At 48.0% G+C, this 72,089-nt stretch overlaps 2 protein-coding genes across 2 annotated transcripts in view; one reads left to right on the forward strand and one right to left on the reverse strand.

Moving 5' to 3' along the window:
• Positions 1–9,162: 9,162 nt before the first annotated feature.
• On the forward strand, positions 9,163–47,419 carry slc49a3 (solute carrier family 49 member 3). The gene is made up of 10 exons (XM_038792996.1): positions 9,163–9,298; positions 16,903–17,111; positions 19,593–19,812; positions 22,314–22,390; positions 22,501–22,638; positions 27,983–28,099; positions 40,637–40,789; positions 42,244–42,401; positions 45,249–45,358; positions 47,023–47,419. Exons 1-10 carry the CDS (start codon positions 9,163–9,165, stop codon positions 47,160–47,162), a joined length of 1,458 nt encoding a protein of 485 aa, XP_038648924.1. The 3' UTR covers positions 47,163–47,419.
• A 15,635-nt stretch (positions 47,420–63,054) lies between these two features.
• Positions 63,055–72,089, reverse strand: part of LOC119963580 (diacylglycerol kinase theta) — a 199,813-nt gene continuing 190,778 nt past the window's right edge. The window contains exon 22 of the mRNA XM_038792910.1: positions 63,055–63,613. Within this exon, the coding sequence (XP_038648838.1) occupies positions 63,512–63,613 (102 nt within the window). The 3' untranslated portion in view covers positions 63,055–63,511. The remainder of the gene's footprint in view (positions 63,614–72,089) is intronic.

The following is a 72,089-nucleotide window of genomic DNA, read 5'->3' on the forward strand; positions in this document are numbered from 1 at the left end:
GAAGAATTTATGTGGCACTGGGAGACGGGAATGAAGAAGAGGTTATGTGGCACTGGGAGACGGGAATGAAGAAGAGGTTATGTGGCACTGGGAGACGGGAATGAAGGGGTTTGTGTGGCACTGGGAGATGGGAATGAAGAAGGGGTTTGTGTGGCACTGGGAGACGGGAATAAAGGGGTTTGTGTGGCATTGGGAGACGGGAATGAAGGGGTTTGTGTGGCACTGGGAGACGGGAATGAAGAAGGACTTTGTGTGGCACTGGGAGACGGGAATGAAGGAGTTTGTGTGGCACTGGGGGACGGGAATGAAGAAGAGGTTATGTGGCACTGGGAGACGGGAATGAAGGGGTTTGTGTGGCACTGGGGGACGGGAATGAAGAAGAGGTTATGTGGCACTGGGGGACGGGAATGAAGAAGAGGTTATGTGGCACTGGGGGATGGGAATGAAGAAGAGGGTATGTGGCACTGGGGGACGGGAATGAAGAAGAGGTTATGTGGCACTGGGGGACGGGAATGAAGAAGAGGGTATGTGGCACTGGGACAGTTGGCAACGAGCTCAGGATGAGTCATGGGTTTTGGTTTTTTAAATCAGTTTCACATCCTTGTGATATTCAGGATATTCTACAACTTAATTCTTTTGTGGCGTGTTCGAATGACAGTGCAGACTTTTTGTGCAGAACTATATCCTCTTTTTGGTGAAATTTTGCTTGAATATTTGCCAGCCATTCTTGACACACAAGCCCCCTCTTGACACACTGGCCCTGTTGTTGAGTCTAGATTGTTATTGCTGAATTGCCGTGCCTCAGGCTGTTTTGCTACTTTGGAGACTTAAATAACTGTCAGCTTTCATAGCGAGCAAAGTTCTTGGCTGACTTGGTGCTATTTTGCTGACAGAACTGAGCTAATGTCTGTGGCAATGTCATCAAAGTTTCATGTCCATATTTCCCTGTGGAAGGTATATCAATTTGTCTCTATTCTCTGCTCATTTTGATATCAGCAGCCCTGTCCTCACATTTTTCTCGGACACCAATTTTTGGGGTTGAAAGAGGGGCCATGACAGACTGTCACAGGTGCCCATCCCTCTGCTGATACCAAGCACTGTCCCTGTCACGATCCTCCCCATACTGTTACACTCCAGACTCTCTCTAGTATAGGCTTTTTGTCTATGTGGCATTGATTCCTCTTGCCATTTTCCCTCGTCGAGGGACTGAGTGGACCACGCCTAGTTCCTCTGTTCCTTCTGATTCCAACACATATCCCCTGTCTAATGGGAGGTCTGATGTGCTTCTTACCTTGAGGTTCAGTGTACAATGGGCAAATTTTACATCCCAGCTACAGTCAATGACTAAAGTTTGACACCAAATAACGCAAGTAAATATTCAGACTGTTAGGATCCCAGATAAGAATCCCAACCATTTGCAATTTGTAAAACTGAGGAAAGGCTTCTTAGCCCTACGAGTGGCAGCACTGACCAATAGCTAAAACAAACTTCAATTTAAACACAGAATCAACATCATTACAGTTAACAGTTAAAATGGTCTTAAATAAAAAATATATATAGGCGGCACAGTAGTTAGCACTGCTGCCTCACAGCTCCAGGGACCCGGGTTCAATTCCAGCATCGGGTGACTGCCTGTCTGAGTGCGTGGGTTTCCTCCGGGTGCTCCGGTTTCCTATCACAGTCCAAAGATGTGCAGGTTAGGTGGATGGCCATGGCTAAATTGCCCCTTAGTGGCTGAACGTTACGTGGGGTTATGGGGCTAGGGTGGAGATATGGGCTAAAGTAGGGCGCTCTGTCTGGGGGGAGGTGCAGACTCGATGGGGCGAGTGGCCTCCTTCTGCACCATAGGGATTCTATATAATATTCCAATTAAGCAAACCAATATAGTTCAAACGCCACTTATAAATAAAGTTGACTGAAGTTTTATTTGCTTTTCTCTGTGCAAAAAGCTTGGAGAGAACCTTTTGGGGCCTGTCTTATCAGACTAAAATCCTACGGCAAACTACAGACAGACACGGCCCCACCCCTTAATTACATCATAAGGCATTTAAAGAAGATCTCACAATCCCTACAGTGCAGAAAGAGGCCATTCGCCCTTCGATTCGGCACTAACATAAGAACTAGGAGCAGGAGTAGGCCATCTGGCCCCTCGAGCCTGCTCCGCCATTCAATTAGATCATGGCTGATCTTTTGTGGACTCAGCTCCACTTTCCGGCCCGAACACCATAACCCTTAATCCCTTTATTCTTCAAAAAACTATCTATCTTTACCTTAAAAACATGTAATGAAGGAGCCTCAACTGCTTCACTGGGCAAGGAATTCCATAGATTCACAACCCTTTGGGTGAAGAAGTTCCTCCTAAACTCAGTCCTAAATCTACTTCCCCTTATTTTGAGGCTATGCCCCCTAGTTCTGCTTTCACCCGCCAGTGGAAACAACCTGCCCGCATCTATCCTATCTATTCCCTTCATAATTTTAAATGTTTCTATAAGATCCCCCCTCATCCTTCTAAATTCCAATGAGTACAGTCGCAGTCTACTCAACCTCTCCTCGTAATCCAACCCCTTCAGATCTGGGATTAACCTAGTGAATCTCCTCTGCACACCCTCCAGTGCCAATATGTCCTTTCTCAAGTAAGGAAACCAAAACTGAACACAATACCCCAGGTGTGGCCTCACTAACACCTTATACAATTGCAACATAACCTCCCTAGTCTTAAACTCCATCCCTCTAGCAATGAAGGACAAAATTCCATTTGCCGCCTTAATCACCTGTTGCACCTGTAAACCAACTTTCTGTGACTCATGCACTAGCACACCCAGGTCTCTCTGCACACTGGCATGCTTTAATATTTTATCGTTTAAATAATAATCCTGTTTGCTGTTATTCCTACCAAAATGGATAACCTCACATTTGTCAACATTGTATTCCATCTGCCAGACCCTAGCCCATTCACTTAACCTATCCAAATCCCTCTGCAGACTTCCAGTATCCTCTGCACTTTTCGCTTTACCACTCATCTTAGTGTCATCTGCAAACTTGGACACATTGCCCTTGGTCCCCCAACTCCAAATCATCTATGTAAATTGTGAACAATTGTGGGCCCAACACGGATCCCTGAGGGACACCACTAGCTACTGATTGCCAACCAGAGAAACACCCATTAATCCCCACTCTTTGCTTTCTATTAATTAACCAATCCTCTATCCATGCTACTACTTTACCCTTAATGCCATGCATCTTTATCTTATGCAGCAACCTTTTGTGTGGCACCTTGTCAAAGGCTTTCTGGAAATCCAGATATACCACATCCATTGGCTCCCCATTATCTGCTGCACTGGTAATGTCCTCAAAAAATTCCACTAAATTAGTTAGGCATGACCAGCCCTTTATGAACCCATGCTGCGTCTGCCCAATGGGACAATTTCTATCCAGATGCCTCGCTATTTCTTCCTTGATGATAGATTCCAGCATCTTCCCTACTACCGAAGTTAAGCTCACTGGCCTATAATTTCCTGCTCTCTGCCTACCTCCTTTTTTAAACAGTGGTGTCACGTTTGCTAATTTCCAATCCACCGGGACCACCCCAGAGTCTAGTGAATTTTGGTAAATCATCATTAGTGCATCTGCAATTTCCCTAGCCATTTCTTTTAGCACTCTGGGATGCATTCCATCAGGGCCAGGAGACTTGTCTATCTTTAGCCCCATTAGCTTGCCCATTACTACCTCCTTAGTGATAACAATCCTCTCAAGGTCCTCACCTGCCATAGCCTCATTTCTATCAGTCGCTGGCATTTTATTTGTGTCTTCCACTGTGAAGACCGACCCAAAAAAACCTGTTCAGTTCCTCAGCCATTTCCTCATCTCCCATTATTAAAACTCCCTTCTCATCCTCTAAAGGACCAATATTTACCTTAGCCACTCTTTTTTGTTTTATATATTTGTAAAAACTTTTACTGTCTGTTTTTATATTCTGAGCAAGTTTACTCTCATACTCTACCTTGCTCTTCTTTATAGCTTTTTTAGTAGCTTTCTGTTGCCCCCTAAAGATTTCCCAGTCCTCTAATCTCCCAGCAACCTTTGCCACTTTATATGCTTTTTCCTTCAATTTGATACTCTCCCTTATTTCCTTAGATATCCACGGTCGATTTTCCCTCTTTCTACCATCCTCCCTTTTTGTTGGTATAAACCTTTGCTGAGCACTGTGAAAAACCACTTGGAAGGTTCTCCAGTGTTCCTCAACTGTTCCACCATAAAGTCTTTGCTCCCAGTCTACCTTAGCTAGTTCTTCTCTCATCCCATTGTAATCTCCTTTGTTTAAACACAAAACACTAGTATTTGATTTTACTTTCTCACCCTCCATCTGTATTTTAAATTCTACCATATTGTGATCGCTCCTTCCGAGAGGATCCCTAACTATGAGATCATGAATCAATCCTGTTTCATTACACAGGACAAGATCTAGGACCGCTTGTTCCCTCGTAGGTTCCATTACATACACTTCTAGGAAACTGTCGCGGATACATTCTATAAACTCCTCCTCAAGGTTGCCTTGACCGACTTGGTTAAACCAATCGACATGTAGATTAAAATCCCCCATGATAACTGCTGTACCATTTCTACATGCATCAGTTATTTCTTTGTTTATTGCCAGCCCCACCATAACGTTACTATTTGGTGGCCGATAGACTACTCCTATCAGTGACTTTTTCGCCTTACTATTCCTGATTTCCACCCAAATGGATTCAACCTTATCCTCCCTGGCACCGATGTCATCCCTTACTATTGCCCGGATGTCATCCTTAAATAACAGAGCAACACCACCTCCCTTACCATCCACTCTGTCCTTCCGAATAGTTTGATACCCTCGGATATTTAACTCCCAGTCGTGACCATCCTTTGACCATGTTTCAGTAATGGCCACTAAATCATAGTCATTCACGATGATTTGTGCCATCAACTCATTTACTTTATTCCGAATACTACAAGCATTCAGGTAAAGTACACTTATGTTGGTTTTTTTACCTCTGTTTTGAATCTTAACATCTCCAGTTTTATTCCTTTTAGTATTACTGGGCCAATTCACTGAGCTCCCCTCAGTCACTGCACCTTGTACTGTCGCCCTTTTAGATTTTTGACTATGTCTTCTCTGCCTTGCACTTTTCCCCTTACTTCCTTTTGCTTCTGTCCCTGTTTTACTACCTTCCAACTTCCTGCATCGGTTCCCATCCCCCTGTCACATTAGTTTAAACCCTCCCCAACAGCTCTAGAAAACACCCCCCCAGGATATCTGTTCCAGTCCTGCCCAGGTGCAGACCGTCCGGTTTGTACTGGTCCCACCTCCCCCAGAACCGGTCCCAATGCCCCAGGAATTTGAATCCCTCCCTCTTGCACCATCTCTCAAGCCATGCATTCATCCTTTCTATCCTGACATTCCTACTCTGACTAGCTCGTGGCACTGGTAGCAATCCTGAGAATACTACCTTTGAGGTCCTACTTTTTAGTTTAACTCCTAACTCCCTGAATTCCGCTTGGAGGACCTCATCCCGTTTTTTACCTATATCGTTGGTGCCTCTGTGCACCATGACAGCTGGCTGTTCACCCCCCCCCCAGAATGTCCTGCAGCCGCTCCGAGACATCCTTGACGCTTGCACCAGGGAGGCAACATACCATCCTGGAGTCTCGATTGCGTCCACAGAACCGCCTGTCTATTCCCCTTACGATTGAGTCCCCTATCACTATAGCCCTGCCATTTTTCTTCCTGCCCTGCTGTGCAGCAGAGCCAGCCACGGTGCCATGAACCTTGCTGCGGCCTTCCCCTGGTGAGCCATCTCCCCCAACAGTATCCAAAGCGGTATATCTGTTTTGCAGGGAGATGACCGCAGGGGACACCTGCACTGCCTTCCTACTCTTGCTCTGTCTTTTGGTCACCCATTTGCTATCTCCCTCAGTAATTTTCACCTGTGGTGTGACCAACTCGCTAAACGTGCTATCCACGACCTCCTCAGCATCACGGATGCTCCAAAGTGAGTCCATCCGCAGCTCCAGAGCCGTCAAGCGGTCTAACAGGAGCTGCAACTGAACACACTTCCTGCACGTGAAAGAGCCAGGGACAGTGGACGTGTCCTTGAGCTCCCACAACGCACACGAGGAGCATGACACAGGTCTGGGATCTCCTGCCATGTCTTAAACCTTAGGTAAACTTATACAACTACAATTTCAAAATAAAAATAAATAAATTAGACAGTGAAAAGAAAAACTACTTACCAGTCACTTACCAGGGTTAAAAAGCACCTCCGATAAAGCACCTTCTCTCACTCTGCACCGAATTACCTCACTGCACCAAATTACCAAGTTGCAATTCCCACTCTGGATGTGCCTCACTCACTCAGGCTGTGTCTTCTTGACAAGCGCAAGCTTACTGAGTGCACTTTCTGTCTGTCTTTTATGCAGACCTCAGCTAATCGATGACTCAAAAAATACCTAAACTTCAAAGAGAAGAATACAATGTGCCCCTAAACAGGCCTCAGGTGATTGACAGATAACTGCCTCTCAGCAATTAGGGTGGGGGCAGCTTCAACCAATCAGACACTAAGCTACACACTGCACTTTTAACTGGAAAACAGCAGAATTAGATTTTCCACATACCTTTTTTGATTACCTCTGAACCTCTAACCCTCTGAAAGAGCACCATATGAGCACCCTAACCCTGACACTAAGGTGCAAATATCAGTTTTCCGACCCTGCAAAAGAAAGACTGGGAGACACTGAAACAAAACCCTCGGGAGAATATTCATCTTTTCCTGCTAAGGTCAGAGAGAGGACATCCCACCAATTTACGGAGCGAGGCCCAGTCTTGGCCACCCGGATTCCCAGATACTTGGCCGGACAAAACGGCAGCCTCCTCAGATCAGCTCCCCTCCCCGGGGGGTGCTCACCTGATTCTATTGAGTCTTGCTCAGATTCAACTTGTACCCAGACTTCTTGAGCAATTCCATTATCTCCCTCACATTGGAGAGTGGGTCTGTGATGTATAGTAAATTGTCCACATGGAAGGACACACTATGCTGACCTCAACACAATGGCCAATGGCTCAATTTCAAAGGCAAACAAAAGTGGAGACAGTGGATGCCCCTGTTCATTTGGCAATAACCTGAGCTCAGGGCATTTGTACGTACATTCTCAATGGGGACCATGCACAAAAGCCTAAGCATGAAATACATTTTGGCCTGAAATCAAACCACCCAAGGATCGGAGGTATCCCCACTCAACCCTATCAAACGTCTTCTCAGTGTCCGTGGAAATAATCACTTCTGGCTCTGTGCCCAAGGGGGGCGCCAAGGCAAGATTTAACAATCTCCTAATATTGGCCGACAACTGCTGACACTTCAATCCAGTCTCTCCTCCGATATCACCTCAGGTAGGCAGGGCTCCAAACGCACGGCCAACAACTTAACATCAACGTTTAACATCAAAATAAGCCAATACGACCCACATCCCATGGGATCTTTGTCCTTCTTTATGATCAAGGAAATTGATGTCTGGGCCAGCGTGGCCGGCAGCACTCCCCCAGGACACAGAATCATTAAACATATCTGTCAGAAGTGGGACCAACTGACCAGCAAACTGTTTGTAATATTCAGTGGGGAACCCATCCAGTCCCCGTGCTTTGTCCATCTGTGTTAACCAAATACAGCTCATGATCTCCTCTGGCCCTATCAGCGTCTCCAACTCCTGCCTTTTCTGCTGCCCAGCAAGGTCCACCTATCCAAAAATTACTTAATTGATGAACTCCCTCTTGGGGGCTCTGACTCGTACAACCCATGGTCGAAGGCCTCAGACACCTCGTTTACTTTGGGGCCCCGAGTCTTTAACCTGTTCTATCTCCTGGAGGCAGCCTGCCATTGCAGCGGACTCACCACCTTTCCCGTTCACAACTCAAAATCCCTTTGCAATTTGTTTCTGTCCGCCAGTAACTCTGGTGTCGGGGCGATCGACTGCTGACGGTCCACCTCGAGAATGGAGTCCACCAGCCTCTGCCACTCCACCGCCCCTTATCCTACACACCTGATAAGAGATTATCTCTCCTCCCCCCCCCCCCCCCCCCCCCCCAATAACTGCTTTCAGAGCTTCCCAGAGCACTGCAAACTCGACATACTCCCCAATGGCTGAGTATACTGGCAGCTAAAGAAATTTGGCATGCCCGCATCGACTCTCTCAAACTTCTACAGATGTGCGATAGAGAGCATCCAATCTGGCTGCATCACAACCTGGTACGGCAACTGCTCGGCCCAAGATCGCAAGAAACTGCAGAGTGTGGTGAACTCAGCCCAACGCATCACACAAGCCTGCCACCCCCACATTGATTCTATATACACCTCCTGCTGCCTCAGGAAGGCAGACAGAATTATCAGCGACCCCTCCCACACAGGCATTGCCTTCTTCCAGACCCTTCCATCAGGCAGAAGGTACAGAAGTCTGAAGACTCGCACATCCAGACTTAGGAACAGCTTCTTCCCCACAGCTACAAAGCTCCTCAACGGCTCCCCCTTGGACAAATTTGTTCCCTGTAAGAACTCTATTCACGATGCCCTATGCTGCGCTTGCTCATGTATTTGCTTCGTTTGGCCCCATGTTCAGCACTGTAACCAATCACTGTTTGTCAATGTACCATTTGTCAATGTACTCTGTTGATTATTCTTCTTGTTGACTATGTACGTACTGTGTACGTTCCCTCGGCCGCAGAAAAAATACTTTTCACTGTACTTCAATACATGTGACATAAATCAAATCAAAACATGCCCGCACAAACTCTTCTCCATGAGTAACACCGTGTTCAGTCTCCACGGAGGTCGCTGACAGCGTCTTTGCTCCAACATTTTGTGGATTATGATCCAATATAATGATCGCTGAGTATCCACCACCCCAGCACCTTATTAATGAATGCCGTGACTTCCGGTGGCGGCTATGAGGGAGTAAGTCGCACATTTGGTGGGCCTCGCTCCGGTCGGACTTTTGGAACTTTTCCCCTGACTTTTTTGTACTTTTGAGTGCTGGATCTGAAGGCATAGGCACTCAGGCTCTGACTCCAGCAGAAAGAATCGCAAACAGTTGAAGAAGTGGGCAAACCAGAGCAGTGTAGACACTGCTGCTGAGGACAATATGGCCGATGTCCGGACTCCGGTGCAGACAGCCCAGCCAACAATGGAACATCTGCTGAAGGTCATCCAAGAAGGCTTCACCGCGCTGAAACGGGACAGTTTAGACCCGTTGATCTGCTCACGAGGGAAGGACTTGGGTTTGGTAACATGGAGGAGGTCGGGGGTGGGGGCTGCTAAGGAGGCGGGCCTGGGAAAGCACAACACGGGCTGGAGGCAGCCCCAAGAAAGGAGATGGCTGATCGGCGAGGGGAGGGGGCACGAAGCCCCCCAACCAGGCTGATCACTTGGAACGTAGGGGGTTAAATGGGCCGGTAAAGAGGGCACGTGTGTTCATGCATCTGAAGGCGGACGTAATAATAGGAATAACAGCAAACGGGATTATTATTTAAATGATAAAATATTAAAGCATGCTGCTGTGCAGAGAGACCTGGGTGTGCTAGTGCATGAGTCACAAAAAGTTGGTTTACAGGTGCAACAGGTGATTAAGAAAGCGAATGGAATTTTGTCCTTCATTGCTGGAGGGATGGAGTTTAAGATTAGGGAGGTTATGCTGCAATTGTGTAAGGTGTTAGTGAGGCCACACCTGGAGTATTGTGTTCAGTTTTGGTCTCCTTACTTGAGAAAGGACACTGGAGGGTGTGCAGAGGAGATTCACTAGGTTAATCCCAGAGCTGAAGGGGTTGGATTAAGAGGAGAGGTTGAGTAGACTGGGACTGTACTCATTGGAATTTAGAAGGTTGAGGGGGAGTCTTATAGAAACATATAAAATTATGAAGGGAATAGATAGGATAGATGCGGGCAGGTTGTTTCCACTGGCGGGTGAAAGCAGAACTAGGGGGCATAGCCTCAAAATAAGGGGAAGTAGATTTAGGACTGAGGTTAGGAGGAACTTCTTCACCCAAAGGGTTGTGAATCTATGGAATTCCTTGCCCAGTGAAGCAGTAGAGGCTCCTTCATTACATGTTTTTAAGGTAAAGATAGATAGTTTTTTGAAGAATAAAGGGATTAAGGGATTATGGTGTTCGGGCCGGAAAATGGAGCCAGTCCACAAAAGATCAGCCGCGATCTCATTGAATGGTGGAGCAGGCTCGAGGGGCCAGATGGTCTACCTCCTGCTCCTAGTTCTTATGTTCTTATGAAAGTAGCTGACCAGATCAGATTGAGGAAGGGCTGGATTAGCCAGGTCTTCCACTCAGGGCTGGATGCTAAAACCGGGCGGGGGGGGGGGGGGGTCGCGATTTTAGTTACCAAACGGTGTAATTCGAGGTGGGTAGCACAATCTCAGATGGTGGAGGCAGATTTGTCATGGTGAGTGGCAGGCTCGAGGGGATGAGGGTAGTCTTGGTCAATGTGTATGCCCCAAATTGGGACAATGCGGATTTTATTTAGAGACTACTGGGGTAGATACCTGACCTGGACTCGCACAGGCTGATTATGGGAGGTGATTTTAACACAGTCCTTGACTCCGGCCTGGACCTGTCGTGCTGATTAGGGTGCAGGCGACGGCCAAGGAACTGAGGGAGTTCATGGAGCAAATGGGGGGGGGGGGGGGGGGGAGAGCGGGAGCTGACCCATGGAGGGCTAGCCGGCCGACGGGGAGGGAGTTTTCGTTCTATTCTCATGTTCATAGGGTGTATTTCCGAATTGATTTTTTTCAACATGAGCAGGGATTTGCTGGCGGGGGTGACGGACGTAGAGTATTTGGCGATCGCTATTTCGGACCATGCTCCACATTGGGTAGATCTGCAGGTCTGTAAGGAAAGCTTTCAGAGCCCACAATGGAGGCTAGAGGTCGGTCTGTTGGCGGACGAGGCGGTGTGTGAGAGGGTGAGGAAATGTATGCAAAACTACCTGCAGGTCAGTGACACAGGGGAAGTCTCAGCTGCGGAGTTCTGGGAGGCACTGAAGGCAGTGGTGAGAGGGGAGCTGATCTCGATTCGAGCACTTAGGGACGGGACGGACAGGGCATAAACGGACCGACTGGTGAATGAGATTTCACAGATAGACAGGAGATATGCGGAGGCCCCGAGGGCAGAGCTTTTAAGGGAACGACGAAGACTGCAGACGGAGTTTGGGGTGTTGTCCGCAGGTAAGATGGTAGAGCAGTTTAGGAAGGCAAGGAGTGTGATCTACGAGCATGGGGAGAAAGCCAGTAGAATGCTGGCACAGCAATTGAGGAAAAGGGAGGCGGCTAGAGAAATAGGGAAGGTAGTCGACGGGGAGGGAAACTTGGTAGGGGATCCGGCAGGGCTGAGCAAGGTATTCGGGGACTTCTACAGTAAGCTTTACACCTCAGCAAGGCCTGCGGGAATGAGGCACCTTCTAGATGGACTGACCTTCCCAAAAGTGGGTAGGGGGTTGGTAGACGGGCTTGGGGCCCCGATTAGGACCGAAGAAATATCGGTGGTCTTGAGGGCCGTGCAATCGGGTAAAGCCTATGAGATCCTCCCCTCAATCTTCTGAACTCCAGCGACTATAATCCTAACTGACTCAACCTCTCCTTGTATGCCACTTCTGCCATTCCAGGAATCAGCTTGGTAAATCTTCTCTGCACTGCCTCAAGTGCAAGAACATCCTTCCTCAGATAAGGAGACCAAAACTGCGCACTATATTCTGGGTGTGGCCTCACCAAGGCCCTGTATAATTGCAGCAACACATCCCTGTTCCTGTAGTTGAATCATCTCGCAATGAAGGCCTGCCATTTACCTTCCTTACCGCCTGCTGTACCTGCATGCTTGCCTTCGGTGACTGGTGTACGAGGACACCCAGTTTAGTTGCACATTCCCCTCTCCTAATTTAGGTAATCGTCTGTCTTCACGTTTTTGCCACCAAAGTGGATAACCTCGCATTTCTCCAAATTATACTGCATCTGCCATTCATTTGCCCACTCACTCAACTTGCCCAAATCACACTGAAGGATCTCTGCATCCTCCTCACAGCTCACCCTCCCACCCAATCTGGTGCCATCTGCACATTTCGAGATATGACATTTTGTTCCCTCATCTAATCATTAATAGATATTGTGAATAGCTGGGGTCCCTAGCACAAATCCCTCCGGTACCCCATCGGACCCATTAATTCCTACTCTTTGTTTCCTGTCTGCCAACCAGTTTTCTATCCATCTCCATGTGTCGTGGATTTAGGTTATTCCGGACCTGATAATACTCTATTACTAATCTATGCCTTAGGTTAACCTATTAAAAGAGGGAAACCTGTTTTCCTGCCGAGACTTAGAATAGATCTCACAAAGGGAGAATCCTTTTCCGGGTCTCAGACAGTTAAACAGGATTTCAGTTACTTTCTATAGGGAGAGTTCAGATTTGTCACTCATAACTAAATCAATACCTCTTGAGGTCGTGGGTCCTATTGCCTACTTAGGCTTCCTAAATGAGTGTCTAGGAGATCAACCTCGAGATTAATTTTCACACAGTATGATTTTAATTAAAGTATCTTTATTGTGAAAACACTACCAATAGATACATACTGAATTGCAGAGTTAAAGTATAAGTGGATTAAACAGTCCTTCTAGTTATCTACTAACATACTAACTTCTCTCAATCGAATGAGATATCTAAACATGGAAAAATCCTTAAAGCATCTCTATTAGTTTCTTAATACATCTATAAGAAGTTATACAAAACCATACTTACTTGTTCGACGAGACAAGCTTCTAAGGACAGAACTGACTCTCGCCCTAAAAGGGGGGTCAGGATCGGAGAGAGAGATACGTCTGCTAAAATCCCCTCTCCCTATATACATTAAACTTGCTTATCGGTTCAGGAAGGCATTTATTACCTTGGCATTTATTGTTGGTTAATTACCTATAGCCAAATGGCTGATTGGATGTACTATCGCTGATAGATCTTTTAATGGTTGTAGTGTCTGTGTGATTGTCAGGAATCCTCAGATATATTGGCAAGGGAGGCACTGGTTGGTGCCTGCCTCTTGTCAGGGTGACATTCTCTCCAGATATCAAAACAGACACATTGGTGAAGGTGTTATCCTAAGTGTCCAAAGGTATAGTTTGAGAAAGATTTGTGTATCTATTTATCTGGGGAATTCCCTGTCCTTATATTTTGAATACATCTCAGGAGGGGAGTTCGCCTCAAAGGATTTATGGTCTATCAAAGAAGAGTCTTTAATTGTTTGATATTAATGAGTCCTTGGAACCAGCTTGGAGTCTCTCCCATCAGGTGGTAACCTTTATCTGACCTTTAGCTGGAGTGGTTTTATTCCATCTTGAATTAGAATGCTGTTTGTATTACTGCCTTATTTTTAATCCGAATTCTGCAGTGATCGTGATATCCATTACAAATGCACTACCCCAAATACCATGCGCTGTAATTTTACACGCTAATGTCTAATATGGCACTTTGTCAAAAGCCTTCTGAAAGTCCAAATATACCACATCCACTGGCTCCCCCTCGTCAACCCGGTACTAGTTACATCCTCAAAGAATTCCAGTAGATTTGACAAGCAAGATTTCCCCTTCATAAATCCATGCTGCCTTTGTCAGATCCTGCCACTGTTTTCTAGGTGTTGATATTGGATTCTAGAATTTCCTCCACTACTGATGTCTGGCTTACTGGTCTATAATTCCCTATAACCTCCCGTTTTAAATAGTGGGGTTACAATAGCTATCCTCAAATCTACAGAAACAGGGGCAGCACAGTGGGTTAGCCCTGCTGCCTCATGGCGCTGAGTTCCCAGGTTCGATCACGGCTCTGGGTCACTGTCCATGTGGAGTTTGCACATTCTCCCCGCGTTTGCATGGGTTTTGCCCCCACAACCCAAAGATGTAGTATCCTGGAAGATGACCACCAATACATCCACTATTTCTAGAGCCACTTCCTTCTGGGATGTAGATTCTCTGGCCCTGGGGATTTATCAGCCCTCAATCCCATCAATTTCTCCAACACCATTTCTCTACTGATATTGGTCACCTTCAGTTCCTCCCTTGCACTAATCAGTCTGTTCCCCAACATTTCTGGTATCTGATTTGTGTCCTCATCTGTGAAGACAGAACCGAAGTATGTATTTAGTTGCTCAGCCATTTCTTTGTTCCCTATTATATATTCCCGTTTCTAACTGTGAGGGACCTACGTTTCTCTTCACCAATCTTTTTCTCTTCACATACCGATAGAAACTTTTACTATTCCCTGCAAGCTTGCATTCATACTCTCTCTTCCAGATGTTCGGTGTATACACATTGACCAAAACCGCTGGCATGCCCGCCAACGACCCACCAATGATTGTGTGCCACCCATCTGGGTCTGCTAATATTAAAAAAAAATTTAGAGTACCCAATTCATTTTTTCCAATTGAGGGACAATTTAGCGTATTCAATCCACCTACCCTGCACATAGAACATAGAACAGTATAGCACAGAACAGGCCCTTCGGCCCTCGATGTTGTGCCGAGCAATGATCACCCCACTCAAACCCACGTATCCACCCTATACCCGTAACCCAACAACCCCCCCCCCCCAACCCTACTTTTAAGGACACTACGGGCAATTTAGCATGGCCAATCTACCTAACCTGCACATCTTTGGACTGTGGGAGGAAACCCACGCACACACGGGGAGGACATGCAAACTCCACACGAACAGTGACCCAGAGCCGGGATCGAACCTGGGACCTCGGTGCTGTGAGACTGCAGTGCTATCCACTGTGCCAGTGTGCTGCCCGCCTGCTAATATGTTAACTGCAGAAAAGGCCACCCTCTTATTAATCAATAAGATGGCCCGGGCGCCCTACAATCAAATCTGAGTGATATACCTGCCTCACCCATCCCTTCCGCAACCTTGTGTGACCCTTTATTCTCAAATGGGTCGCCTGAGGAAAAACCACATGCGCCTTCAAACCTCTTGTGTGCGCAAATATCCGGGACTTTTTCGCGGCCATTTAACCCCTTCAGATTCCAAGTTATTAACTGGACAGGGGACCTGTCACAAGTAGGCTTACATTAACACTGCAGTGAAGTTACTGTGAAAAGCCCCCAGTCGCCACACTGCGGCGCCTGTTCGGGTACACAGAGGGAGAATTCAGAATGTCCAATCCACCTAACCTGCACATCTTTGGACTGTGGGAGGAAACCGGAGCACCCGGAGGAAACCTACGCGGACACGGGGAGAACGTGCAGACGCCACACAGACATTGACCCAAGCGGGAATCGAGCCTGGATCCCTGGTGCTGTGAAGCAACTGTGATAACCACTCTGCTGCCGTGCAACCCCTTTTTACCTCTATCCACCAATCTATAATGATGGCCGCCCAAATTGGGACCAAACTCCCCTCCATTATTTTCTTCAAATCCCTAGCGGCTGCCTGCCTCTACTTCTTAAATTCGTCGGTCAAGAAAGCTAACCAAATTCTCAGTCAACCACATAGAGGCTAATGAGAAACAGAAACCTCCGCATGTTCCCCCCTGCAGAGGCCCAAGCAACCTCTCAGTCTGACGATGATCCCTTGCGCCTTGTGTTATATTTATTGGACATGACTTGTACGCGGGGATCATATTCCCTCAAACTACACCAATTTCCTCCAAAGAATCTCCCATATACTCCCAAAGGACCAAAAACCCAGAGCACTGGCAGGAGCCACCCACGTATACGACTGCTCACCAGGGAGCCGTTGTTGGAAGTCCTCTAACCTATATAATGGCGTATTGTTTACTCCTGATTCATTGGCTGTTCAGCAAATTGTAGTTTTGAAGCTATGTAACGCTGACCATGTTTTGCTATGCTGTAGTTTGCGCACTCTGCAGTCGAGGTGTATTTCTGTTTATTTCAGTGCTGTAATTCTTCTTTTATAATTATTTTTTATTGGGTTTTTCGAAAATAGTATATTTACAGGTGGACACAAAGAATAGAAAAAAAAGAGAAGATAATACAAACAAAACAAAAACAACAACACTATATAATTAGCAAAATCACGTAAATAAAAAGTAAAAAAACCAAGGTGTGGGAAGTGTGTCTAGGTGCTGGAGAGACAGTTGCAGTATACCTGTGTAAATGTCTTGCTGTGGGGGGGGGAGCCTTTTCTTTTTCTTTTTTTTAAACAAAGTGCGTACATACACCAGTAATACAAGATAGATCTGGGTGGGGGGAGGGGGGGGGGCGCCCCTCATGTTGTTGCTTCTCCTGGTCGGTTTTCGCTATGTTGCGTTTGCCTCTGCTTCGGCTGCCCATTGTTTCTTCCTCCTGTACTTTCTTACTCTCTGTTGCTGTGCTCATCACGGTCATTGTCATTTCCTGTGCTCTCCTTCCAGTTCGTGTTCCCTCGTCTTTCCCCCACCCTGGTTCCCCTCTATTGGTCTTTGCCCACAGTGATTCCTTCTCCCCCCCCCCCCCCCCCCCCCCCCAACCCACCTTTCCCTCTACCTCCCTGTAGCTCTCGTTTTTTTTCTATTGTGTTTAGCTAGCCTTCTTGCACTGCTCCCCACCCCTGGATCTTTCCCTCCCTTCTCTTTTCTCATGTTTTGGCTACTTTTCCCCTGGCTCTTGGCTGCTTGATTATTTATCAGCTTGTTTGTTGGCTACAAACAGGTCCCGGAACAGTTGCCTGATTGGCTCCCATGTTCTGAAGAAGCCATCATCCGACCCTCAGATGGCGAATTTTATTTTCTCCATTTGGAGAGATTCTGATAGGTCGGACAGCCAGTCTACAGCTTAGGGTGGTGCTGCTGACTGCCAGCAGGATTCCGTGCTGTAATTCTGACCATGTTTTGCTATGCTGTAGTTTTTGCGTTCTTCAGCCGAGGTGTCAGTAATTATTTCTGTTTATTTCAGTGCTGGTTGACGTTTGCACCAATTGCGGATCAAACAGCGCAGTACTTCCACATTTCCATGGATCAAGTCAATTGGTTATCAATGATCTACCTCATTGTTGGTGTTCCCTTTGGATTTGGGACAACATGGATACTTGACATGCTTGGACTTAAAACTTCAGTAAGTTTAGTTTTAAATAATCTCCAGGTCTCTTGATGCATGTTTGGTGTAGTACCGAACGCAGAAACTTTGGTAGTTGTTCTCGTCAGTTAAATAGGTGACAAACGCCCTGTTAATCATGACCTACCTCATTGTCCAGGGTTTATCTGCTAAATCTCGGAAGGTTGTTTTGTTTACTCTTTACATGCATTGCAATACGATAAACGTTGCTGCTTTAGTGTCTGCCTCAGAGGATGGTGCATTTTCTGAGACTGTACCTAACTGGAAGACGCAGCTGCACAAATGTTCCCCCCTCACTGATGTGGGGACCCAGCACATCTGTGCAGGAGACCAGGCTGAAGCACTCCTAACCATCTTCAACTCAAAGTAACCTGTGGATGATCCATCTAGGCCTTTTCCCCAGTGTCACAGACGCCAGTCTTCACCTAACTCGATTTACTCCACGTGATATTAAGAAGCGGCTAAATACGGCAAAGGCCGTGGGCCCTGATAAACAAATTCCACTACAGCAATTCACCATGGCTTCTTTCAGAGCACCTTCTGTGTGGGTTTCCTCCGGGTGCTCTGGTTTCCTCCCACAGTCCAAAAATGTGCAGGTTAGGTCGATTAGCCATGATAAATTGTCGTCGGGTGGGCTACGGGGATAGGCTGGTGGATTGGACCTAGGTCGGGTGCTCGATTTTGGAACGTCGGGTTATGTTGATCGGCCATGCTAAATTGTCTCTTAGTGTCCAGGGATGTGCAGGTTAGGTTATGGGGATACGAGGATAGGGTGGAGTGGATTTGACAAATGGATATAGATAGGCTAGGAGATTGGGCCAGAGCTTGGCAGATGGAGTTTGATGTGGATGTTATCCATTTTGGCTGAAAGAATAGGCAAATTATTATCTAAATGTAAAGCAGATTCAAACTGGGCAGAGGAAGCTGGATTGGCCACGCTAAATTGCACTTTAATATCCAAACAGGTTTGGTTAGGTGGGGTTGCTGGGTTAATGGAATAGGTTGGGGGCCTGACCCTAGGTAGGTACCCTTACAAAGGATGGGTGCAGACTCGATGGGCCGAATGGCCTCCTGCAGTGTAGTGATTCTATGATTCATCCCATAGCTTCTACTAAAACAATTTGGCTGGAATTTCACGCCTTGCATCCACCAGCCTGAGGAACAAGATAATAGTCAGACAAAGCTTTAAAACATCCAGAAATTCAGGGCGGTATGCGGTGCAGTGGTTAGCACTGGGACTACGCCGCTGAGCACCTGGGTTAGAATCCCAGCCCTGGGTCACTGTCCGTGTGGATTTTGCACATTCTCCCCGTGTCTGCGTGGGTTTCACCCTTACAACCCAAAGATGTGCAGGTTGGGTGGATTGGCCATGTTAAATTGCCGCTTAATTGGAAAAAAAATTATTGGCTACTGAATAATTTCAGTATTAGCACAGCAGCTACTCTAAATTAAAAATAAACATTCAGAAATTCAAAGTAGTAAAGCAGCCAGGCAATTAGTGCAGTGATGTGACATGTTGTATGTTGAGGTTGGTTCCTGGATCCATACATCTTTTTGAACGACGCCCGAGTATCTTGAATCTACTTGAACAATCTGACACGTGGCTTAAGACCACTCATAGAATTTACCGTGCAGAAGGAGGCCATTCAGCCCATCGAGTCTGCAGTGGCTCTTGGAAAGAGCACCTTACACAAGGTCAACACCTCCACCCTATCCCCATAACCCAGTAACCCCGCCCAACACTAAGGGCAATTTATCATGGCCAATCCACCTAACCTGCACATCTTTGGACTGTGGGAGGAAACCGGAGCACCCGGAGGAAACCCACGCAGACACGGGGAGGATGTGCAGACTCCGCACAGACAGTGACCCAAGCCGGGAATCGAACCTGGGACCCTGGAGTTGTGAAGCAGTTGTGCTATCCACAATGCTACCATGCTACCCATCAATCTGTGACGATGTAGCTCTGTTACACTGAAACACCAGTCTGAATAATGCACTCGATCCCCGGAATGGGGCAGGAACTCCTCCACTGACTGACTTGAATGGTACTACCAATAAAACACATTGCTCGGAATGCATAATACTGGTGCTCGCCTAACTCTGTGTGTTTTTCTCAAAATGATTGTGGCTGTGCATAATTTAAATGTGTGCAGAATTTGATCATGCTTATTAAAGTTAACACATTGAACCTTGTGAATTTATATAATTTCTGCATGTCAGTGACGTGTTCTGCAATTTCTTGTATCAATCATAAACTAATTTATTTTTGAAAGACTAAGATATTTGTGGATTATTATAGGTTGTAATGTTTTTAAAACAAATAGAATATCACTTGAATTAGCCTGGATTTAATTAGTGTCGATGTAAAGCATGGAGGATATCTGCAAAACCGTGAAGTATTTCCACTGCATAATCACGTAAGCACAAATTGGCCAACACCTAATCATTGAATAATCCCTCTGATCTTCCGCACTGTAGCTGATCCTGAGCTCATGGCTGAACCTGGCTGGTTGTGCAGTGCAACTCTTAAGTGTTGCTTTCTTCATACCCCATGAAAGCTGGAAATTTCCTCTCCTGATGGTGGGCCAGACTCTTGGTGCATTGGCACAGCCGTTGGTTCTCTTTTCTCCAACTAAATTGGCTGCTACTTGGTTTCCAGAACAACAGAGAGCAACAGCAAACATGATTTCATCAATGGGTAAGTTGTTTGGCTTGAAATGAATATGATTCATCTTTCAAAAAATACCAGTGACGTCTCATTTGGATTATTGTGGATTGTGTATAAGATCAGCCAACAACCGAGGAAAAGTACAGAACATCCACCTATTTTCTACTAAAGTGAAGAAAACATAAGGAATGCTTGGCTGTAGAAATCAAGACATGGGGCACAAGAGTAAAGAAATTATGCTAAACTTTACGCAACACTAATTAGACGTCAGTTGCAGCATTCCAAACAATTCTTGGCACCACGTTTTGAGGAAGGAGTTGAAAATCTTGCCAAGGAGTTTTATTAGAATGCAGGAGAGATTGACAAAGCTGGGATTGTTTTCCATGGAGCATAGAAGGTTCAGAGAAGATTATTCTTTAAAATCTTTAACTGTTTTGATAGAGTAAATAAGGAGGAAGTATTTCTTTAGGTCTATCAGCAGAGGACAAAGATTCAAGATCATTGGTGAAAGAAGCAAACAGATGTGGAATATTATTGATGCTGCGAGTCACGGTCTGGAACACACTGCCTGAAATGGAGTAGGAGTGGCTTCAATAATAACTTTCACAAGGGAACATGCTTAAATTTGTGGGGCCACAGGGCAAGATTGGGGAGTGGGACCAATTAGCCGACACAGATGATGCCGCACTAATATTCCACAGTCAGTGTTTTATGTTTAGTGTGGTCGTATAGAGACTGCCATCTGCTTTGTTTAGTAAATTATGTTGGAGGGCAATTAAATGCAATATTCACTTTTACCCATTTGCTTAATTTTGTTTTGAGTCCCTTTTCCCTCTTCCAAAAGACATGTGTTTTTGACCTGAGTCGAATCTTTTCTTTCCCAGGGGGCTGGTTTCATCTTGGGTCAGACCCGAGACCAAGGTTGAAATGCAGTCCTCGCTAACTGCTGCAGACTTCTCCCTGCTGACTGAGAGCTGGAAATAAATTGAAGTCTGATAGTTTAAACGTGGTTCCTGTTGATGATGGGACTAAAGCCCAAAGCCAAGAAATCAGCAATAGTTAGCAGTTTTGAGATGTGTGTGGTTAGTTGTTGCTGCAAATGGATATCCTATAGCAGCTGGGGGAAGATTTCTCTGGAGTGGAGTGAGGGAGTTTTAACTAGCAGCTGACTGGAGTACTTGGTGCAGCTCAGAGTACCTGAAATGGGAGGGGTTCTGTTTGTCAGTAGTGACAGCAGCTGCTCTGCAAGAAAGTCTGTACAGTCAGCAACTGCAGGAACTGACCAGGAAATATCCAGCTTCATATAGCGGCTAAAATGGCTGATTTGGTCCCATCCCTCTTTATGCTTATAGACATTACAGGAAATCTCCAGTAACCCCTGTGGTGCTCGTTCTTGTGGCTGTTCCAGTGGCAAGGATGTGAAGTGATTTGACTCTTTGCTTGAACATCGGTCGGACAATTTTCTTTGAACAATGAGCAGCACTATAATTGTGAATAAAATACCTGCCCGGTGACACAGTGGTTAGCACTGCAGCCTCACAGCCCCAGGGACCCGGGTAGGAGCGGTGACATAGTGGTTAGCACTACTGCCTCACAGCCCCAGGGGCCCGGGTCGGCACGGTGACACAGTGGTTAGCACTGCTGCCTCACAGCACCAGGACCCGGGTTGGCACCGTGACACAGTGGTTAGCACTGCTGTATCACTGCCAGGGACCCGGTTTGGCTCCCTCCCCAGTCCTCCCTTGCTTTCCTCTTTCTATCTTATCCTGGCTATTTCCCCTGGCTACTGGCTATTTATTTATTTATGTGTTGGCCACAAACGGGTCCTGGAACATTTGGGTGAATGGCTCCCGTGTTTTGTGGACGCCCTCTTCCGACCCACGGATGGCTAATTTGATATTCTCCATTTGGAGAAATTCTGATGGGTCAGACAGCCAGTTTGCAGCTTTAGGCAGAGCTGCTGACTGCCAGCCGAGCAGGATTCTACGGCGGGCGATCAGGGAGGCAAAGGCAAGGGCGTCCGCCCTCCTCCCCATGAAGAGACCTGACTGGTCTGATACCCTGAAGACCACCACTTTCGGGCATGGCTCCACCCTCATCCCCACCACTTTGGACATAGCCTCGAAGAAGGCTGTCCAGTACCCTGCAAGTCTGGGGCAAGACCAGAACATGTGGGCGTGGTTGGCTGGGCCTCCTTGGCACCGTTCACATCTATCCTCCACCTCCGGAGAGAACCTGCTCATTCGGGCTCTGGTTAAGTGGGCTCTGTGTTCCATTTTTAGCTGCGTTAAGTTGAGCCTCGCGCATGTGGAGGTAGAGTTGACCCTGTGCAGTGCTTCCAAGCAAATATCATAAATGTTCGTCCACTAATTTTTGAAATGATGTAGCAACTGCAGTGGTACAAGTGATTGATTGCATAATAATCAGCCATGATCATAATGATTGGCGGAGCAGGCTTGAAGGGCCAAATGGCCTCCTTCTGCTCTTATTTTCTCTGCTTCTAATTGTTTTTGTCCTCCCTGGCAATCTAGCCAATCCATTAGGTATTCTGTTTGCCAATATACTTTCCCCTCTGTTGGTGAAGAAGCCATCTTCAATGCCATTGTTGGTAAGCACATTCGCAATCTTAATATGTTTCACATACAGATTATTATTTGGAGTGCACCTACATTTTCCAGAGGGAGTAAATTGTGGCTTTGGTCCTTGTTGAATTTTCAGCTGGGAGTGTACGCAGTCCCTGCAGCAATTGCATGTTTTCTTACTATGGTGGCAATTCGTCAGAAGGTGCCTCCGACACCTCCATCTGCTGGTGCAGCCAACTCCACTTCTGAGCCCTTTTTCACAGGAATTAAGATGGTGAGTAATTATTACCCCTCGTTTAAAGTGAATGTTTGTGACTGCTGAAGCTGAGAATTAACAATGCTTAAATCAACGCAGAATTGAGAGAAACCAACGATCCAGTGGGATCTGTCCTTTGAGAAGATGCCAATGTTTATTCTTGGAGACAATAGCAGCAGTCTGTAACACAACAATGGATAGAACCGAGGATTGCAAGTTGTGAATGGTTGTTTTTTAAACTGCCCATTTACACATAGAACATAGAACAGTACAGCACAGTACAGGCCCTTTCGCCCATGGTGTTGTGCCGACCATTTATCCTAATCTAAGATCAACCTAACCTACACCCCTTCAATTTACTGCTGTCCATGTGCCTGTCTAAGAATCGCTTAAATGTCCCTAATGACTCTGACTCCACCACCTCTGCTGGCAGTGCATTCCACACACCCACCACTCTGTGTAAAGAACCTACCCCTGACATCTCCCCTTTACCTTCCTCCAATAACCTTAAAAATTATGTCCCCTCATGACAGCCATTTCCACCCTGGGGAAAAGTCTCTGGCTATCCACTCTGTCCATGCCTCTCATCACCTTGTACACCTCTATCAAGTCACCTTTCTGCCTTCTTCGCTCCAGTGAGAAAAGCCCTCAACTTTTCTTCATAAGACATAATTTACTTCCAAGAGAGTTGGGGTCTCGAGGATGTTTTTTTTTTTCTCTTTTTTTATAAACATTTTATTGAATTATCCATTTTTTTGAATAAATAGAGTACCCAATTATTTTTTCCAATTAAGCGGCAATTTAGCGTGGCCAATCAACCTGCCCTGCACATCTTTGGGTTGTGGGGGTGAGACCCACGCAGACACTGGGAGAATGTGCAAACTCCACACGGACAGTGACCCAGGGCCGGGATCGAACCTGGGACTCGGCGCAGTGAGGCCACAGTGCCAACCACTGCCCAACCCTGCCGCCCTTTGAATTGTCAAATTGAAACAGTCATATACATATAGACAAAAATGTCCACAATATAAATTTCAAACCACAAAATACAACTTAAAAAAACAACCAAATCAAATGTAGAAAGGCAGTTAGTGAGTGCAATGGAACAAGGAACCCCTATTACTAAACTACTCCCGACTAATTCAGCCCCCTCACCCTCTTAACGTGTCCAGCAGGAGATCCCTGCGGACAGCAGCCTGTACCAATCCACAGTGAGGAGATCCCAGCAGGATAGCAGCCTGTACCGGTCCACGGCACAGAGATCCAAGCAGGACAGCAGCCTGTACCGGTCCACAGTGAGGAGATCCCAGCAGGACAGCAGCCTGTACCGGTCCACAGTGAGGAGATCCCAGCAGGACAGCAGCCTGTACCGGTCCACAGTGAGGAGATCCCAGCAGGACAGCAGCCTGTACCGGTCCACAGTGAGGAGATCCCAGCAGGATAGCAGCCTGTACCGGTCCACGGCACAGAGATCCCAGCAGGATAGCAGCCTGTACCGGTCCACAGTGAGGAGATCCCAGCAGGACAGCAGCCTGTACCGGTCCACAGTGAGGAGCTCCCAGCAGGACAGCAGCCTGTACCGGTCCACAGTGAGGAGATCCCAGCAGGACAGCAGCCTGTACCGGTCCACAGTGAGGAGATCCCAGCAGGACAGCAGCCTGTACCGGTCCACAGTGAGGAGATCCCAGCAGGATAGCAGCCTGTACCTGTCCACAGTGAGGAGATCCCAGCAGGACAGCAGCCTGTACCAATCCACAGTGAGGAGATCCCAGCAGGACAGCAGCCTGTACCGGTCCACAGTGAGGAGATCCCAGCAGGGCAGCAGCCTGTACCGGTCCACAGTGAGGAGATCCCAGCAGGGCAGCAGCCTGTACCGGTCCACAGTGAGGAGATCCCAGCAGGGCAGCAGCCTGTGCTAGTCCTAAGGCCGGACAAATACAGATGAATGAACAACGTCAGACTGCCAACTATAACCCAATCCCCCCCCAATCCAGCACTGCCCAAATTTGTATAAAATCTGAACTCCTGAACATGATAATCTAAGCTCCCCCTTGCCGGGTGTTTGCGAGCAGCTGCTGCAGAATACCCACATTTATAACTTCCCTTCTCTAGACCCTGCGGTAGCTGTAGCTGAGAGACCCTCCAACAGGCCCTAGATTAAACATTGAGAAAAATCATTAACATTAGTTAAAAATTTCACTTGTGACAATCCAGTGATAATGGCAGCACTGTAAGAGCGATATATACAGCACGAGCATCACAGAAAACCACTCCAACAGTAATAACTTTTCAGTATAAATCAACCTGATAAACAAAAATTTGTTAACTTCTGAATGTATAACAATTTAATTCAAAATTAGAGAAGGAGTTACACAGAATTCAAACCAAGTTTCCGAACCAGAACATCCACATTGTCTGAGAGTGTCAAGAAGTGATGTTTTCCCGAAACAGGGACTCCAAGACGGGCCGGGTATAATCACCCAAACCAGATACTCTTCTATGAATGGGGCAGATTTAACCCCATTAAATGCCGTCCTTTTTTTTACTAACTCTGCGCTCGGGTTCTGGTATAGTCGGATCGAGTGACCTTCCCGTTTAACATCCCGGTGTTCCCTGGCCCACCGCAGGATCTGCTCCTTTACTTTAAAATGATGGCTCCTTCTGATCATTGCCCGAGGGGGTTCCTCTGCATGAGGTCTCAGTCGCAGCGCCCAATGATCTAATTCCGAGGGTGAGATTTGAGAACCTTCCCGCCCACCATCGTGGATAAATTCTGGCTATCCTGTGGGGCTATTGCCCTCCGGCAAACCCACTAGGTGGATGTTTTGCCTTCGGGACCTGTTTTCTAGGTCACTTACTTTATTTCTCAAATACTTTTTTGATTTGAGGATTTAAGACTAGTATTTTCCGAAGGCTGTGATCCGCACGCTGTGCTCAGAGAGGACCATCTCCATGTCTCTGTCGCCCAACCTCCATATCCTTCTTCATCCCTTCCAATTGACGTGAAATTTGGTTTTGGGATTCATCCACTGACCTTTTCACTTTGCCGGCCGGCTGGCTCCATTGGTGCTTTTTCAGTCCAGCCGCCACAATGTGGCTGATGCCCTCGGCTGACGGAGACTCCCTCGGCTGACGGAGGCTCCCTCAGCTGACGGAGATGCCCTCGGCTGACGGAGGCTCCCTCGGCTGACGGAGGCTCCCTCGGCTGACGGAGGCTCCCTCGGCTGACGGAGGCTCCCTCGGCTGACGGAGGCTCCCTCGGCTGACGGAGGCTCCCTCGGCTGACGGAGGCTCCCTCGGCTGACGGAGGCGCCCTCGGCTGACGGAGGCGCCCTCGGCTGACGGAGGCGCCCTCGGCTGACGGTGGCGCCCTCGGCTGACGGTGGCGCCCACGGCTGACGGTGGCGCCCACGGCTGACGGTGGCGCCCACGGCTGACGGAGGCTCCCTCGGCTGACGGAGGCTCCCTCGGCTGACGGAGGCTCCCTCGGCTGATGGAGGCTCCCTCGGCTGACGGAGGCTCCCTCGGCTGACGGAGGCTCCCTCGGCTGACGGAGGCTCCCTCGGCTGACGGAGGCTCCCTCGGCTGACGGAGGCTCCCTCGGCTGACGGAGGCTCCCTCGGCTGACGGAGGCTCCCTCGGCTGACGGTCACGCGGTCGCCTGGGGGCGGGGGGATCACCATTTTGGCTCCTGCCGATTCCAGGGAAGCCTCTGAGTTTGAGGTGCCCACTTAGCTTCCCCCTCTATTATTTTTGTTTGTTTTATAAGACCATAAGACACAGGAGCAGAATTAGGCCACTCACCCCATCAGGTCTGCTCTGCCATTCAATCATGGCTGATATTCTCTCATCCCCATTCTCCTGCCTTCTCCCCATAACCCCTGATCCCCTCATTAATCGAGAACCTATCTATCTCTGTCCTAAAGACACTCAGTGATTTGGCCTCCACAGCCTTCTGCGACAAAGAGTTCCACAGATTCACCATCCTCTGGCTGAAGAAATTCCTCCTCATCTCTGTTTTAAAGGATTGTCCCTTTAGTTTGAGATTCTGATCTCTGGTTCTAGTTTCTCCTACAAGTGGAAACATTCTCTCCACGTGCACTCTATCCAGGCCTCACAGTATCCTGTAAGTTTCAATAAGATCCCCCCCCCCCTCATCCTTCTAAACTCCAATGAGTACAGACCCAGAATCCTCCAATGTTCCTCGTACGACAAGCTGTTCATTTCAGGGATCATTCTTGTGAACCTCCTCTGGACCCTTTCCAAGGCCCCAGCACATCCTTCCTTAGGTACAGGTCCCAAAACTGCTCACAATACTCCAAATGGGGTCTGACCAGAACCTTATGCAGCCTCAGAAGTACATCCCTGGTCTTGTATTCTAGCCCTCTCGACATGAATGCTAACATTGCATTTGCCTTCCTTACTGCTGACTGAACCTGCACATTAACCTTAAGAGAATCGTAAACGAGGACTCCCAAGTCCCTTGTCCTTCTGATTTCCTGAGCATTTCCCCATTTAGAAAATAGTCTATGCCTAAATTCCTCCTTCCAAAGTACATAACCTGACACATTTCCACATTGTATTTCATTTGCGACTTCATTGCCCACTCTCCTAGCCTGTCCAAATCCTTCTGCAGCCCCCTTGCTCCCTCAATACTACCTGTCCCTCTACCGATCTTTGTATCCTTTGGCATTTTTTGGCATTCCTCTTTGCTATACTGATCCCCCAGTGATTTCTTCACTTTCTGTGACTACCGCTGACGTTTTAGCACTTTACAGGTCAGGATCATTTGGAGTGTCTCCCGATGCATTCTCTCGGATTACACCCGCCACCAGAAATCCGGATCCAGGATGGTTAATCTCAATTTCTACTGGATACAAGGTTCATGTGATTGCCATGAAAACGGGCTTTGAGAGGGGGAGGGTTTCTGATCTCATCCTGGAAGCTCACAGAGACTGTCTGCTAAGATCTGGGGACGGGAAGTAGCTTTTGGCAACAACACTTGTGGATCACTGTTCGGAGCCGCAGCTCGCGCCCGGAGTTAAAATGAAGGTGGAAGATTCCCTAGCTTTAGCTGGAGAGAGATTCCCAGGGAAACTGGCACCACAGTGCTGGAATTAAATATTTCTAGGCTAGGAAAAGATCAGAAGTACAACGCTCATCAGCGAAGAATGGTATTGGAGTGATTGTGGGAGAATTGAATGTTTACTTACAGGGCAGTGTAAAGTTGTGTTTCTTCAGTCGTGCCAGAAGTAAAACAAACAAACTGTTAAGCGTGATGCTGGTTTCTAACATGCTATACTATTCCAATCTGTGAGCTTGTTCACATGTTCTAACTTGTGTTTTGATGTTTAAATTGCAGTTGTTGAAGAACAAGGCGTACCTGATGCTGATGATCTGTTTTGGGGGAGGGATTGGTGTTTTTACCTCGTTCTCTGCACTCTTACAACAGATTGTGTGTGTCCGGGGATATTCAAATGTAAGACCACATTTTACACCTTCCTCCTTTTCTTCCCTTCTTGGTCAGAAGTATTGCAAACTGTGAGGAGGACAGTGTAGATCTTCCAAAAGGACGTAGACAAGTTGTTGGAGTCGGCAGATAGATGGCAGATAAAGTTCAATGTGAAGAAGTGTGAGGTGATGATTTTTGCAGGAGGAACATGGGGAGACAATATGAAATAAGGATAAAGTTCTTAAAGGGGCTTTGGGAGCAGAGGGGTACCTGGGTGTATCTGTGCAGAGATCACTGAAGGTGGCAGCACAGTAGTTAATGAAACTGATTGTATTCTGGGCTTTATTAACAGGGTCATCGAGTACAAGAGCAAGGAGATTATGCTGAACATACAATTCACTAGTTAGACTTCAGCTGGAATAGTGTGCACAGTTCTGGGTATCACATTATGTGAAAGATGTGAATGCATTAGAGAGAGAGCGGGAGAGATTTATAGAATAGTTCCAGGAAGCTTCAGTTATGAGGAGATTGGAAAGGTTGACACTGTTCTCATTGCAGAGAAAAAGGCGGGATGAGATTTGTTAGAGGTGTTCAAAATTCTGAGGGGGCTGGACATAGTAGACTGGGAGAAACTGTTCCTTCTGGTGAAGGGATAAGCTCGAGAGGACGCAGAGAGGCACATGAGGAACGGTTGAGGACTCTGGGTCTGTACTCATTGGAATTTAGAAGGATGAGAGGGGATCTTATTGTAACTGACAGGATACTGTGAGGCCTGGATAGAGTGGCCGTGGAGAGGTTGTTTCCACTTGTAGGAAAAACTAGAAGCAGAGGACACAATCTCAGACTAAGGGACAATCCTTTAAAACAGAGATGAGGAGGAATTTCTTCAGCCAGAGGATGGTGAATCTGTGGAACTCTTTGCCGCAGAAGGCTGTGGAGGCCAAATCACTGAGTGTCTTTAAGACAGAGATAGATAGGTTCTTGATCAATAAGGGGATCAGGGGGGCTTCCGGTGGCGCCCTCGAGGAGACAGGTCACAGGTCGGATCGCTCCCGCCCGAGATGGGCAAACGGACCTTTGTCAACTGACTTTTTTGGGACCTGGCAGCCTGAATCGGTGGAGGAGACGATAGGGAAGAGGCTTCCTTTCCGGGGTATGGGCAGCTGGACCAGAAGTGGTCGAGTGGAGCGGCAAGGATCGAAGTGGGAGCAGCGGGGACCCCAGGCCAGGCGGCCAAGCATGGCGGACGGCGGGGACCGGGGAGCGGAGGCTCACTGGCCAAGGGAGGAGCAGATGGAGTTCTTCAAGAACTGCTTCGCCGAGCTGAGGTGGGACACGCTGGACCCGATGAGAGCGGTGATGGACCGAATGGTCGAGACACAGGCGGTCCAAGGGAAGGCGCTCAGGGAGGTCGAGGTGAAGCTTTCCAGTCAGGCGGGCACGGTAACGGAGCTGGAGCACGAGGTGGAGGAGCTGAACGCCCATCAGAGGAGGATGCAGGAGCAGCTTGAAGAGCTGGGGAACAGAGCCAGGAGGCAGAATTTACGAATTGTTGGCCTCCCCGAGGGCTGCGAGGGGCCAGATGTGGGCGCATACGTGACGGGTATGCTTGAGGCGCTGATGGGACCGGAGGCCTTCCCTCAACCCCTGGAGTTGGATGGGGCACATAGAGCCCCCGCAAGGAAGCCCAGGACGGGCGACCGACCGAGGGCCTTGGTGGTCCGCTTTCACCTGCTTGCTGACAGGGAACGTGTGCTGCGATGGGCCAAGGCGGAGAGGAGCAGCAGATGGGAGAACTGCGAGCTGCGCATTTACCAGGACTTGGGAACGGAGCTGGCCAAGAGGCGGCAGGATTCATCAAGGTAAAGGCAGCCCTCTACAAAAAGGTGAGGTTTGGAATGCTGTATCCTGCAAAGCTCTGGGTTACGTTTGAGGAACTCCACTACTATTTTGAGACACCAGAACAGGTTTGGACCTTTATTAAAGACAAGAAGCTGGACTTGAACTAATGGGCACTTAGTTCTTTCAGTGCTGTACAGTGGCGGCGGCCTGTTAACCCAGAATTGCTCTGATTAGGACTTTTACTAAAAGAAGAAGCTGGACTGGAACTAAAGGACTTGGGGCTCTCAGACCTTTTGTGTGGCAGCGGTTTGTTAAACTATCCTGTACTGTAATGTTTTATCCAAGATTGTTTTCAGCCTGGACAGAGAGTGGGGGCTGGAGGGCGCACTGTTTAGGGTCCTTTGGGGGGGATTGCAATGGGGGGGGGGGGGGCCTGTGCTTGGTACCTTTTGGCGCGAGATCGGGGCCTCTGATAGGGGGATGGGCTAGGGGCTAGTCACGGGACTTGAAAGGGCACGGTGGGATACAATTAGGTTAATGGGTCCCTGGCGTGTGGGGGGAGGGCCTGAGCGCTGGGACGGGAGACAGGTAGGCGCCAAGGGCAGGGGTCAGTGTGGCTAGCGTAGGTCAGGGGGCACCAGGGGGATCGGAGGGGGGGCGGGGCGGGCTAGGGCCAAGCGCAGGGCTGACCTGGCAGGTCAGGCCTTGGGGAGTAGGGGAGACCAGGCGGAGGGGGGGCGGGGAGGTGGAAGAGGGTTAGGGCCACGTTAGTTTAGTTGAACACGGGTGGCATGGGCAAACAGAGCTGGCAGGGAAAGTGCCTTATGGAAGGATCTTTGGCTTCAACACTTATTAACATGTTTATTCTTTCCCACTGTTCGTTTTCACTATGTTAAGGCTCTTTGCACAGGGCCATTTTTCTCTCTGTAACTGTTACAAATTTGTGTTAAATAAAAAACTTCAAAAAAAAAAGGTGATCAGGGGTTATGGAGAGAAGGCAGGAGAATGGGGATGAGAAAAATATCAGCCATGATTGATTGATTTTATTGTCACATGTACCGAAGTACAGTGAAAAGTATTTTTCTGCAGCCAAGGGAACGTACACAGTACCTACATAGTAGATAAAAAGAATAATTGACAAAGTACATTGACAAATATTGGTTGGTTACAGTGCGGAACAAGCACCAAACAAAGCAAATACATGAGCAAGAGCAGCACAGGGCGTCTTGAATAGTGTTCTTACAGGGAACAGATCAGGGAGAGTCATTGAGGAGTCTGGTAGCTGTGGGGAAGAGTCTAGTATCAGAATGGCGGAGCAGACTGGATGGCCTAATTCTGCTTCAACGTCTTATGATCTTATTTGAAGTGATTTGCAAAAGAAGAAAAGGTTATGTTTGAAAACTTTTATAACACAAGTGTTTGGGTCTGGAATGCACGACCTGGAAGTGCTGTGTAGGCAGGTTCAATTGAGGCATTCAAGAGGGCATCTGATTGTTTCTATTCGGGTAATGTGCAGGGCAATGGCTGTCGGTCATGACCTTTGCTGAGAGTCGGTGCAGACACAATGGGCTGCATTCTGCACCGTAACAATTCTGAGATTCTGTGCAGGATGTGTAAGAATCTCTGAATCAATATTTAAAACCAAGTGGTTCTGATAAGCATCTGACTTGGATTATTGGGATGGGGGTCAAATGAGTGAGAAAGGAAAGTTGTGAAGTTTGGTTTAAAGTTTTTGTACCTGTTGGTAAATGAAAAGTCACCACAGTTCCAGATGACCAGAGGCTGCTTTCCCCTTTGACGGGCAGAGCTGACCGGTGGTGGTTTAACCTGAGGATCTCCACACCTCGGGCGAGGGGCAAGGTTGAGAAGGTGGTGCTGACTTCCAAGGGTAGCCATGGAGGAGGTGGCCGTGCACCAGGTGGCTCCTCCCCAAAGACTTTAAGACCTATTTTGCCCGATACACGGTCTCACTAAAAAGTTTAAAAGCCACAGGATTGCGGCAGCAAACCTTCTGCTGCAACAAGAGGTGTCCAGAGAGAAAGGACACTCCCTGGAGAAAGAGAATTTGCTTGGTGCTGGAAGAGCGAAAATGGCAGATGCCCTGCACTGTGGTCGATGGAATTTATCTCAAATGAACTCAATTTGCAGAGATTGGTGGATTCGGAGGATCTGGCGAGGGCTGTGGAACCTCTCAAAATGGCCCTGGTGAGAGTTGAACAAAGTCTGGGGTCAGAGGGTGACGATCCAAAAGGTAGAGAGTTCAGTGGCCGTCCGCAGGGATTGGGTTGCCTCATTAGAGGCAGAGGTTATGGTAATAGCAGAGACACAGAAAAAGCTGCAGGTAAAAGTTGACAACCTAGAAAACCGCTCTTGCAGGCAGAATTTAAGGATGGTGGGTCTACCTGACGGCACTGTAGATACGAAAGCCACCGAATTGGAGGCGTGAGGGGATTGAGTGGTTTGAAGGTTTTGGTAGAAGGGAGGTTTGCAAAATTAGAGGAGCTGGTGGAGAAAGTTCACCTGCTGGAGGCAAATGGGTTCCGGTACCACCAGACAAAAGAGTTTTCTGAAAAAAGCCTTGGCCACGTTTCCCCGTTTGCTGCCCCTCTCCTCACTGTTTGAAAAGGTTGTAAGTAGTCTTACACCAGGTTAAAGTCCAACAGGTTTGTATTGAATCACTAGCTTTTGGAGCTCTGCTCCTTCCATTCACCTGAGGAAGGAGCTGTGCTCCGAAAGCTAGTGTTTGAAACAAACATGTTGGACTTTAACCTGGTGTTGGAAGACTTCTTACTGTGCTCACCCCAGTCCAACGCCGGCATCTCCACATCATGAAAAGATTGTGAGGATGAGATTGGGAAGGGCAAGATTTCCTACATTTATGAGAACTGATGGAAAGGTGGAAAGCCCGATACGGAGATTGAACCCACGGTGCTGCCTCGCTCTGCATCACTAACCAGCCCCCCAGCCCGGTACGGGGATTGAACCCACGCTGCTGCCTCGCTCTGCATCACTATCCAGCCCCCCAGCCCGGTACGGGGACGGAACCCACGCTGCTGCCTCGCTCTGCATCACCCCCCCGCCCCCCCCCCCCAAGCCCGGTATGGAGATTGAACCCACGCTGCTGCCTCTCTGCTTACCCCCCCACAGCCCGGTACGGGGATTGAACCCACGCTGCTGCCTCACTCTGCATCACGACCCAGCCCGTACGGGGATTGAACCCACGCTGCTGCCTCGATCTGCATCACTAACCCCCCCCCCCCCCCCCCCCCCCCCCCAAGCCCGGTACGGGGATTGAACCCACGCTGCTGCCTCGCTCTGCATCACTAACCAGCCCCCAGCCCGGTACGGGGATTGAACCCACGCTGCTGGCATCGCTCTGCATCACTACCAGCCCCCCAGCCCGGTACGGGGATTGAACCCACGCTGCTGCCTCGCTCTGCATCACCCCCCAGCCCGGTACGGGGATTGAACCCACGCTGCTGCCTCGCTCTGCATTACCCCCCAGCCCGGTACGGGGATTGAACCCACGCTGCTGGCATCGCTCTGCATCACTAACCAGCTGTCCGGTCCGGTGAAGTTGGTATCTTTGCTGTTAAAATCTTTTACGTAATTGAATAAAATAGTGTATTCATGTTCTTTGATTTTTGTGTTGTAAATTTATTTTGATTTAAACCATGAACCTTGAAGCTCTATCCTGCTTTCTGGATTTCCAAATAAAATAATCCTTACTGAAACCATAAGAGAATAAATCTCGAGCAAGTGAAGATTGGCTCCGGTTTTTGCCTTCATTGGCTCTCGGTGTGGAACACTGAAATGGTTGGTCTGTTGGGAAAATGTCAGCTAAGCTCTGCAGTCCTGTCACATCCAGCCGAGAATGGTGCTGGAGAATTAAACTGCTGACAAAAAGAGGAGGCGTCACAAATATCCCCATCCTCAATGATGGAGGATCCAGCACATCTGTGCAAAAGACAAGGCTGAAGCATTCACAACAATCTTCAGCCAGAGTGGATGATCCATCTCGGTCTCCAATTCAGGACACCTGGATCATAGACGTCAGTCTTCAACCAATTCGATTCACCCCATGTGATATCAGGAAACGGCTGAAGGCACTGGATACTGCAAAGTCTATAGGCCCTGACAATATTCTGGCAATAGTACTGAAGACTTGTGCTTCATAAGTAGCTGGGCACTTAGCCAAGCTGTTCCAGTACAGCTACATCAATAAATTGTTCATGGATACGTAGTTTGTGTTCTGTGAGGGCCACGCATTTCTTTACCTCATTACAGCCTTGGTTCAAACATGGACAAAAGAGCTGAATTCTAGAGGTGAGGTGAGAGTGACTGGCCTTGACATCAAGGCAGCATTTGACCGAGTGTGGCATCAACAAGCCCGAGCTAAACTGTAGTCAATGGGAATCGGGGGAAATCTCTCCGCTGGTTGGAGTCATACCTGGCACAAAGGAAGATGGTTGTGGTGGTTGGGGTCAATCATCCCAAGTTCCAGGACATCACTGCGGAAGTTCCTCAGAGTAGTTTCCTAAACCCAATCATCTTCAGTTGCTTCATCGATGACCTTCATTCCATCATAAGGATTCAAAGCTTGGATCACTGTCTGTATGGAGTCTGCACTTTCTCCCGTGTCTGCGTGGGTTTCGCCTGGGTGCTCCGGTTTCCTCCCACAAGTCCCCAAAGACATGCTGTTAGGTGAATTGGACATTCTGAATTCTCCCTCTGTGTACCTGAACAGGTGCCGGAATGTGGCGACTCGGGGTTTTCACAGTAACTTCATTGCAGTGTTAATTTTAATGCAATGGCCACCTCCAACAAGAGACCATCCAACCATTGTCCCTTGACATTCAATGACACCGGCAGCCCGGTGGCACAGTGGTGAGCTCTGCTGCCTACAGCGCTGAGGACCCGGGTTCGAATCCCGGCCCTGGATCACTGTCAGTGTGGAGTTTGCACATTCTCCCCGTGTCTGCATGGGTTTCACCCCCACAACCCAAAAAATGTGCAGGATAGGTCGATTGGCCACGTTCAATTGCCCCTTAATTGGAAAAAATAATTGGGTACTATAAATTTATTTTAAAAAAAGACATTCAATGATATTCTCATTGCTAAATCCCGCTGAATCAACATCTTCGGGGTGATCAGTCACCAGATACTGAACTGGGCCAGGCATCTAAACACTGGGCTGGATTCTCCGTCGCCAACACTGAAATCGTGTTTGGCGATCGGCCGGAGAATCCAAGTTTCTGATGAAATTGGGGGCAACGGCATTTTCACGATGTTCTGCCCCAACCAAAGCGGTGCACTCCAGGAGTACGTCGCACCACATATCGATGGCCTCAGACCCGCCCCCCCTCCGGTGCTCCGCCCCTGTTCGGCCGAGTTCCCGACGGTGTGGGCCTCTCATGGTAGTGGCTGCGGACTCAGTCCAGCACTGCCACAGTCGGGGGAGGGCTGATCCGCAGGCAAGGGGGAGGGGATATTATTCGGGGCTGGGGGCACTGTGGGAAGAGTGGTCCGGGGCGTGCTAGTAGGCTGAAGGGGGGAACTATTTTGCAGGCCGGATCCGCGAGCGGCCGGTGCCATGTAGTACACCGCGATCGCTGCAGGTCGCCGCCGTGTGCATGCGCAGTCACCGACCGGCAATTCTCCGGGGCGTATCGGCAGCTAAAGCCGGGTGCTCTATGCTGCAGTCCTGCTAGCCCCCAGCAAAACGGGGAATTGATGGCCATGTTAAACACCACCGTTCCCATGCCAGCGTGGGGACATAGCCCCAGAATTGGAGAATCTAGCCCTGTAGCTCCCAAACCAGGTCAGAGGCTAAGAATTTTACAGTGAGTAACTCACCTCCTGACTCCCCAACATCTGTCCATCATCTACAAGGCACAAGTCAGGAGTGTGATGCAATATCCCACTTGTCTGGATCAATGCAAATCCAACCATACTCAAGAAGCTCGACATCATCCAGGTCAAAGCAGTCCACTTGGTTGGCACCTCATCCGCAAACATTCACCCTGTCCAACAATTCAAAATCCACTCCCTTCTCAGAAGATGCACAGTGACATCAGTGTGCACCATCTACAAGATACATTGCAGCAACTTAACAAGGCTCTTTCCAAATCTGGGAACCTTATCACCAGGTACAAACGAACACCACCACCTACAAGTTGCTCTCCAAGATGATGCATTTTGGGAGGACTAACGAGGCAAAGAACACACAATGAACAGTAGGATGCTCAGAAGTACAGAGGAGCAGGTGGACCTTGGGGTGAATGTCCATAGATCCCTGAAGCAGCAGATCAGGTAGGCACTGTGGTTAAAAAGACATGGGATACCTGCTTTTCATAGGCGAGGTGTAGAATATAAAAACAGGGAGATTATGACAGAGCTGTATAATATGCTCATTAAACCATAGCGAGAGCAATTCTGGTTGCCACGCTACAGGAAGGAAGTGATTGCACTGTAGAGAGTACAGAGGAGATTCACCAGGATGTTGCCTGGGCTGGAGCATTTCATCTATGAAGAGAGGTTGGTTCGGCTTGGGTTGTTTTTGCTGGAGCAGAGGAGGCTGAGGGAGACCTGATTGAGATGCACAAAATGATGAGGGGCATGGATAGGTTAGGTAGGAAGAAACTTTTATCCTTCGTAGAGGGATCAACCAGGGTTATAGGTTTAAGGCAGTGGGCAGGAGTTTCCGAGGGGATGTGAGGAAAAACATTTTCACCCAGAGGGTGGTGGGAGTCTGGAATCGCTGCCAGAAAGGGTGGGAGAGGCAGGAACCCTCACAACGTTTAAGAAGTATTTAGTTGAGCATTTGAAAGGCCGCAGTGTACAAAGCTGTGGATCATGGGCTGGAAAATGGGATGAGATTAGTTAAATGATGGCAGACACGATGGGCTGAAGGGCCTCTCTTTGTGCTGTGGAAATCTGACTCAAAGTCACAACCACCCTGACTTGGAAATGGATGTGGAAATATGCGGCTGCTTCTTCAATGTTGCTGGGTCAAATGTTGCTTGGAAGTTCCTAACAACACTGCCCCTCCACCACATAACTGCAATGGGTCAAGACCACATTCCTGAGGGCAGTTAGGTCGGGGCAACAAATGCTGGCCGAGCCTGCGATGCACATCCCATGAAAGAATAAAAAATGAATGCAGTATATTCAAATTGAAAACTAACGCATGGAAAATGTTGCTGATACTAACTGTTGTGAATAAACCATGAAGATCCATCCATTCCCCACCCATCCTTTTCTGTGGGCGAGTTTGCGGAAGGGTTGCTCGTCTCGCCAAGTGTCTCCACGTAATGGGATGTGACAGAAGCTCTAGCCTCAGGTGTGACTTTCTGGCATTAATTAGATCTCCTCGCTCAAACGTTTACAGTCCAAAAAAGTCAAATTAAAACTTTGAGCAGCTGCAGAGATTTGTGTTGTGTTTGAACATGTGAACATGTGAATTGGGAGCAGGAATAGGCCTCCTCCATCATTCAATCAAACCACAACTGATCCGATGGTGGCCTCAACTCTACCTTCTACCCACCCTGATGACCTTTGGTTAGCTAGCTCTGCCGGACAGACATTCACTGACCTACTTCCACTGCTCTCTAGGGCAGAGAGTTCCAAAGACTCAACTCCCAGAAAACAAATTCTCGTCTCCCTTTTAAATGGGTGATCCTTTAATTTTAAACTCTTCCCCAGTCTCTGCCACAAGGGGAAACATCCTTTCAGTATCAACCCTGTAAAGTCATCAAATCCCTACAGTGCAGAAGGAGGCCATTTGGCCCATCGAGTCTGCACAGACCCTCTGAAAGAGCACCCTACCTAGGTCCATGCCCTCAGCATATCCCCGTAACCCAGTAACCCCACCTAACCTTTTTGGACACAAAGGGGCAATTTACCATGCCCAATCCATCTAACCTGCACATCTTTGGACTGTGGGAGGAAACCGGAGCACCCGGAGGAAACCCACTCAGACACGGGTAGAACATGCAGACTTCGCACAGACAGTGACCCAAGCCGGGAATCGAACCTGGGACCCTGGAGCTGTGAGGCGGCAGTGATAACCACTGTGCCACCATATCTTCAAGATATTTTATGTTTCAGTAAGATCACCTCTCAATCTTTATATTCCAGTGGGTGCAGGCTTTACCTAGCCAGCTTTTCATCACAAGATACCCCCCACCTCCCATCCCAGGTATCAGTCCAGTGAACCTTCTCTGAACTGTTTCTCACAGATTTATATTGTTTCTTTAATAAGGAGACCAAAACTGTACAGAGTACTTCAGATAGGGTCTTGTCAGCTCTCTGTAAAATTGCAACAAAACATCTCTACTTTTATAGCCCATTCCTCTTGCAATTAATAACCTTCCACTTGTTTTTCTAATCACTTGCTACACCCGCATGCTAACTTTAACCGATTCTTGTACCGAGACACAATTCCCTCTACTACTGATTTCTGAACTCTCTCTGTTCGGGGTAGGCGGTGGCACAGTGGCATTGTCATTGGACTAGTAATCCAGAGACACAGATTAATGATCTGGGGACCCGGGTTCGAATCCCACCACGCCAGCTGGTGGAATTGAAACTCAATAAAATATCTGGAATTAAAAGTCTAATGATGACCATGAAACCATTGTCGATTGTCATAAAAATGTCCTTTAGGGAAGGAAATCTGCCATCCTTATCTATATGTGACTCCAGACCCACACCAATGTGGTTGACTCCTGGATGGGCAATAAATGCAGCCCTCGACCCATAAATAAATAATTTGCTGTTTTATATTCTAACTTGCCCAAGTTCACATTTTCCCACTATCATCCTGCCAAAGTTTTGCCCACTCACTTAACCCATCAATATCTCGTTGCAGATTCTTTATGTCCTCTTCACAGCTCACTTTCCTACCTATCTTTGTGCCATCTGCAAATTTGTCGACTCTGGTCTCTTCATTCAACTTATTGATGCCTATGATAAATAGTTCAGGTACCAGCACTGGTGGCAGTGCACTCTTCATATTTCACAAACCTGAAAAAAAAACAGTTTTGCCTCCTGTTGTTGGCTCACCTTGATACATTTTAATACATTATCCCTGCACAATGACCCTTCATTTTGATGTGGCACCTTCTCAAATGCCTACTTGAATTTAAAATGCAGCAGATCCACATGTTCCCCTCTACACACATCGTGAAGGGGATCAAAGGATTTTGGCTAAGGCGGGAGCAGACAATTGAGTTGGATGATTGGCTATGACCATAGTGAATGGCCTCCTCCTATTTTCTAAGATTCCTCAAAGAACACTAATAAATTAGTTAAACATGATTTCCCTTTCACCAAACTATGTTGACTCTGCCTGATTGCATTGAGATTTTGTGTGTCCCCTGCTACGACCTTACTGGTAAATTCCAGTGTTTTCCCTGTAACAGATGCTCGACTAGCTGGCCTGCAGTTTCCTATTTTCTGTCTCCTTTTTTGAATAGCGCAGTGACATTTGTTTTTTTCCAGTCTGATGAGACCTTTGCAGAATCACGGAAGTTTTGGAAAATGAAAATCAATGCATCCACTATTTCAGCAGCCATTTCTGAGAATGAAGTTCATCAGGACCTGGGAACTTGTCCGCTTTTAGGATAAATACTGAGAAACTGTTCCCACTCGAGAGAACATCAAGAAATAGAGGGCACAGATTCAAAATATTTGGCAAAGGGAGTAAGATTGGTGTCAGGAAAAATCCTTTCACCCAGAGGGTATTTGGAGCCTGAAATGAACCTGCTGAGGCTGGTGGAGGCTGGTTTGATCGAGATATTCGAAAGGGATTTGGATTACTATCTGCAAAGGTAGAATGTGTGAGGCGACAGGGATAAGGCAGGGGAATTTGACTATGGTAGAATGCTCTTTCTGCGTAGCAGTGCAGACTTGATGGGCTGAATGGCCTCGTTCTGCACAGTAACGATTCTGTGATTTGCTCTGGACTCGCCCTGGTAATTGTTTTAAGTTCCTCCCTTTCACCTGATTTATAATTATCTCCAGAAGGTTATTTAAGAGGGTATTAGATGATTATTTGAATAGAAAGAATGTGTGGGAATATGGGGAAAAGGCAGGGGAGCGGCACTCGGTCATGATGCTCATTTAGAGAGTCGGTACAGACACGATAGGCCAAATGGCTCTGTAACCATTCTGTGATTTGATGCTGTACCTCCTGTCGTTTGTCCATTTGAAGACATGAAAGTGGCGTTATCTAAAGATTGTGATCAGAAAATGTGAATGAATTCTTGAATGTATATGAAAATAAAATGAAAATGAAAATCACTCATTGTCACAAGTAGGCTTCAATTAAGTTACTGTGAACAGCCCCTAGTCGCTACATTCTGGCACCTGTTCGGGGAGGCTGGTACGGGAATTGAACCCACACTGCTGGCCTACCTTGGTCTGCTTTCAAAGCCAGTATATCTTCCCACAGGGGGTATGTTTAAAATAATCTCTACCAGCCATAGATGTTCACTTCCCTAATCTACCTTTTGTACCTCCACCTTTTCCAAAACCTGTCCGGAAATTGTGAATGCTCACTAATTTGCTGTTTCTCTCTCCTCCAAATTCTCAGCACAGTGACTAGGCTGCTCATTCGTAGTGAAGGTGTATGTAATCTGCTCTGTTTACTGTTAAAATCCCTGACTACCTGGATACCAGTCATGTGTCATTTATGTAATGTAAATCTTTCTGTTACAGACTTTTGCTGGACTGTGCGGAGCCTTGTTTATTGTATTTGGGATCTTGGGTGCGTTTGTATGTGGTCTGTACGTGGACAGAACAAAGAAGTTTATGGAAACCACCAAAATTAATTTTTGCTTGACAGCTTTTGCCAGTATTGGCTTTGCGCTGGTGAGTATATCGTTCAGTGTCACCGACAAGCTTCAACCGGCAAGTTAACAACTACAGGAGAGAGCCTGCACCACGAGTCTGCTGCCATTCTGGAGCCCAGAGTGCCCCAGTGTAATTTCTACAATATTTGATTATACCAATTAGCAGAGGTCAGCTTTCTTGCAATGATCGCCTGTAGAGGAGCACACTACAGCAACAGTTGAGGAACGGATTTAAACATAAGGATAGGAATTTTAAACAAAAACTTTGTGTGTCCTCAAGATCAGAATTTAATGCAAGATAGGATACATGCAGCTGAATTTTGGATGAGCTGAAGATTATGAAGGATAGAAGATGAGAGGGTGACCAGAAAAGCGTTGGAATAGTCCAGTCTGGAAGTAAGTGTTATAGATGAGATTTTAATGGAAGCAGGCGTTTGCGATAGAGAAGATACGGGATGATATAGGCCAGCAAGCTGGAACGGAGTTCTGTTCAGCCTGAGATGGGGGTGGGCAAAGAGAGGGGAGAGTTTAAGGCAGAAGCTGAACACTGGCTTTGCTCATCCCAATGTTTAACCAGAAAAAATTGTGTCTCATCCAGGACTCAATGCTGGACAAGGAGTCTTAACATCACAGAGGCAGTGTTGGGGTGGCTGCAGCAACGAATGCCTCGGTGAGCACTTCGTATCAGTACCAGGCTCCTAGGTCAGGTTCAGACAGCGTCCGCTGGAACGTGGCTGAGCCGGCAGTGAGGCAAGTTGATATCGATGTGTCATGGATGCTCAAGTGGATTGGAGGAAAGTTACCAAACCCTTGAAATCGTGATAACCTTCCAATTTCAGACACTGGGTTAGTGACTCCAATCGCTGGGTTGAGGGTGACAGTTGTCTCACATGGCAACTTGGTAGCACCTTTTGTGGTGATATTGATGTCACTGTAGTAACTAACTCGATGTGGAGACTCAACACTGTAACTGATGCTGGGATGCTAAACATTTGAGGCTTCAGTTGCAGAGGAGAGTGCAATAGAACAACTCGTTTGAATAATGTGCAAGAAAAGATTGGAAGCAGATGGTAACTGGACCGAGCTGCCACTTATTGGCAGAAAGACTTATCTTGTGCTGGAGGTGAAAGAATGAATTAGATTTTTTTGACTGGATTGGTAAAGCAGATTGTGTAGAGAGTGCTGAAAAAGGCCATTGATCTGAAACGTTAACTGTTTCTCCAGTTTGCACATTCTCCCCATTGTCTGCGTGGGTCTCACCCCCATAACCCAAATGTGCAGGGTAGGTGGATTGGCCACGCTAAATTGCCCCTCAATTGGAAAAAAAACTGTTTCTCTCTCCACAGTTGCTGCCCAACCTGCTGAGTTTATCCTGCATTTCTGTGTAGACAATTGTCTGGTTTAACTTGGATTGTTCGAGAAAATTAAGTTGAGGAAAGATTGGAACAATGTCTTGACATTGTGTATTTTCAGGTTTCCAGGCTGAGGGATCAGCCTTATGGATTGGCTGTGATCTGTTCACTTTTTGGGCTACTTGGGTTTTCCATCTATCCGGTGGGAATGGAGCTTGGCGTGGAATGTTCGTACCCGGTGGGGGAAGCGACCTCTGCTGGATTGATCTTTGTCTCTGGGTAATTCATCTTTATTACTTTGGGCTTTAATTTAATTGTTCTAGTGGCTTTTTTCTCCTTATCATTGAATCAGAAATGTTGCCAGAAAGAGGAACACTTTGCCCGTGTCGCCTCTGCCGCAGAGATTTGTTCCAGGCCAAGTCTCCTGGCATAATCCCAAACCCCTTCCATTCCTTCCTGTAAATATTTATCCAAATCTGCCTCAATACGCGTGTGGAAAAGCATTCCTGGTACAATTGACCCTGAGTGAGGGTTCCAATGGATCTCTTCCTTTCCGTCTTTAACACACCGCAGCATTTTCAATTGAAGAGCATCTTGTCGGTGTCACTGTGCCTTTCTGAAGGGATGAATGCCAAAGCGTGCGGGAGATGCCAGCAGTTTGGGATTATTTTGACTAAAACGTGTCTTCAAATTTGCACCATTTCCTGAAGAGAGCCATTTAAATTGCGTTGCCAAAATCAGTTGTATAGCGGTTTGATGCTTGTGGCAGGTTTCTGCTGATTAGGTTTGTAACTCTCATCAGGGATCATAGAATAGTAGAATTTCCAGTGCAGAAGGAGGCCATTCGGCCCAGTGAGTCTGTACCGGCCCTTGGATAGAGCACCCTACCCCAGCCCACACCTCCACCCTATCCTCGTAACCCATATACTGATCTTCTAGATCAGTGTTCTTCAAACTTTTTTTCCCGGGGACCCATTTTTACCAACCGGCCAACCTTCGCGACCCACACCGGCCGACCTTTGCGACCCACGCCGGCCGACCTTCGCGACCCACGCCGGCTGACCTTTGCGACCCATGCCGGCCGACCTTCGCGACCCACACCGGCCGACCTTTGCGACCCACGCCGGCCGACCTTCGCGACCCACGCCGGCTGACCGTTGCGACCCACGCCGGCCGACCTTCGCGTCCCACACCGGCCGACCTTCGCGACCCACACCGGCCGACCTTTGCGACCCACGCCGGCCGACCTTTGCGACCCACGCCGGCCGACCTTCGCGGCCCACGCCGGCCGACCTTTGCGACCCACGCCGGCCGACCTTCGCGGCCCACGCCGGCCGACCTTCGCGGCCCACGCCGGCCGACCTTCGCGGCCCACGCCGGCCGACCTTCGCGGCCCACGCCGGCCGACCTTCGCGACCCACGCCGGCCGACCTTCGCGACCCACGCCGGCCGACCTTCGCGACCCACGCCGGCCGACCTTCGCGACCCACGCCGGCCGACCTTCGCGACCCACGCCGGCCGACCTGCGCAACCCACTGTTTTCTCTTACCTTGTTTGCTGCTGACAAAAATGGAGGAAATGGTTTTGGGTCCCTTTGGCCCTCGTACACACTCCTCCAATAGAACCTGTTGGATGAAGGTGATGCCTTCCGGTGTCGGAAAGTATGGAATCTCCATCTGTCCAAAGTTCTGCATTTTTTCCTGCAAAATTTTCCCAAATAAACCCCCCCTCCCCCGAACTTGTCAAAAACAAATAAAATTAATAAAATAAATGAAAAAAATAAAAATTAAATGAATAAAATAAATGAATAAAACCCGCCCGAACTTGTAAAACAAAAAGCTGCAACCGTTTAAAAAAAAAGCAGCCGGACTGCGAGTGCGTGCCCGATCATCGGTGCGCATGCGCATAGTTTTGCGCATGCGTGCCGATGATCTAGCACGCATGCACAGTGCGGCCGCATTTTATTAACATGTTCACAGCCATTTTGAAGGCCGCTTGCAGCCGGCGTTATTAACAGCCGGCTGCTGCGCGCAGATTTGGGCGATAGGGAGCACCATGACGGACGGATCCGCGACCCACCCGTGGGTCACGCCCCCGAGTTTGACAATGCCTGTTCTAGATGTCAGTGAGTCTGTTCATCGTTCCTGTACCGGTCAATCAGTTATTTAATTAGTTTCCAGAGTTTCAGCTGCACAATATCATTTCAAAGTCCTTCACTTTTGATTTATTCCAATTATAAGGGGGGAATTTTTTTTTTAACTTGCACTTTAATAGCAACTTTCTCGATCACTAGTTCACTGCAAACACTTTGCAGCCAGTGAGGTCCGTTTAAAATATATTGAATGTTGTAATGCAGGAAATGAAGCATCCACCTTTCACACAGCAAGATCAATCACACAGCACGTTGACAGTGACCAGATAACCTAGTGATAGAGGGATTAATATTAATCAGGACACTGGAGATAATATCCCTGCTCTTTGAAATAGAGCCATGGGAACTTTATCTCCATCTGAGAGGGTTAACACCTCCTCAAAAGACAGTACCTCTGACAGTGCAACGCTCCCTCTGTCCAGCACCAGAGTGTCAACCGAGATATTTGTGCTCCAACCCTGCAGTGGGACCTCAAAACCCAGAACCTTCTGACTATGGCTGACACAGAGGGGAGGCGGTGGTGTTGTGGCATTGCCGCTGGATTAGTAACCCAGAGACCCAGGATAATGCTCTGTGGATCCAGGTTCAAATCCCACCAGGGCAGAAGGTGAAATTTGAACTCAATAAAAATCTGGAATTAAAAGTCCAATAATGGCCATGAAACCATTGCCAATTGTTGTAAAAACCCATGGATGTCGGCATTGTTGGCTGTACCAACATTTATTACCCATCCCTGATTGCCCGTGATATCCATGGTGGGATTCAAACCCAGGTCCTTAGGGTGACCTTATGACAATACCATTGTGCCACCACCTCTCCTCTGGTTCACTAATGTCCTTCCCGTTGAACAGCCTCTGTTGATGGGCAGTCGGGGATGGACATTTGATGCTGGCCAAGCCAGTGTGAATGAAGAAAACAAGGAGTTTGTGCTTAGCCATCTATGCAGTGACTAATGTCTCCATATTTCATTGCAGGCAACTCCAGGGAGCATTATTTATTCTTCTGTTACCAGCACTGGCTCAGCCAGTTACTGCTGATGGTTCCGCATGTCAAGTTGGAGTGGGAGCAGCACTCGATTGGACCGGTTAGTGCGACTTTCTGCTTTTTCAGAATCTAGATTACAGAACAGTGTTTGTTGAAGACTGGAATCTTCAACTTTGCTCAATATTCGTCAGCTGGTTCAATAGGAAACCTATATTATTTGGGTCTTGGTGGGAAGTTCTTTACTCTTTCATGAGATACATGTATCGCTGATGAGGACATCCCGAATTGCCCTTGAACTGAGTGGCCTGCTCAGCCATTCCAGAGGGGAAGTTAAGAGTCAACCACGTTGCTATTGGTCTGGAGTCACATGTAGGCCAGACCGGGTAAGGATGGCAGATTCCCTTCCCTAAAGGACATCAGTGAAGCAGATGGGTTTTTACAACAGTTAACAATGGTTTAATGGTAATCATTAAACTTTTAAATTGTGAATTTATAGAAAAGTAGAAATCACCTTTTAAAAGTGTCAAGCAACTAAGCTAACCAGTTAATCTTTTTGTCTTTGTTTAAGAAGCAAAGCTAGGGACAGACTAGGCCCCAAGTCCTGGTCACCGGGGGAGGGGGAGGGGACCAGGACTGAGCTAAAGAGTTAGGTTTAACGAACACTAACTTGCGTTGCCTCCTGCACGCTCCATGCTGGCCTTGGCGGAATTGATAAGGAAGTGGGGGATCAGAGGTGGGCTGCCTTTCAGCCTGGGTCCTCCTCCTCCCGGCCTACTTTGTGGAAGGGTGGAGGAGGACAGGAAGGGCATGTCCAGCTCATTCCCAGTTTGTGGCTTCTTGCTGTCACCCACTCAGACAGACTCATTCACAGATTCCCGCACGCACGCGCAGGCTCTCGCCTTGTGCGTGGGAGATTGCTACTTTGCTACAGCTGATGTTCCTTGTTGGGTCCTCCAGCCTGCTCCACCGTCTTGAACCCTGTGCTGCTTTAGGAGACTGGCACCTACGCGGAATGGTGGGAGAGGAGAAGCCGCTTACCTTCACACTGTCCGCTGCTCTGCTGTGAGACTACCAGCAGAAAATGTGGGAGAGAAGCAGTCCGTGTTTGGAGGAGCAGCTCGTTGCAGATCTTTCATTGAACTTAACCCTTGGTCTAAACAATGGGTCCCCGTGCCAGGCACAGCAGTTTGATGGGCTGGACTGTGGTATGTGTGCCATATGATAGGCAAGGTTTCTCTGGACGGTACATACTGATATCACTGCCCATTAGTGATGGAAGGAGTGGCGTTTTAAGGTGATGGGTGGTGAGCTGATCAATTGGGCTGGATGGTGTCAAGCTTGAGTGTTGGAGTTACACTCATCTAGGCAGGTGGAGAGTATTCCATCATGCTCCTGACTTTTCCTTGTAGACGATGGGCATGCTTTGGGGAGCCAGAGGTCAGATTGTTGCTACAGAATTCCCAGCCTCTGACCTGCTCTTGGAACCACACTATGGCTGCTCCAGGTATGTTTCTGGTCAATGGTGAACATCCCTTGAAATGTAATGGTGGAGATTCAGCAACGGAAATGTTGTTGAATGTCATGGGAGAGGGAGGTGGTCATTGCCTGGTACATGTGGTACACCTGTCACTTACCCATCTCAGCCCAAAGCTGAATGTGGACATGGACTGTTTCAGACTGGAGGACAATGACGTGTCTCCATTGGGGTCTGTTAACAGCAGCTTATTGGATGTAATAATAATCAATATATTCTTTATTTAACAGTTCCCACCTTGGTGTTGGCTGCTATCTGCAGTTTGGAGGCGTGTTGCTTTGCACTCTTGTTCCATACAGAGTACAAGCGAGTCAGTGCTGAAGATGATGAGGTTTCCTCTGCTCTTCTTCAAGGAGCTGCGACTGAATGATTTGCACAATTACAGGGACCGCCTCTTTCCAGGAAGCCACAAAAGCCATTTTATTTTTTAAATATTTAGAGATGTTTTATATTAATATCTATCTGTCTGTCTTCCTGTTTTAAAACTAATGGACATTGAAGCACATTTAATTCCTAATCAGTCTACGTTTCCAGGTATTTTAATCTTTTCATTTTTCTAATAGACTCTTTTTTTACTATTCTGAATATGTAAAGAATAACCAATGTATTATAATGAGGAAAGCCAGATTTTCGAGATCAATGTTTTGTTATTTGTGAGTGCCGAGCTCCCAGTTTGAATAACTGTCTTCAACTATTGGCCCATCTGTGACTGTTGCATTGTAACAGCGGTTGGTAGCATTCAACGTCAGTGTCAGCTTCTGTACTGAGTTGAGAGTTGGGTTAAATTTCCCTGTGTGAAATACTGTTTAAGAGGACATCACTTTTTAACTTGGGCTAAAGCAGCAAATGTGCAAGGAAACTGCCACAATTTTGAAAATTAACTAGTGGGGACTGAAAATAGGAATTAGCAACTAACTAGTGAATTCTGTTAGAAGGCACCTAGTTGATGGTTTATGGAGTGTAAGGATGGGCCTAGTTGATGGTTTATGGAGTGTAAGGATGGGCCTAGTTGATGGTTATGGAGTGTAAGGATGGGCCCTAAGTTGATGGTTTATGGAGTGTAAGGATGGGCCTAGTTGATGGATTTATGGAGTTGTAAGGATGGGCCCAGTTTATGATTTATGGAGTGTAAGGATGGGCCTAGTTGATGATTTATGGAGTGTAAGGATGGGCCTAATTGATGATTTATGGAGTGTAAGGATGGGCCTAGTTGATGATTAATGGAGTGTAAGGATGGGCCCAGTTGATGGTTTATGGAGTGTAAGGATGGACCCAGTTGATGGTTTATGATGCCTGTGTTCTCAGCATTGTGTTGTATGCTCTGAAACTGGAAAACTTGACAGCTGTCAGGAAGCGCAGTCATTTTTATCTTTGCTGTCTGTGTGCATTCTGGGTATGTCCTAGCATCCCCAATGTGGAAATCCCCTCAAAGGTAAAACTCCCAGGTTGATCAGCACTAATCAAAGGTGGTATGGTGGATCGGGAACGTCCCAGGGATGTCACATACCCAAGGGCCTTAAGGTGAGGGGTGAGGTACCTGGAGTTAATGACCAGTGGGTCAGCCAAGGCTCCGCTTCAAGGATGTTGGCGAAAGAGGGAAATCCCAACTCTGCTTGTGGGCTGGAGGGTATGGCCACGATGATCAGTGGCTACAGTAGCTTGGTGCCAACACCAAACACAAGAGCCCACACTGGCACTTATGGCAGAACCTACCTTTCAAAGATTGAGCCAAAGATTGAAAATCAAGTCACATGAAGATCCGCCACCTGAATAAATTGTTTGCTGCGTATGCATCATCTCTCATTGATGGAAAGATGCCAAGAACAAGAGGATGGAAAGCATCCTTAAGTTGTACTGGGCTGAGTCTGAGAAAGAGGGAAACTGCAGACGGCTTTGAGCTTTCTGAGTGGAAGTATAGCAAGAGCAGAGTGGGTGATAAAGCACAACCATCTGGAGCACAGGACAGGCCCTGGGTCTCTCAACAACAATATCACCTGTTGGCCCCATCGAATCCAAAATTGAAAAACACGTGCTCAAGGAATTGAAGTCATATCACAAGTAAATAACCAGCACAAAACGGTGAACTTCTCCTTTCTATTGAGGCACCTAGCAAATATCCTGCAATTTGTTGGATTAGTTGCTGGAAGCTTTGTGCTTCTCCATCACACCTCTGTGTTTGGTTCATATCTTATCACTGAGTCAGAAAAGTTGGTGGGTTCAAACTCCAGTCTAGGATTTGAGCACAAAAGGGGTGAGTGAATAGTGAGAGGCGTTATCAGGTCCTCGGGGTGAGGCAGTAAATAAACACTCGGTTTTTTACAACAGTCCTCCCTGAATTACCACCAAATATATTCCTTATTTTTAGTTTGAGATTTTGCACTTGAAGGTTAGTGAAAGAGCAATTGTACGTCAGTGTTATTTATTTTAATGATATGTGATTAATCTGCAGTTCTTTATACGGACGTGCGAAGGAGCTTGTAGCTTGAATTGTGCCCCCCTTCTGACTAATGCTGGTGCCAATGACTGAAGGGATAGAAGTCTGTGAAGTTTCAGTCATCCAGTTACACAGACAAGCCTCTACCCCCACCCTCTGTCTCCTATCGCTGAGCCAGATTTGATCCAGCTTGCTACGTTCCCCTGTATCCCATGTGCATTTGCTTTCTTTATAAGTCTCCCATGTGGGACCTTGTCAAAGGATTTGCTGAAATCCATGTAAACTACATCAACTGCGCTACCCTCATCTACACACCTGGTCACATGTTAAAAATATTCAATCAAATTGTGAGGTGTGACCTCCCTCTTTCAAAGCCATGCTGACTATTCCCGAGGAAACCTGCCTCTCCAAGTGGAGATAGATTCTCTCCAGAATTTTCTCCAATAGTTTCCCTACCACCGATGTGCGACTCGCTGATCTATAATTCCCTGGCTTATCTCTACAAACTTCCTTAATAGTGCGACCACATTAGCTGTTCTCCAATCCTCTGGCACCTCCCCTGTGTCAGAGAAGAGTTAAAACATTGAGTCAGATCCCCTGTAACTTCCTCCTGGGATACAACTCATCTGGACCTGGGGATTTGTCCACTTTTAAGCCCAGTCAGAACCTCCAGTACGACCTCATCCCCATTGTCAAACTATTCAAGAACCTCAGTTCCTCTCCTTGAGTTTTGCACCCACATCCTCCCGAGTGAAGACAGATGTGAAGTACTCGCTTGACACCCAACTAATGTCACCCACTCGACACAACAAATTACCCCTTTGGTCCTAATGGGCCCCACTTCCCTGGATATCCTCTTTTCCCTTAATATACTTATAGAATATCTTGGGATTCTCCCTAACCCTACCTGCCAGTGCTTTTTCATGCTCCACTTTGCTCTCCTAATTGCTTTTAAAGCCCCCCTGCATTTCCTACAATTCCACTAAGGGTTCTACTGATTTTTCCCTTTGTACTGCACATCTTTGGGTTGTGGCGATGAGACCCATGCAGACATGGGAGAATGTGTAAACTCCACACACACTGACCTGGGCCAGTATTGAACCCGGGACCTCGGCGCCGGAGGCATCAGTGCTAACAATTGCGCTACCATGCCGCCCTGGTGTAGAGTCTTCTTGAGTATTGTGGAGCTGCACTCATCCAGGCAGTGGAGAGTATTCCATTGCACTCCTGACGTGTGCCTTATAGATGGTGGACAGGCTTTGGAGAGTCAGGAGGTGAGTTACTCGCCGTAGGAGTCCTGAGCCTTTGACCTGCTCCGGTAGCCACCGTATTATGTGGCTATTCCAGTTCAGTTTCCTGATCAATGGCAACCCCCAGGATGTTGATTGTAGGGATCAGCGATGGTAATGCCATTGAATGTCAGGGGCGATGGTTAGATCCTCTCTTGTAGGAGATGGTCCATTGCCTGGCACTCCGTGTGACATGAATGTAACTTGCCACCGCCAGCCCAAGCCTGGATATTGTGCAGGTCTTGCTGCATTTTGACACGGACTGCTTCAGTATCTGAGGAGTTGTGGGGTGGTGTTCTAGAGATGCTCATTCTCCTCATGCCCTCTTTGTTTTACAGAAGCAGCGGCAATTAGATTGGTTAAAATTATTGTGCTCAACGACCTAATTGGCAGATATTCCACTTACTAAATGATAAAAAATTATTTATTTCTAAAGTGCCTCCAAATTGTACATTTCTACCCGAGCGTCTCTGAATCTTATTGTCCAACCTCTATTGTATCCAGAATACATTGTTATCTTATTTAGTATACTTGCAGTCAATTCCATAATCCCTCCGGTCTTGGGAAGCTATTGTATCTCTAATCATTTTCTTGATGGAGTTAATGGACTAGGAAGTTGTTGATTAAATCTTTTACAGCTCAATACATTCATACGATGGCGCAGTGCAGGAAGCCATTCAGCCTATCGTGCTGGCTGCTCTGAAAGAGATTTCCATTATTCCCACTCTCCCATCTCATCCCACATCAAAAAATATATCCCGTTCCCATCTGAAGTTTCATTGTTGACATGTATTGTTTTCAGATGTGTTACTATTGTGCAGGAATTTTCTCTTGGAATTTCTCTTGTCAATGCAACTTCCCTGTATTCTGAGTATTTCCAGCATTTACTTTGTTTAATTTTCCAATATTTTGTGGAAGTTCTTTCACATCTGGTATGGGCTAATTTCCTCTCCAGCTTCAGTGCAGCTTAACTGTGTACAGGAATGCAGTGCGGGGGGGGGGGGGGGCCTGTCTGCAACCGGGAAGGGGGGGTGTCCGTCTGCAATGGGTGGGTCTCTGCAACAGGAGGTCTGTCTGCAACGGGGGTGAGGTTTAATCTGTCTGCAAGGGGGCGGGGGGTGTCTCTGCAACTCGGGCGAGGGGGGGTCAGTCCTTCAGACTGCGATAGCTTTAGGCAAGAGATCTCGAGCAACTTTCGTCATGTACTTAATCCCACTCAAAGTATTGTTTAAAGTTCAGGCGGCTGATGGCTCAGGGTTAGCACTACTGCCTCATGGCGCTGAGGATCCTGGGTTCGATCCGGTGGATCACTGTCCGTGTGGAGTTTACACATTATCCCCGTGTCGGACGTGGGTCTCACCCCCACAACCCAAAGATTGCAGGGTAGGTGGATTGGCCATATCTTTTTATTAAACAGTAAAATATATATCCAAGGTCAAACGGTAACCACTAATTTTGTGTTGGAGAAACAGGTCCCCCCCCCCCCCCCCCCCCCCCCGCGTACCAACGTATGGGGAGTGGGGGGTAGGGTACTCTGGTTATTAAAACACATTTCTACAAAAAAATGGTAGAAGCACTAAAATTTCGCTAAATTGTCCCTCAATTGGAAAAAGGAATTGGGTTTCCTAGAATTATTACAGCACAGGAAGAGGCCAGCCGTAAATCGAGCCCCCCAGTCTCACCCCACGTTCCAACGTTTGTTCCGGAGCCTGCAGGCTGAGGGGCAAATCCAGACACCTCTGCCTTTATTACCCTTTCAGGCACCGACAACCCTTTGGGTGATCAATACTTCCTCATCACTCCTCCAATCTTTGTCCCCCACCATCTGGCTTGCATGATGACCATTATTCACATGTTAACTTGTGCAGAACAGGGCCAGGTCAACAATGGGCCACTCTACTAGAGTTCAATCCCAGTCTCTATCCATGAACAGCTCCAGCCAGGATCACTGGATATGAGTCTGAAATAGGAACACAAACTAACAGAGACTATCTCACCAGAGCAGACACTAACCTTTCAATCCCGCTAAATAAAACGGGGGTCAATGTTTTCTCATTTGGTTGAGTGTTTATTTATATAAAAAAGCCAAAGACTCTGTTCAATTTTGCTAATCAGTAATGATTTAAGATGCTTCTATACTACAATGGGCTGCCGGATATTATTGCTTCTTTCAGTACAGGTTGTGGCTGCAGAATGGTAAAGCTTCGTGCTGAGCTACAAGGGGAGATTCACTTCCGTTTAGCTTTCCATTGAAGGTCGAATGTGGTAGTGACTCCCTTCCTTACCTCTCTGGATGGATCTATGGAATGTGGTAGTGACTCCCTTCCTTACCTCTCTGGATGGATCTATGGAATGTGGTAGTGACTCCCTTCCTTACCTCTCTGGATGGATCTATGGCAATAGCCACAAAATTTGAAATGATTCTAAACTGAGGGATAAAATATCAACAGAAATTTGCTTTGAATGGAATACTGTCTTGAACCTTAATGTTGTTAATCACTTGATCATTTCATTCTGTAACAACATTAAACATTTTTTTTAATGAAGCCTTGTTATCATTTGTGTGTTTAAAATCATTTGGACACTCCGTCCCTCCTGAAAATGTTTAAAAGAATCGATGAAGTCAACCCAGTGGCTACCAGTTAATAGACTGCAGGCGTCTCATGTGAGAATTGTTTTTCTCAGTGTTAGGAAGTCTTTGGGATTTTCTTCCCCATAAGCAGTGGGGGTTGGGTCACTGAATGTATTCAAGGCTGAGTTAGATGTTTGGTTGACAAGGAGCCGGGGGTTAGGAGGGGTGGAACTGCCGACTGAACCTGCACATTAACCTTACGAGAATCGTGAACAATGACACCCAAGTCCCTTTGTGCTTCTGATTTCCTAAGCATTTGCCCATTTAGAAAATAGTCTATGTCTCCATTCCTCCTTCCAGAGTGCATAGCCTCACACTTTTCCACATTGTATTTCATTTGCCACTTTGCCCACTCTCCCAGATTGTCCACTAATCCTTCTGCAGCCTCCCCTGCTTCCTCAATACTACCTGTCCCTCTACAGATCTTGTATCATCTGCAAACTTAGCAACAATGCCTTCTTCCAGATCTATTAATGTATTTTGTGAAAAGTTGTGGTCCCTAGCACAGACCCCTGAGGCCACCCACTAGTCGCCGGCGATGCCATCCTGAAAAAGTACCCCTTTATCCCACTCTCTGCCTTCTGCCAGTCAGCCAATCCCTCTATCCATGGCCAGGATGCTTACCATACACCATGGGCTCTTAACCTATTTAACAGTCTCCTATGTGGCACTCTTGTCAAAGGCCTTCTGGAAATCTAACTAAATCACGTCCACTGGTTTCTCCTTTTGTCTAACTCTTGGTACTTCTTCAAAGAACTCTAACAGATTTGTTAGAACATGACTCCCTTTGACAAAGCCGTGCTGACTCAGTCCTATTTTACCATGCACTTCCAAATACTCCGCGATTTCATCTTTTTCATCACTGGGGCATTGGGACCGGTTCTGGGGGAGGTGGGACCAGTACAAACCGGACGGTCTGCATCTGGGCAGGACTGGAACCGATGTCCTAGGGGGGGGTGTTTTCTAGAGCTGTTGGGGAGGGTTTGAACTAATGTGGCAGGGGGATGGGAACCGATGCAGGAAGTTGGAAGGGAGTAAAACAGGGACAGAAGCAAAAGGAAGTAAGGGGAAAAGTGCAAGGCAGAGAAGACATAGTCAAAATCTAAAAGGGTGACAGTACAAGGTGCAGTGACTGAGGGGAGCTCAGTGAATAGGCCCAGTAATAACAAAAGGAATAAAAACGTGGAGATGTAAAGATTCAAAACCAGAGGTAAAAAAAACCAACAATAAGTGTACTTTAACCTGAATGCTCGTAGTATTCGGAAATAAAGTAAATGAGATTGATGGCACAATTCAATCGGTAATGACTAAGTGGCCATTACTGAAACATGGTATTAAAGGATGGTCACGACTGGGACTTAAATATCCACGGGTATCAAACTATTCGGGAAGGACAGAGTGGATGGGAAAAAAGGGAGGTGGGGTTGCTCTGTTATTTAAGGAATGACATCCGGGCGAAATAGTAAGGGATGACATCGGTGGCCAGGGGTAGGATACAGGTTGAAGCCATTGGGTGGAAATCATGAAATAGTAAGGCGAAAAAGTCCACTGGGGGGGATAGGAGTAGTCTATCGGCCAACCAATAGTAACGTTATGGTGCAGGCAGGCAATAAACAAAGAAATAACTGATGCATGTAAAAATGGGTACGCAGTTATCATGGGGGGATTTTATCTACATGTCGATTGGTTTAACAGGTTGGTCAAGGCAACCTTGAGGAGGAGTTTATAGAATGTATCCGCGATAGTTTCCTAAACAGTATGTAATGGAAACCTACGAGGGAACAAGCGGTCCTAGATCTTGTCCTTGTAATGAGACAGAGGATTGATTCATGATCTCATAGTTAGTGATCCTCTCGAAGGAGCGATCACAATATGGTGGAATTTAAAAGACAGAGTGGAGGGTGAGAAAGTAAATCAAATACTAGTGTTTTGTGTTTAAACAAAGGAGATTACAAGGGAAGGGGAAGAACTAGCTAGGTAGACTGGGAGCTAAGACTTTATAGTGGAACCAGTTGAGGACCTTCCAAGCGATTTTCACCAGTGCTCAGCATAGGTTTATACCAACAAAAGAAGGACGGTAGAAAGAGGGAAAATCGACCGTGGATACTAAGGAAATAAGGGAGAGTATCAAATTGAAGGAAAAAGCATATAAAGTGGCAAAGGTTGCTGGGAGATTAGAGGACTGGGAAATCTTTAGGGGGCAACAGAAAGCTACTAAAAAAGCTATAAAGAAGAGTAAGATAGAGTATGAGAGTAAACTTGCTCAGAATATAAAAACAGATAGTAAAAGTTTTTACAAATATATAAAACAGAGTGGCTAAGGTAAATATTGGTCCTTTAGAGGATGAGAAGGGAGTTTTAATAATGGGAAATGAGGAAATGGCTGAGGAACTGAACAGGTTTTTTGGGTCGGTCTTCACAGTGGAAGACACAAATAACATGCCAGCGACTGATAGAAATGAGGCTATGACAGGTGAGGACCTTGAGAGGATTATTATCACTAAGGAGGTAGTGATGGGCAAGCTAATGGGCTAAAGGTAGACAAGTCTCCTGGCCCTGATGGAATGCATCCCAGAGTGCTAAAAGAGATGGCTAGGGAAATTGCAGATGCACTAGTGATAATTTACCGAAATTCACTAGACTCTGGGGTGGTCCCGGTGGATTGGAAATTAGCAAACGTGACACCACTGTTTAAAAAAGGAGGTAGGCAGAAAGCAGGAAATTATAGGCCAGTGAGCTTAACTTCGGTAGTAGGGAAGATGCTGGAATCTTATCAAGGAAGAAATAGCGAGGCATCTGGATAGAAATTGTCCCATTGGGCAGACGCAGCATGGGTTCGTAAAGGGCAGGTCATGCCTAACTAATTTAGTGGAATTTTTTGAGGACATTACCAGTGCAGTAGATAACGGGGAGCCGATGGATGTGGTATATCTGGATTTCCAGAAAGCCTTTGACAAGGTGCCACACAAAAGGTTGCTGCATAAGATAAAGATGCATGGCATTAAGGGTAAAGTAGTAGCATGGATAGAGGATTGGTTAATTAATAGAAAGCAAAGAGTGGGGATTAATGGGTGTTTCTCTGGTTGGCAATCAGTAGCTAGTGGTGCCCTCAGGGATCCGTGTTGGGCCCACAATTGTTCACAATTTACATAGATGATTTGGAGTTGGGGACCAAGGGCAATGTGTCCAAGTTTGCAGATGACACTAAGATGAGTGGTAAAGCGAAAAGTGCAGAGGATACTGGAAGTCTGCAGAGGGATTTGGATAGGTTAAGTGAATGGGCTAGGGTCTGGCAGGATGGAATACAATGTTGACAAATGTGAGGTTATCCATTTTGGTAGGAATAACAGCAAACGGGATTATTAATTTAACGATAAAATATTAAAGCATGCCGCTGTGCAGAGAGACTGGGTGTGCTAGTGCATGAGTCACAGAAAGTTGTTTTACAAGTGCAACAGGTGATTAAGAAGGCAAATGGAATTTTGTCCTTCATTGCTAGAGGGATGGAGTTTAAGACTAGGGAGGTTATGTTGCAATTGTATAAGGTGTTAGTGAGGCCACACCTGGAGTATTGTGTTCAGTTTTGGTCTCCTTACTTGAGAAAGGACGTACTGGCACTGGAGGTGTGCAGAGGAGATTCACTAGGTTAATCCCAGAGCTGAAGGGGTTGGATTATGAGGAGAGGTTGAGTAGACTGGAACTGTACTCATTGGAATTTAGAAGGATGAGAGGGGATCTTATAGAAACATTTAAAATTATGAAGGGAATAGATAGGATAGATGCGGGCAGGTTGTTTCCACTGGCGGGTGAAAGCAGAACTAGGGGACATAGCCTCAAAATAAGTGGAAGTAGATTTAGGACTGAGTTTAGGAGGAACTTCTTCACCCAAAGGGTTGTGAATCTATGGAATTCCTTGCCCAGTGAAGCAGTTGAGGCTCCTTCATTACATGTTTTTAAGGTAAAGATAGATAGTTTTTTGAAGAATAAAGGGATTAAGGGTTATGGTGTTCGGGCCGGAAAGTGTAGCTGAGTCCACAAAAGATCAGCCATGATCTCATTGAATGGCGGAGCAGGCTCGAGGGGCCAGATGGCCTACTCCTGCTCCTAGTTCTTATGTTCTTAATAACGGACTCTAAAATCTTACCAATCACCGAAGTCAGGCTAACCGGCCTATAATTTCCCATCTCCTGCCTCCCTCCTTTCTTAAACAGGGGTGTTACATGAGCCACTTTCCAGCCCTCTGGGACCCTTCCTGCCTCGATTCCTGAAAGATCATCACCAATGCCTCCACAATTTCCTCAGCTATCTCTTTTAGGACCCTGGGTTGTACTCCATCTGGTCCAGGTTACTTATCCACCTTCAGACCTTTCAGTTTCCCCAGAACCTTCTTAGTAATGGTCACTGCACTCACCTCTGCCCCCTGATTCTCCTGGAGCTCTGTCATCCTTCTGGTGTCTTCCACCGTGAAGATTGATGCAAAGTAACTGTTCAGTTCTTCTGCCATTTCTTTGTTTCCTATTATTACTTCTCCAGCCACATTTTCCAGTGGTCCAATGTCTATTATTGCCTCTCATATATATATATAGAAAAAATCCCTATATATTACTAGCTAGCTTGCACTCATACTTCATCTTCTCCCCCCTTATTGCTTTTTTAGTTGTCCTCTGCTCGCTTTTAAAGGGTTCCCAATCCTCTGTCTTCCCACTAATCCTCACCATTTTGTATGCCTTTTCTTTTGCTTTTATGCTGTCCTTGGCATCCCTTGTCAGCCATGGTTGCCTTGTCCTCCCCTTAGCATGTTTCCTCCTCCTTGGGATGAATTTCTGTTGTGCCTCCCTAATAACCCCCAAAAACTCCTGCCATTGCTGTTCCACTGTCTTCTCTGCTAGTCTCCTGTTCCAATCAACTCTGGCCAGCTCCTCCCTCATGTCTTTGTAGTTACCCTTATTTAATTGTAATACCGTTACATCTGATTGCAGCTTCTCCCTCTCAAACTGCAGGGTAAATTCTATCATATTGTGGTCACTGCTCCCTAAGGGTTCCTTCACCTTAAGTTCCCTAATCAAGTCTGCCTCATTTCACATCACCAAATCCAGAATTGCCTGTTCCCTAGTAGGCTCTGTCACAAGCTTCTCCAAAAAAACATCTCTTAAACATTCCACAAATTCCTTTTCTTGGGATCCACTATCAACATGATTTTCCCAGTCCACCTGTATATTGAAGTCCCGATGATTTTTGTAATATTGCCTTTTTTATCTCCTGATTTATTTTCTGCCCCACATCCTGACTACTGCTAGGGGGCCTGTATATAACTCCCATCTGGGTCTTTTTACCGTTGTGATTCCTCAACTCTACCCACAGAGATTCTATGCCTTCTGATCCGATATCGCTCCTTGCTATCGATTTAACTTCATTCCTTACTAACAATGCAACCCCACCCCCTTTGCCCATCTGCCTGTCCTTTCGATAGGACACATATTCTTGTATATTTAGATCCCAGCCCTGGTCTCCTTGCAGCCACATCTCTGTGATGCCCACAACATCGTACCGGCCAATTTCAATGTGCGCAACAAGCTCATTTACCTTGTTCCGTATACTGTGCGCATTAAGGTACAACACCCTCAATCCTGCATTGACCACCTCCCTTGTCACATTTTTTGCTCTGCCTGAGGGTGATGTTCTCTTATTTTGGTTCTCTATTTCCCCTTGGGCTGACAAGTTACATTCGTGCCACACAAGTGCGAGGCAATGACAATCTCCTGCAAGAGAGGATCTAACCATCACCCCTTGACATGCAAAGCCATTACCATTGCTAAATCCCCCACAATCAACATCCTCAGTGTTACCGTGACCAGAAACTGAACTAGACTAGCCATTTAACTACTGTGGCTACCAGGATCAAAGTTTAGGAATTATGAGACAATAGTGCTAACCACTGTGCTACCGTACTCCCATAGAATCCCTGCAGTGTGGAAGGAGGCTATTCAGCCCACTGAGTCTGCACCGACACTCAAAGAGCAGTCCACCCTTGCCCTCTCCCAGAAACCTCTTCACCTAACCTGCACATCCCTGGACACTATAGGCAATTTAGCATGGCCAATTCACCTAACCTGCACATCTTTGGACTGTGGGACGAAACCGGAGCACCCGGAGGAACCCACGCAGACATGGGGAGAACCCGCACAGTGACCCAAGGCCAGAATTGAACCCGGGTCCCTGGTGCTGTGAGGCAGCAGTGCTAAGCACTGTGCCACCCCATGACTGCTTAATGCAGAACAAGACCAGCAGCACAGGTTCAATTCCCGTACCAGCCTCCCCGAACAGGCGCCAGAATGTGGCAACCAGGGGCTTTTCACAGTAACTTCATTGAAGCCTACTCGTGACAATAAGCGATTATTATTATGCAGACATGCTGGACTTAATGGCCTTCTATACACTAAGTGCTGTTTTATTCTCACATTGCTCTTTATTTGTCAGTCACGTTTTCCTTTTCTGTTTCAATTCAACTTTTCTTTCAAACTGCAGCTTATTCACTAACTTCTTACTTGTTTTATTTAATAAAACAGACAATTTTATAATTTTTACAATTCCCAGTTTTATTTAGATGAAGATATTCTTGCCATAGATATTTGGATATTTCTTTGAACAGAATTACATTCAAAAGAAGAGACTGTGAAACTCAGTGCAATTTCTTTTACAACACAACAGCAACCCATTTACCCAAATCTCAAAATATACACAACTGCTGTAAATAGCGTCAAATTATGGACATTCTCGCTCCGAGCAATTGATGGAACGATGAGAATCTGACACGGTCAATACAGTATATTAGCCACATTTATCACACATTGTGCATGAGGAACATTCCCTAAGATTTTGGTCTACAAAACGGAGATTTGAAAACAAATGTTATACGAGTCAAACAAAGAAGAAAAAAAAATCATCACAGGTAAACAGTAGGTAAATACATTTGAATAGCTCACACTTACATTTTGAACACAAAATGAGCATGTTAAAATTAATTCCAGCAGTTTAAGAAAACAAATGAATTTGCTACCAATCTAATCTGTCCAATATCTGTAATGTCATGTACCCAACCCCAGAATTATTTGTGAATGAAAAAAATTAGTACTTTGATCAGAGAATTGTTCTGTTTAACTTTTCAATTTCCTTTGTTAAATGTAAGTCAGCTCTAATCCCACTAACTGGGGTTGTAGAAATCTGACGAATGCAGAGGTTATTACAGCATCTTTGTGAAATGTGGATACTGCAGCTGCCATCAGGCATTAACACAGTAAAACAATCATCGCCAGACAATTGGAACAATAATACCTGATACGAGCTATAATATAGAAACATAACTTTGTATTTACTCTTTAATGCTGATCACAAAAGCCACGCTATAATAACCATATTACACCCAACTATGGAGCAGGAGAGTCATTTAAAAAAAAATAAAAGCGAGGAAAGCAGTTGTATCAGAGCTCAGAAAGTCGTGCAGACGATGAGGGACGATGGACTGTCTCACTTGCTTTCTTAATTTGAGGTCTTCCACTGACTTAATGATTTAAGTTGACAATTGTTACCCAGATGTTTTAAGCTTAAGAATTTGCTCGACTTCACTTATGCCAATTATCAATTATATCCCAGAAATCTGCAAACATTAACCAGAATTGTCTGCTATCCAGCCAGTTATAATAATTACAAACTTTTACATCATTGGCCAACAGGCCCGTTCCAACCTTTTTAGTCTGAACTAAAGTGTCCCATTGCTTTCATTCTTGTGCCATCAGTAGAAGCAACACTTGCACAAAAAGGACAATTTAAAATTGTAACTCAAAAGGAGTCCTTTGTAAGTGTAACTGTAAAACATTGCAGTGGAATAAAATGGTTTTAATTCTGAGCTGCCTCTCTTCACTTGCCAGTAATAAGATTAAATATTTATTTTCCCTCTTCCAGGAAAATGTGTAAATCCTGAAAGATTGAGGAGAAAAATAAATACGCAATATACAAAATCTTTTTGAGAATGTGATTACAGAAATGTGTGTTGGATTCATGAAGTGCTGTGTTATAAACTAACAAACCGATTAACACGTTTGTGTATCTACAAGAAGTACTTTTGTTGAAGTTCCTACCATTATTGCCAGGAAACGTAAAACATTAGCATGGATCAATCCACAAAGCTTTAAACAGAACAAAATAAAATGAACTCTGTCAAATCAAAAGGTACAAATATGTCATCAATATTTTTCAAAATACACAAGTATTACCAAAATATAACTAGAATTTCAAAATGTAAACCGAGAAAGTTGATGTTTCCCAATGACTGAAGTCCCTCATCAATAGAAGCAAGAGGAAAACATACATTTCTTGTAATATTTCCCTCACGGCCACTGTGGAAATTTTGCAAAGTATTAAAAAAATAAAGTATGAATGGCTAATTAGGATTAATCATTCCAGTAACACCTAACAAGAAATTAATTTTCATTCATTTAACCACATTCAGGATTATATCACTAACATTGGAATGGAAAGGTTCATTACTGGTGGTCCCCAGACTTCTCTCCAAAGGAGGTCTTGATGCATGTTAATTGTAACAGTGTTATTTATTATTGTGATACAAACCCAGCAGTTCATTCTTCCAAAACAGATCTTATTCTGAATTTGGATGGCAGAAATTTCAAACCCGTGATACTACAAACTGTGTTTTGTTTTACTAACTTCCTGTTTACAAAGAACCAAGGTCCAAATATTAGTTTTTCAAAAACACCGTCTTGGATGGTGCGAGTGGTACAGAGTCTGACGTGCGAATATACAATGCAATTTACACTATCAATATTTACAGATCTGTATATTCTCGCTAATATTCTAGGCACTAATATCAGCAGCAAAAGTTGTGTTTTGTTCACTAAGGCTGGATTTACCTAGGCAACAATTTCATTGGCAAAGTTTCCACGTCAGTAAAGGTTCCAAGAGCAAGCCCTTCATTAGTAGAAGTTTGTACAAGTATGATCTCCATTCAGGAAAGGTAACTAGCCAAGTACCCACTCAGTGAATATGTCATTTATCAAATCCTCAGGCAGGATGTAAGGTGGTATGGCATATTTTACTCAACTTATGTAAATCCAAAGTGTTTTTTGCAAAGCTATGGCACTTATATTTAATGAGAAAATTGGCGTTGTTCAACTTGAATTTGCATGAGGTGAAATATTACTATTGACTATCAAAGAATGGCATTTCATTTATAAAGTAGTGAAGTCTGAGGCACACTTCCACTAATTCTTGGTTACTGACAGGAGAATAATTTAATGTGATTTGTATGTCTCAATGCAACTTTAGAGAAAATTTATGGTTCCATTAAAATGGAATGGATCTGAAATTCTTATGTAGTTCGGGCAGAATGGGGTGCACACTTTCATCTCAGTTATACTCTCAGGATAATTCACTGTTTTATTGACTATCCCACTGATTTTATAAAAAGATTTGAACAGTGTGCTAAATGATCTATTTTAACCATTAATGTCTAATCATATTCTATCACAATAGTGTGGATCTGGTTGATAAATTGACCGAGAAGATGTTGGTCACTGCTTCCACATGTATATCCCTGAATGTTCCGTCAGCCGCAAATATAATTATTCCTTTTTGCATAAAACTATTTTCCCTTTCAAAATACACACTTGCAATCGCACTAACCAGGATTAATGAGTTCAAATATATCTGCTCATTCCATTAAATAATAAGAAGTAAACAATTTGGAATGTCTTCACTGAAAGATGTCAACTGTGAATATTTCTAGGAATTTAAATCTTTTCAAGAGGTTATGTCAGTGCTGAATTAGAAGTTTCTGAACCGATTTGTGAATTTTCAGAGTATGAAACAAGCGGTAACAACTTGGACTAGAAATGGTCCCGGGCCCCTTCACATTGTTTTCCTGTAAATCTCTGTACGGCAGGAGTTTAATGACACGAGAGGAGTTAACAAGCGGAGCTCAGAACTGAGGTCAGTGAGAACAGTCACTCAGTTCAAAGCAAAAATCAGCCCAGAGCAGATCCTTAAAGTGGAAAAGATTATGTTGACGAGATTATGTCGTTATGTTGACAAGAATTCCACGGTTCAGTTAACTGGAGGAAGAATATTTCGGCTAAATCACTTAATTGCTAACTTAGCACCTGTTTATGAGGCCACTGTATTGGGGTATCAGACACTTCACTATAACAGATAATCTTCCAGTGAAAATGTGCAAATAAATGTCAATGATATTAAAATGCAAACTGCTACAATCTTAAATGATTCAGCAAATAATCCCTTGATTTACGGTCACATCGCGAGTCCTTTCCAAATTGTTGCTGCCACATCACTTGTCAATTGCCCATTTCGGAGGTTACCAGAGTCTCTGCTCTTGCATCTTTGACACTCCCAGTTTGCTTCTTTTGCTTCTGTTTACATTTTTTCAACATGTGAACCTGAAAATAAAATAATATCAGATCTCATAATGGAACCAAAGCAATTTCTGTGCGAGCTAACCCTGCCCCAATGTTACGTGTGCTGTACGGAGAAATCAATTCACCAACATTATCTCAAGTGAGCCTGGTTGATGCTGAGCCTATGATCTTGGTTCAAGAACACCATGTGGTGGGGATTTGGCGATGGTAAAGGGAGATGTTTAGAAACTCTCATGTTGGATATAGCCATTGACTGACACGTGTGTGGCACGATTTTAACTTGTCACTTTTCAAATGTAATCTTATCCATGTCTTGTTGCTTATGGATACAAACTATTTTGGTATATGAGTCGTGAAAGGTGCTGAATATTGTGTGATCGTCAGCAAACATCCCCACTCTGACCTTATGATGGGAGGGAGATCAGTGATGAAGCAGCTGAAGATGGTTTTGCCTCGGACACTACGCAGAGGAACTCCTGCAGTGATGTCCTGGAACTGAGATGTTTTATCTGTGTTGGTCTAACATCGACTGCAGTAAAACGAGAAAGAGGCTTCCGACACAGGAGATGGTCCAACACTGTTTTATTGAACTTGTTGATTGCTGTACATAATCTGCTGTGGGTTGACACTCTATTAACCTAACTGATAACCTCCTACTGGCTTGACCAGACTAGCTCTCTATCACATGGTGATGATGTTCATTGGCCTGTGCACTGCGACTATCTCCCTGGCCGTGTCCTGTGAAAGAGAGAGAGCCTTAATGCCCTGTGGGCTTTATAGTGGTGGTGTCCTGTCTGGTGATTGGTTGTTCTGTGTTGTGTGTGTTCATTGGTTATCCTGTGTGTCAATCACTGCCTGTCTGCATCTCATGCTATACATGAGTGGATATTATGACAAGATGATTGTCCTCGATCCACCACAATGATCTTCCTTTGTGCCAGAAATGACTCTAACCAGCAGGGAGCTTTCCTCCTGATTACCATTTACTCCAGTTTAGCTCGGGCTCCTTGATGCCATACTCAAGTCAAATGCTGCCTTGATGTCAAGGGCAATCACTCTCCCCTCATGAATTAGCTCTCTTGGCTGAAATGAGATTAGGAGCTGAATGACCCAGGTGGAATTCAAACTGAGCTTCCGTGAGCAGTCCCTCATCACCAACTCACCCTGAGCCTCGTCACTAACTCACCCTGAGCCTCGTCACCAACTCACCCCGTCCCTCGTCACCAACTCACCCCGTCCCTCGTCACCAACTCACCCTGAGCCTCGTCACTAACTCACCCTGAGCCTCGTCACCAACTCACCCCGTCCCTCGTCACCAACTCACCCTGAGCCTCGTCACTAACTCACCCTGAGCCTCGTCACCAACTCACCCCGTCCCTCGTCACCAACTCACCCTGTCCCTCGTCACCAACTCACCCTGAGCCTCGTCACCCACTCACTCCGTCCCTCGTCACCAACTCACCCCGTCCCTCGTCACCAACTCACCCTGAGCGTCGTCACCAACTCACCCCGTCCCTCATCACCAACTCACTCCGTCCCTCGTCACCAACTCACCCCGTCCCTCATCACCAACTCACCCCGTCCCTCGTCACCAACTCGCCCTGAGCCTCGTCACCAACTCACTCCGTCCCTCGTCACCAACTCACCCTGAGCCTCGTCACTAACTCACCCTGAGCCTCGTCACCAACTCACCCCGTCCCTCGTCACCAACTCACCCTGAGCCTCGTCACCAACTCACCCTGTCCCTCGTCACCAACTCACTCCGTCCCTCGTCACCAACTCACCCTGAGCCTCGTCACCAACTCACTCCGTCCCTCGTCACCAACTCACCCTGAGCCTCGTCACTAACTCACCCTGAGCCTCGTCACCAACTCACCCCGTCCCTCGTCACCAACTCACCCTGAGCCTCGTCACCAACTCACCCTGTCCCTCGTCACCAACTCACCCTGTCCCTCGTCACCAACTCACCCCGTCCCTCGTCACCAACTCGCCCCGTCCCTCGTCACCAACTCGCCCCGTCCCTCGTCACCAACTCACTCCGTCCCTCGTCACCAACTCGCCCCGTCCCTCGTCACCAACTCACCTTGAGCCTCGTCACCAACTCACTCCGTCCCTCGTCACCAACTCACTCCGTCCCTCGTCACTAACTCACCCTGAGCCTCGTCACCAACTCACCCCGTCCCTCGTCACCAACTCACCCTGAGCCTCGTCACCAACTCACCCTGTCCCTCGTCACCAACTCACCCTGTCCCTCGTCACCAACTCACCCCGTCCCTCGTCACCAACTCGCCCCGTCCCTCGTCACCAACTCACTCCGTCCCTCGTCACCAACTCGCCCCGTCCCTCGTCACCAACTCACTCCGTCCCTCGTCACCAACTCGCCCCGTCCCTCGTCACCAACTCACCTTGAGCCTCGTCACCAACTCACTCCGTCCCTCGTCACCAACTCACTCCGTCCCTCGTCACCAACTCACTCCGTCCCTCGTCACCAACTCACCCTGAGCCTCGTCACCAACTCGCCCCGTCCCTCGTCACCAACTCACCCTGTCCCTCGTCACCAACTCACCCTGAGCCTCGTCACCAACTCACCCTGAGCCTCGTCACCAACTCACCCTGTCCCTCGTCACCAACTCACCCTGAGCCTCGTCACCAACTCACCCTGTCCCTCGTCACCAACTCACCCCGTCCCTCGTCACCAACTCACTCCATCCCTCATCACCAACTCACCCCGTCCCTCATCACCAACTCACCCTGAGCCTCGTCACCAACTCACCCTGAGCCTCGTCACCAACTCACCCCGTCCCTCGTCACCAACTCACCCCGTCCCTCGTCACCAACTCGCCCTGTCCCTCGTCACCAACTCGCCCCGTCCCTCGTCACCAACTCGCTCCGTCCCTCGTCACCAACTCACCCTGAGCCTCGTCACCAACTCACCCTGAGCCTCATCACCAACTCACCCCGTCCCTCGTCACCAACTCACCCTGAGCCTCGTCACCAACTCACCCTGAGCCTCGTCACCCACTCACTCCGTCCCTCGTCACCAACTCACTCCGTCCCTCGTCACCAACTCACCCCGTCCCTCGTCACCAACTCACCCTGTCCCTCGTCACCAACTCACCCTGTCCCTCGTCACCAACTCACTCCGTCCCTCGTCACCAACTCGCCCCGTCCCTCGTCACCAACTCACCCCGTCCCTCGTCACCAACTCACCCTGTCCCTCGTCACCAACTCACTCCGTCCCTCGTCACCAACTCGCCCCGTCCCTCGTCACCAACTCGCCCTGTCCCTCGTCACCAACTCACCCCGTCCCTCGTCACCAACTCACCCTGTCCCTCGTCACCAACTCACTCCGTCCCTCATCACCAACTCACCCCGTCCCTCGTCACCAACTCGCCCCGTCCCTCGTCACCAACTCGCCCCGTCCCTCGTCACCAACTCACTCCGTCCCTCGTCACCAACTCGCCCCGTCCCTCGTCACCAACTCACCCTGAGCCTCGTCACCAACTCACTCCGTCCCTCGTCGCCAACTCACCTTGAGCCTCGTCACCAACTCACCCCGTCCCTCGTCACCAACTCACCCCGTCCCTCGTCGCCAACTCACTCCATCCCTCGTCACCAACTCACCCCGTCCCTCGTCACTAACTCACCCTGAGCCTCGTCACCAACTCACCCCGTCCCTCGTCACCAACTCACTCCGTCCCTCATCACCAACTCACCCTGAGCCTCGTCACCAACTCACCCTGAGCCTCGTCACCAACTCACTCCGTCCCTCGTCACCAACTCACCCCGTCCCTCGTCACCAACTCACTCCATCCCTCATCACCAACTCACTCCGTCCCTCGTCACCAACTCACCCCGTCCCTCGTCACCAACTCGCCCTGTCCCTCGTCACCAACTCACCCCGTCCCTCGTCACCAACTCACCCCGTCCCTCGTCACCAACTCACCCCGTCCCTCGTCACCAACTCGCCCCGTCCCTCGTCACCAACTCACCCCGTCCCTCGTCACCAACTCACCCTGAGCCTCGTCACCAACTCACCCCGTCCCTCGTCACCAACTCACCCTGAGCCTCGTCACTAACTCGCCCTGTCCCTCGTCACCAACTCACCCCGAGCCTCGTCACCAACTCACTCCGTCCCTCGTCACCAACTCACCCTGAGCCTCGTCACCAACTCACCCTGAGCCTCGTCACCAACTCACCCCGTCCCTCGTCACCAACTCACTCCGTCCCTCATCACCAACTCACCCTGAGCCTCGTCACTAACTCACTCCGTCCCTCATCACCAACTCACCCTGAGCCTCGTCACCAACTCACCCCGTCCCTCGTCACCAACTCACCCCGTCCCTCGTCACCAACTCACTCCGTCCCTCATCACCAACTCACCCTGAGCCTCGTCACTAACTCACTCCGTCCCTCATCACCAACTCACCCTGAGCCTCGTCACTAACTCACTCCGTCCCTCATCACCAACTCACCCTGAGCCTCGTCACCAACTCACCCCGTCCCTCGTCACCAACTCACCCCGTCCCTCGTCACCAACTCACTCCGTCCCTCATCACCAACTCACCCTGAGCCTCGTCACCAACTCACCCTGAGCCTCGTCACTAACTCACCCTGAGCCTCGTCACCAACTCACCCTGAGCCTCGTCACCAACTCGCCCCGTCCCTCGTCACCAACTCACCCTGAGCCTCGTCACCAACTCACTCCGTCCCTCGTCACCAACTCACCCCGTCCCTCGTCACCAACTCACTCCATCCCTCATCACCAACTCACTCCGTCCCTCGTCACCAACTCACCCCGTCCCTCGTCACCAACTCGCCCTGTCCCTCGTCACCAACTCACCCCGTCCCTCGTCACCAACTCGCCCCGTCCCTCGTCACCAACTCACCCCGTCCCTCGTCACCAACTCATTCCGTCCCTCGTCACCAACTCACCCTGAGCCTCGTCACCAACTCACCCTGAGCCTCATCACCAACTCACCCTGTCCCTCGTCACCAACTCGCCCCGTCCCTCGTCACCAACTCACCCTGTCCCTCGTCACCAACTCACCCTGTCCCTCGTCACCAACTCACCCTGTCCCTCGTCGCCAACTCACTCCATCCCTCGTCACCAACTCACCCTGAGCCTCGTCACTAACTCACCCTGAGCCTCTTCACCAACTCACTCCGTCCCTCGTCACCAACTCACCCTGAGCCTCGTCACCAACTCACTCCGTCCCTCGTCACCAACTCACCCCGTCCCTCGTCACCAACTCGCCCCGTCCCTCGTCACCAACTCACCCCGTCCCTCGTCACCAACTCACTCCGTCCCTCGTCACCAACTCACCCTGAGCCTCGTCACCAACTCACCCTGTCCCTCGTCTCCAACTCGCCCCGTCCCTCGTCACCAACTCACCCTGTCCCTCGTCACCAACTCACCCTGTCCCTCGTCACCAACTCACCCTGTCCCTCGTCGCCAACTCACTCCATCCCTCGTCACCAACTCACCCTGAGCCTCGTCACTAACTCACCCTGAGCCTCGTCACCAACTCACCCCGTCCCTCGTCACCAACTCACTCCGTCCCTCATCACCAACTCACCCTGAGCCTCGTCACTAACTCACTCCGTCCCTCATCACCAACTCACCCTGAGCCTCGTCACCAACTCACCCCGTCCCTCGTCACCAACTCACTCCATCCCTCGTCACCAACTCACCCTGAGCCTCGTCACTAACTCACCCCGTCCCTCGTCACCAACTCACCCTGTCCCTCGTCGCCAACTCACTCCATCCCTCGTCACCAACTCACCCTGAGCCTCGTCACTAACTCACCCCGTCCCTCGTCACCAACTCACCCTGTCCCTCGTCGCCAACTCACTCCATCCCTCGTCACCAACTCACCCTGAGCCTCGTCACCAACTCACCCTGTCCCTCGTCACCAACTCACCCTGAGCCTCGTCACCAACTCACCCTGTCCCTCGTCACCAACTCACCCCGTCCCTCGTCACCAACTCGCCCCGTCCCTCGTCACCAACTCGCCCCGTCCCTCGTCACCAACTCACTCCATCCCTCATCACCAACTCACTCCGTCCCTCGTCACCAACTCACCCCGTCCCTCGTCACCAACTCGCCCTGTCCCTCGTCACCAACTCACCCCGTCCCTCGTCACCAACTCGCCCCGTCCCTCGTCACCAACTCACCCCGTCCCTCGTCACCAACTCATTCCGTCCCTCGTCACCAACTCACCCTGAGCCTCGTCACCAACTCACCCTGAGCCTCATCACCAACTCACCCTGTCCCTCGTCACCAACTCGCCCCGTCCCTCGTCACCAACTCACCCTGAGCCTCGTCACCAACTCGCCCCGTCCCTCGTCACCAACTCACCCTGAGCCTCGTCGCCAACTCACCCCGTCCCTCGTCACCAACTCACTCTGTCCCTCGTCACCAACTCACCCTGTCCCTCGTCACCAACTCACCCTGTCCCTCGTCACCAACTCACCCTGTCCCTCGTCACCAACTCACCCTGTCCCTCGTCGCCAACTCACTCCATCCCTCGTCACCAACTCACCCTGAGCCTCGTCACTAACTCACCCTGAGCCTCTTCACCAACTCACTCCGTCCCTCGTCACCAACTCGCCCTGTCCCTCGTCACCAACTCACCCCGTCCCTCGTCACCAACTCACCCTGAGCCTCGTCGCCAACTCACCCTGAGCCTCGTCACCAACTCACCCCGTCCCTCGTCACCAACTCACCCCGTCCCTCGTCACCAACTCACCCTGTCCCTCGTCACCAACTCACCCCGTCCCTCGTCACCAACTCACCCCGTCCCTCGTCACCAACTCACCCTGTCCCTCGTCACCAACTCACTCCGTCCCTCATCACCAACTCACCCCGTCCCTCGTCACCAACTCGCCCCGTCCCTCGTCACCAACTCGCCCCGTCCCTCGTCACCAACTCACTCCGTCCCTCGTCACCAACTCGCCCCGTCCCTCGTCACCAACTCACCCTGAGCCTCGTCACCAACTCACTCCGTCCCTCGTCGCCAACTCACCTTGAGCCTCGTCACCAACTCACCCCGTCCCTCGTCACCAACTCACCCCGTCCCTCGTCGCCAACTCACTCCATCCCTCGTCACCAACTCACCCCGTCCCTCGTCACTAACTCACCCTGAGCCTCGTCACCAACTCACCCCGTCCCTCGTCACCAACTCACCCCGTCCCTCGTCACCAACTCACTCCATCCCTCATCACCAACTCACTCCGTCCCTCGTCACCAACTCACCCCGTCCCTCGTCACCAACTCGCCCTGTCCCTCGTCACCAACTCACCCCGTCCCTCGTCACCAACTCACCCCGTCCCTCGTCACCAACTCACCCTGAGCCTCGTCACCAACTCACCCTGAGCCTCGTCACTAACTCGCCCTGTCCCTCGTCACCAACTCACCCTGAGCCTCGTCACCAACTCACCCCGTCCCTCGTCACCAACTCACCCTGAGCCTCGTCACTAACTCGCCCTGTCCCTCGTCACCAACTCACCCTGAGCCTCGTCACCAACTCACCCTGAGCCTCGTCACCAACTCACCCCGTCCCTCGTCACCAACTCACTCCGTCCCTCATCACCAACTCACCCTGAGCCTCGTCACTAACTCACTCCGTCCCTCATCACCAACTCACCCTGAGCCTCGTCACCAACTCACCCCGTCCCTCGTCACCAACTCACCCCGTCCCTCGTCACCAACTCACTCCGTCCCTCATCACCAACTCACCCTGAGCCTCGTCACTAACTCACTCCGTCCCTCATCACCAACTCACCCTGAGCCTCGTCACTAACTCACTCCGTCCCTCATCACCAACTCACCCTGAGCCTCGTCACCAACTCACCCCGTCCCTCGTCACCAACTCACCCCGTCCCTCGTCACCAACTCACTCCGTCCCTCATCACCAACTCACCCTGAGCCTCGTCACCAACTCACTCCATCCCTCGTCACCAACTCACCCTGAGCCTCGTCACTAACTCACCCTGAGCCTCGTCACCAACTCGCCCCGTCCCTCGTCACCAACTCACCCTGAGCCTCGTCACCAACTCGCCCCGTCCCTCGTCACCAACTCACCCCGTCCCTCGTCACCAACTCACTCCATCCCTCATCACTAACTCACTCCGTCCCTCGTCACCAACTCACCCTGAGCCTCGTCACCAACTCACTCCGTCCCTCGTCACCAACTCACCCCGTCCCTCGTCACCAACTCACTCCATCCCTCATCACCAACTCACTCCGTCCCTCGTCACCAACTCACCCCGTCCCTCGTCACCAACTCATTCCGTCCCTCGTCACCAACTCACCCTGAGCCTCGTCACCAACTCACCCTGAGCCTCATCACCAACTCACCCTGTCCCTCGTCACCAACTCGCCCCGTCCCTCGTCACCAACTCACCCTGTCCCTCGTCACCAACTCACCCTGTCCCTCGTCACCAACTCACCCTGTCCCTCGTCGCCAACTCACTCCATCCCTCGTCACCAACT

This window comes from Scyliorhinus canicula, chromosome 3 (genome assembly GCF_902713615.1).
Source record: "Scyliorhinus canicula chromosome 3, sScyCan1.1, whole genome shotgun sequence".
NCBI lineage: Eukaryota > Metazoa > Chordata > Chondrichthyes > Carcharhiniformes > Scyliorhinidae > Scyliorhinus > Scyliorhinus canicula.

Coding starts and splice junctions, on each gene's coding strand:
- slc49a3 (XM_038792996.1), top strand. CDS start 9,163: ATGGCCGATGTCCGGACTCCGGTGCAGACAGCCCAGCCAACAATGGAA. Junction 22,391..22,500: donor CATCTTCAATGCCATTGTTG/GTAAGCACATTC, acceptor TTGAATTTTCAG/CTGGGAGTGTACGCAGTCCC. Junction 28,100..40,636: donor GTGTCCGGGGATATTCAAAT/GTAAGACCACAT, acceptor TTTCTGTTACAG/ACTTTTGCTGGACTGTGCGG.